The sequence below is a fragment of the Petaurus breviceps genome, unplaced genomic scaffold (assembly GCF_028583685.1).
Source record: "Petaurus breviceps papuanus isolate PSGF00001 unplaced genomic scaffold, PetGlider_PUasm1.0 118, whole genome shotgun sequence".
Lineage (NCBI taxonomy): Eukaryota > Metazoa > Chordata > Mammalia > Diprotodontia > Petauridae > Petaurus > Petaurus breviceps.
The window spans coordinates 20392400-20464488 of record NW_027185616.1 but is presented as its reverse complement, the minus strand read 5'-3'; the positions used below and the strand labels follow the sequence as shown (position 1 = coordinate 20464488).

Here is a 72089-nt window from a genome sequence, read left to right as displayed (position 1 = left end):
GTGCTACCTGGCCGCCCCAGGCAGTGATATTTAAAGCAGGTATCAATGTGCCAGCAGCAGGTGATAAATACTGTGTAATGCTTCTCTCCAGAGGATAGATAATGAAACATATTTCCTTCCTCTCAGCAGAGAGACAGGGGACTGCAAGTACAGAATGTTGCATATGTTCTTAAACATGGTCATTATATCGGTCACTTTTATATATGAATTTGTATGTATGCAACAATTGGAACTGAACACGGAACAACTGAAAAAGAAGTATGACAAAGTTGTATATTGTCACCTTTTTGATTTAAGTGATATGCATAGTGCTTCATGTGAAATGCCAGACTGGATGAATCAAAAGCCAGGAAAAACATCAACAATCTCATATGCAGATGATGCCATTCTGATGGCAAAAAGGTGAGACCAGAGAGTGTGAAAGCTGGCTTAGAGTTTAACATAAAAAAACTAAGGTCTTGGCAACTGGTCCCATCACTTCCTGGTAAATAAAGGGAGAAGAAATGGAAGCAGTGTCAGATTTCATATTCTTGGATTCAAAGGTTATTGCAGACAGTGACTCAATTGTGAAGTTATCCTTGGAAGGAAAACTATGGCAAATCTGGACAGCATACTAAAAAGCAGAGACATCACCTTGCCAACAAAACTCTATATAGTTAAAGACATGGTTTTTCCAGAAGTAATGAATGGCTGTGAGAGTTAGACTAAAATGAAAGCTAAGAGCCATAGAATCAATGCTTTCAAATTGTGGTGCTAGAGAAGACTTTTGAGAGTCAGCTGGACAGCAAGGAGATCAAAACAGTCAATATTTATAAAGAAATTAATTCATACTACTCATCGGAAGATCAAATACTGAAGCTGAAGCTTTAATAGTTTGGACACATAATGAGAAGATGAGACTCTGGAAAAGATTTTGATTTTGGGAAAGACAACCTAAGAAAACCCCAGGAAAGACCTGACATCCAGAGGCAGATGTTTGACCTTAGTGAAGTGCAAACACTTCTAGGTCAACTCTACAAAGAAGTCCTGGGGACAGCTGGGTATGGGGAGCCAAAGAGGCCAGATTCAGCACTCAGACTATGTGCCCTCTGGGCCCTTCACAATGGCTTTTTGTTAAACTTGCTCCTTGGGTCTTTTGATATGGGTTACACTTAAAAGGATGTTGTTTGAGTTTTGAGACCAATGGGCTCTACCCCAAGACTTTAGTTGTTTAAAACCAAAATATTTGATTCTTAGGTGGTCAGTTCCTGTGCAGATGTACTTGACATTGGGGCTTTGGAGCATCCTTTGTAATGTGACTGCATATGAAAGGATTTAACTGACTCTTCCTAAGACTTTCTGGCACCTAGAGAACAAAGCCTTATCAAAATTAAAATTTTCTTGTATAAATTAAACCTATACAGCAAAGAATAGAAGGAATGAAGAAAATTGGGGGGGGGGTGGAGTGGGAATCTTTCATAAATAATCTCTCAGAATGGGATTGGGTTGGAATATTGCTGTGGAAATCAGCTGGTTGATTTAGAAAAACATGCAAAGACTTGGATTTATGAAAGAAGATGCTATCTACCTTCAGAGAAACAGAGGACAAGTAGAAATAAGCACCATATGGTCTTACATATATGTGTATCAGTGTATATGTGTATGTTTATAGATATCTATGTACAAATTATAGCCTTCTGGATGGGGAGAGATAAAGTAAGAAGTGCACAGCAGAAAACCAAAGAAAATCTATAAGGAAGCAAAGAAAAACTAGGCAGTTTTGAAAACAATGTGTAGTTTTTATTATAGAGATTTTCTTGAAATGGAAATTCACTACTTTATATTGAATCCTCTCTTATCTTCTGTTGTACATGGTGATGTTTTTTTTCTTTTCTTATTTCATATTTAAGTTTAAAATAAATTTAAAAACTTAAAAAAAAAAGTGGTTTTAGGGGCACTGAGAGGTTGTCACTCATCCAGGATCATGCAACCATGACGCGTCTTGAACTTGGACTTGTGTGTGAATTTAACCCAAAGTTACCTTTACTCAGTAGTCAACTCTGTCTCCATCATGGGCATTCTCATTTTTACTTAGACCTTTTTATTTGATTTGGAGTATTACCAGGATTTTCAGTGTTTCAAATTGTAATCCTAGTGCCTATATGCAGCTATAGAGTCACCATTCTTACTTCTCACCGATGTGTTAAGTCTGTAGGTCGTATACTTTATTTTTGTCCAACACTGACTTTCCTGAAACGAAATGTTTTAGTTCAAATTTGCATTGATTCTGCCTACATTTAACAGGGTTGCCTCCAACTCTCTCACAAACCATCCCTTCCCCTCTTCTTCTTGTTTTCCATATCATTGAAAATACAAGCATCTGCTTATGGGCAGCCTATAAGTTTGTATGAGAACCAATTGATAGGAATAAAAAATGGAAAAATAGAATGTAACTTTGAGTTAGAGCTTGATTCAGCAATTATAGTATAGTACTACTTTAATGTGCCAATCTCCTATATACCAAAAGTTCATATGATTTCAGGTATTCACCTTAAGAATTGGACTCAAGGGGCAGCTAGGTGGTGCAGTTAGTAAAGCGCTGGTCTCAGAGTCAGGAGGACCCGAGTTCGGTTCCAGCCTCAGATATTTCACACACACACACACACACACACACACACACACACATTAGCTGTGTAACCTTGGGCAAGTTGCTTAACCCCAATTGCCCTCCAAAAGGTAAAAAAAAAAAAATTGAACTATTTGGGGCGGCCAGGTGGTGCAGCAAGTAAGAGCGCCGGCCTCGGGGTCAGGAGACCCATGACCGGTTCCAGACTTAGATACTTGGCACCCACATAAAATAACTGGCGGTGTAACCTTGAGCAAGTTACTTAACCCCAATTGCTTAAAAATAAAAAAATAAAAAATAAAAAATTGGACTCAAATCAGATCTTTGATGTTACTATTGTAATTGTTTTGGGGCATCACAAATGATGCCCATATAAGATGGTGAACTTAATGAATAAATGTTGTGTGTATTCTGACTTCTCCACATACCAGCTGTTCCCCCATCTCTCTCCCTCTCCACAGGTCTCCCTATTCCCTTAGATACAATGATACTGAAATTAGGCCAATTAATAACTCTAAAGGAAGAGTCACTCAATGCCTCAAACTTCATTGTTCTTATTTTAAAGAAATTGCCACAGTCATCCCAACCTTCAGCAACCGCCACCCTGATCAGTCAGCAGCCATCAACATCGAGGAAAACCCTCTACCAGCAAAAAAGATTACCAATCACTGAAGGCTCAGATGATGGTGAGCAATTTCTTTAGCAATAAAGTAATTTTAAATTAAAATATGTACATTGGTTTTTTTTAGACATAATACGATTGTACACTTGATAATAGTATAGTGTAAGCATAACTTTTATATCCACTGGAAAACTAAAAAAAATTCATTTGACTCTCTTTATTGCAATATTTGCTTTTTTGCAGTGGTCTAGAACCGAACCCACAATACGTTCTTATAAGAAATGTCAACATAGAACATTTACAAAATTACTAAGTCATTTATTTCCCTGGATGAGAAGGAGTAAACTGCTACCAACTGGGGTAATCTGGGAAGGCCTCCTATAGGGGCGGCATTTGAGCTGAGAGGTGAAAGAGCCAGAGATTCCAAGTCTACTCCTTTTGAGAAGGATTTATTGATCATCTGGCATTACTCTAACTGCTGGAGATACAAAGAAATGTAAAGGGGCAGTTAGGTGGCACAGTCAATAGAGCACTGGCTCTGGAGTCAGGAGGACCTGAGTTCAAATCTGGCCTCAGACACTTAACACTTATTAGCTGTGTGACCTTGGGCAAGTCACTTAACCCCAATTGCCCTGCCCTCCCCCTTCCAAAAATAAAAAAAAGAAATGTAAAAAGGGTGCTTATATTCTATTGGGAGAGACAACATGTAAAGTACATGCTAGGTATATACAAGATATCTACAGAGTAAATGGAAAGCAGTCTCAGAGTGAAGGGAGTATGAGGAGGTTCAACATGTACTTTTAACTTAAATCTACAGTATTGAAATTTTACCCATTTCTTTAAGTCTAGACAATCATCATCAACAACAAAAATAAATCCTAAATTGTAGCATTTGCCATTTTTAGAGGTGAAAATGCATGCTTTAAAATTTTAACAATCATCTCTGGTGAGCCAGTTCTTATAAAGTGGATCCACAGACCTCAAGGGATCTATGAATCTGATCTGGCATCATATGGATCATGAACTTGGATGGGGAAAAAAAATTTCCCCACTAATCTTAGCTTCTTTTGCAACCCTATATATTTTATTTTATGCATTTAAAAAATCTTTATTCTAAGAACTGTTCCGCAGACTTCACTAGGCTGCCAAAAGGTGTCCAAGACATCAAACAAATTGGGAAACCTTGCTTGGGAGGGACTGGGAAAGGCCTCTGCAAAGGGAAGATTCCACTTGAGTTTTGAAGGAAATCAGGGAAGCTAAGTGACAGTGGAAGAACATTCCCAGCATGCTTTTGCACAAGAGTACTAGGTTCTTTGATGTTGATTCTGCTGTCTTTTTCTTGCCTCTGGCTCCTGAAGGCCATTACTCAATATGTATCTAGCCACTCCCCAGGTCATATTACATCTCAATGTTAGGCGTGGGTCCTCATGGCTAATTCTTTGCACAGTTTAGCAGAACAGGACATGATGTATTCCAAACATTTGGTCAGCTGCTGTTATACACCAACAGCTGAAAGATAAAGACACCTGTATCTGAGTGCCTTGGTGCCTGTAGGGTAGGTGGAATTTCCATGGGAGGTAGGTTACAGTGACATTTAATGTAAATAACAATGGGGAAAACATGGCTTTTGAAAAGCATCTTCACATCTGAAATGTGGAAATGACCTCAAACATGTGTTTGTTTGTTTTTTTAAGCCAGTGGAGGAGAAATTTAAAATTGACCCTGTTATGTCTCTCAGTTTTGCACTAATGATCAACAGCTGTCTTCTACCTAGAACAGGGTTCCATGGAAGATAAAGTGAAGGGGCAGCTAGGTGGCTCAGTGACTACAACACCAGCCCTGGAGTCAGGAGGACCTGAGTTCAAATCTGACCTCAGACACTTAACACACAACTGTGTGACCTTGGGCAAGTCACTTCACCCCAATTGCCCTGCCTTTCTTCCTCAAAAAAAAAAAAAAAGGAAAGGAAGATAAAGTGAGAATGAATAGGATCATTGTTTTAGAGCTGGAAGGGATCTGAGAGGTTATCTAGGCTAGGTCCCTTCACTTTATAGAAGATGAAACCAAAGTCTAAGCAGATCAAATGATATGCTAGAGGTCACACCATATAGTAAGAGAAAAAGCAAGGAAGCAAAGCCAGGCGCTCTGCCTCCAAACCCGGGTCTCTTTCCACTGTAGAATGCTGCCCCTACATTAAGTAGATTAAGGCAATGTTACCCCTAATTCAGGCATGTACTGGAGACAGCTCATATACAACTGTTAAAATTTCAATGTGAACATTGATGGCGTGGAAATTAGCAAATGCTACAGATCAGGCCTTGATTGACTGTTTTGTTGATTATCTGGACTTATGAAAGTGATGGAAAAAATGTTAATAATGCAAATTAAACCTTAAATTCTGTCTTGCAATATAGAAGAGCTGGTTGTTAAACAATTACTAGCACACCACAGCCTAACTTCATAAAGTACAAAGTTAGATTTATTTTTGGAGTTTGCTAAGCAACTGAGAGTTCAAGGGAAGATTTTTTTTTTTTTTATAAGCAATCAGGGTTAAGTAACTTGCTCAAGGTTACACGGCCAGGTGTTTCTGGGTGGGTGCTAAGTGTCTGAGCACAGGATTTGATCTCCAGGTCATCCCAACACTGGAGCCAGTGCTCTTACTTGCTGTGCTACCTGGCTGCCCCTGGGAAGATTTTTTTTAGGGGCTGGGGGTGGGAATGGGCCTGGTATCCATTGGTGAAACTTATCCAGGTTGAGAGAAACATCATAGCATAGGGGAAAGAGTGATGAATTTTGAGTCAGAGAACCTGGTAGGATCCGAACCTTACAAACTTTGGCAAGTCTGGGTCTCAGTTTCTCTGGGCCTCAGTTTACGCATCTATAAAATGGTAGGTTTGGACTATTTAACTTCTAAATGCCCATTCCATCTCTGAATTTATGATGCTATAATTTGTGTACAGAGGTAACAAAAGTACAATGGAGAAAGCTGACTTCAAAGCTAGAAGACCTAGTTTTTTTCCCTTACCTGAGAGTTCATTGTTTCAGTGAAGTTACAGGTTTAATTCCCATCTTGTATGATTCATCTATGTTTTCCTAGCCACCTTATGACTAACAAGGACTTGTTTGGTTCTTACTTTCCTAAGTTCTTCATGATGCATTATATTAATTTCTTCTTCCATTCCCCCAATATTCTAGCCAGAGCTGTGCCCAGCAAAACAGGTGACAGAAGGGCACATGATGAAAGGCATAGGGACAAACGCAACCTCTCCCCTTTCTCTGTCTTGCAGCTCCAGTGTCCCATGTAGAGCTTAGGTAGGCTGGGCAGTGGAGAGGCTGCTCTGGCCTGGCCTCAACTACTGGGATCCTCTGATTGGGTTTTATTTTTTCCTCCCACCAAAAAACACGGATGGCAGGATATAATCTCTTTAGTAAAGCAGATTTGGGGGGAGCGGAGCCAAGATGGTGGAGTAGAAGCATGACTGGCTTCCACCTTCCCCAATCCATGTAAAAAGGGGACTCTAAACAAACTCTGGAGCTGCAGAATCCACAAAATGACACAGAGAAGCTAACCTCCCACTGAGGACAGCCCGGAAGGCCAGCAGGAATCCAGAGCAGTGCTCTGGGAGCCAAGGCTAGCCTCAGGCCAAGGCTTTAGCCCCAGGGCTGTCCTGACCAGCCACCAGCCAGAGGGACTCCAAATCAGCAGCAGCAGCAGTGGCAGTTTCCAGATTTATCAACACATAGATGCGAAGGACAAAGTGAGAGGTCAGTGCAGTATGCAGCCAGTGCCATGTGGCACCTTCAGCTCCTGGCTTACAGAGTGTAGGCGGACCAAGCACCAGTCTGAGGGGTAATCACTCTTGCTTTAACCTGCTTGGATCTGGATTGCAGTCTAGGGTGGAGGTCCTAGGGTGTGTGTCTAGCTTGCCAGAACACGTGGAGACCTCAGAGAGGGCACCCATCTAATACCTCCGGCAGCTGAGAAAACCCCATCATTTGGGACAAAAGCTCCCCTGTCTGGTGGCAGAGCCTACTGTGGCAAAAAGCCCAAAAGACAAGTAATTGAGTGGCAAAATGAGAAGGCAAAGGAAACAAAGCAGACAGAAGATTCCAACATTAGACTCCTATTTGGGGGACAAAAAGGAGCAAAGCATGGAACAGGAGGAAAACAGTGAAGTCAGAACTCCTGCACCAAAACCTTCAAAGGAAAATACAATCTGGTTACAGGCCATAGAGGATCTTAAGAAGCAGATAAGAGAAGTGGAGGAAAAATTGAGAAGAGAAATGAGAACAATGCAAGAAAATTATGAAATGAGAGTCATCAACAGCCTGACTGAGGAAAATAATACCTTAAAAAACAGACTGACTCAAATGGCAAAGGAGGCTCAAAAAGGCAATGAGGAGAAGAATGCCTTAAAAAGCCGAATTTTCCAGATGGAAAAAGAATCTCAAAAGCCCAATGAGGAGAATCATTGCTTCAGAATTAGATTGGAGCAAATGGAAGCTAATGACTTTATGAGAAATCAAGATGCTGTTAAACAGATCCAAACAAATGAAAGAATAGAAGGCAATGTGAAATATCTCATGGGAAAAACCACTGACCTGGAAAATAGATCCAGGAGAGATAACTTAAAAATTATTAGACTACCTGAAAGCCATGACCAAAGTAAGAACCTAGAAAGCATCCTCCAGGAAGTTCTCAAAGAAAACTGCCGTGATGTTTTAGTACCAGAGGGCAAAATAGAGGTCGAAAGAATCCGCTGATCACCTCCTGAAAAAGATCCCAAAAAGAAAACTCCTAGGAATATTATAGCCAGGTTCTGGAATTCCCAGATTAAGGAGAGAATATTACAAGCAGCCAGGAAGAAACAATTTGAATATTGTGGAAACACAATCAGAATAACCCAGGATCTGGCAGCTTCTACACTGAGGGATCCAAGGGCTTGGAATGTGATATTCTGGAGGTCAAAGGAGCTGAGATTAAAACCAAGAGTCACCTACCCAGCAAAACTGAGTGTCATGTTTCAGGGGAAAATATGGTCATTCAGTGGAATAGAGGGCTGTCAAGCATTCTTGCTGAAAAAACCAGAGTTGAATAGAAAATTTGACATTCAGATACAAGAAGCAAGAGAAGCATGAGAAGGTAAACAGGGAAAAGAAATCATAAAGAACTTATCAAAGTTGAAATATTAACATTCCTACATGGAAAAACAATAATTGTAACTTATGAAACTTTTCTCAGTAGTTGAAGGGATTAGAAACATATATATATATATATATATGTCTATATATGAGGGTATATGGGCATATGAATACATATGTGAACGTGTGTATAAATGTTTACAGGTATACATAGATAGAGGGCACGGGACCAATTTAACAGGAAGGGATGATACTTAAAAGGTGAAATTAAGAGGTGAGAGGAATATAATAAGAGGAGATGGGGAGAGACAAATTGGGGTAAACTATCTCATACAGAAGAGGCAAGGGAAAATGGTTACAATGGAGGGGAAGAATAGGAAGGCAAAAGGGAACGGGTCAACCTTATTCCCATTGAATCTGGTTTGAGCAGGGAGTGAAATACGCACTAAATAGGGTATCTCACCCTCCAGGAGAATAGGGGGGGAAGGGGATGAGAGGGGGGATGATGGAGGGGAGGGCAGGTTGTGGGGGAGGGAAGTTGGAAGAACCCAGTTTTGAAAAGGGACAGGATCAAAGTAGAGAATAGAACAAGTGGGAGGTGGGATAGGAAGAAGGGAAATATAGTCTGTCTTTTACAATATATCTTCTATGTTATTGTTTTGCATTAGCCACACATGTACAACCTATACTGAACTGCTTATCTTCCCAGTAAGGGTGGGTGACAAGGGAGGAAGGGAATGAATCTGGAATTGAAAGTTTTAAAATCAAATATTCAAATATATATGTATATATATACTATTATTAATACCATCTTACATGTAATTGGGAAATAAGATATACAGGCACTGAGGCATAGAGATCCACTGGAAAAGTTGAAAGGGGTATGGGAGAAAAGATGGGAGAGAGCAGATTGGAGGAGGGGATATCCTGTGGGACTGCTATTTTGGGGCGGTTGGCAGGGGAAAAACGGGGAGGAAATTTGTAACTCAAAATCTGGAGGAAACGAATGATGTAAATCAGAAGTTAATAAAGCATTAAAAAAAAGTCACAAAAAAAATAAAGCAGATTTTGTCTTGATGGGATGAAGTGTGGGGAAAAGAAAAAGTTGAGACTTATCTTTCAGCTGTACTTTTATAGAAAGTTACTTTTGTAAGAAGAAAAAGGCACTGCCCATCAGTTCAAAGTTTAGTGGAGAATTTGCTAATCAACTGAGTTTATTATAGCACCCATAAAAGATAAAAGTCCAGGTACATTTGGCAAATGGCAATCAAACAGGAGAAATGTAATAGTCTCTATTTCAGTCAATATACATTTATTAAATATTTATACTATGTGTCAGGAACAGTGCTAAGCCCTGGGGATGGAAAGAAAGAAAAAAGCTCAGTCCCTGCCTTCAAGGAATTTGCATTCTAATGGGAGAAACAACATGCAAAAAAGGAATCTCAGTTTGAGGGTATCAAGTTGTATTGCGGGAAGTGAGGTAGGAGGAAATAAATGGGAAAAACTTCCTGCAGTAGTTAAGAGCTGAATCTTGAAGATAGATTGGTTATGGTCTTAAAATATTAAAGCAGGAGAATCATTTGATTCGATATAGTTATAAGGACAATTTCCAAATCACATGATTCCATGCTGGGGGCCTTATTATGGGTCAAGCTAATATCTATGCTTATTTGAAAAGTGCTGCTATGAGGTGGTCATTGTACTGATTTGTATTATCTGATTGTACTTATTCCTTATGAGGAGAGGACTATGTGGGGTTTGGGTGGGCTGGGTTAGGACTCCCAAAGCCTGTCCTCTCCTTTCATCAACATACAAGAGGGAAAGGTTTTTCTAGATTGGGTGGAGCTAAGAATGCTGGAGTGGTGGTCAAGTTAATTTTCAAAGTTTCAAAAGTTTTAGCATGTTCGGGGTCTCCACTCCAGAGGGAGTGACTCAGGGCCTTGAGTAGCAATTAAGGGTTATAGTCCCTCCCAGGCCTTGGGCTTACTTGGATATTGATGCTGATGGGGGAACACTGTAGGATTAGGATCTCAGAGGAGAACTATGGCTGGGGTGGCAGAAGTAGAACTCCCAGAATTTTTTTATCCCAATGGACTCAACTATTTCCCACACTTCCAGGGAAACATGAATAGGTCCGGTGAATAGAAGGAAAAGGGAGATGGGAGGTTTAAGTAGAGAAAATTGGCTTTCCAATTTCTCCATCAGGTCCCTTCCCAACAAGGGGACAGGGTTAAGAGGAGAGCATAAGGAAGGATCATTCAAACAACAGATCAAGTAGGCAGGGGACTGGATATAATTGGAGACATCCCCTTGTTTCCCCTTTGATGCCCGTGATTGGACCAGTTGAGGTGGGGGGGAAGGAGGAGGGCCAGAGTAGTTGGTTAAAACAGAGAATGTAACCATGATAAGGTGGGTAACCTTACCTTCAGCCTTGAATTTTGCCCAGGGCTGAGCAAGAGAAATGGAGAAAGTGGGAGCACTGCCAAGCCTCAGGCTCCCTGTCATTCCCAGTCTTGAGAATACTGGAGGACAGGGTACTGGGGAGTGGTTCCACCACTTTTTCCAATCTTGGGGACAATACTTCCTCCAATGTCCCTCCTGTTCACATGAGCACAGACCCACAAGGGTAGGTTCCTGGGGTTCCCTGGGGAGGGGAGGGCACCCTGGAGGGGCATTCCTTGGACCAGTGACCCTCCTTATGGCATCGAAAGCAGATTTCCCCACCGCCCAAATCATCAGGTTTCCTCTGAGGGGGTACTCTGGAGGGGTACTCCTTCGGTCTTTTCCTGGCCATGGCAGCAGCCAAGAATTGAGCATGTTCTCTGTCTCTAGCCCTTTCTCTTTGTTGTCCTTCCTCTGCTTTGATTAAGTCTCTATTGTTAAATACTCCAAAGGATGTCTACAGTAATTGGGCCTGAGGTGTTTGGGTACCATTGCCAATTTCTGCAGTTTCCTCTTAATATCTGGAGGAGACTGATTAATGACATACATGCCAAGGATTGCTGCCACTACTTTACCAGTTGGTCTTGGAAGAGGGCAGGGTTTTCTTTTTCTCCCTGTTCTTAGGCCTTCTAACAGGCAAATTACCATATGATCTCTCTTTCCCCTAGGTCACTAATGGAAATAGCAACTCTTCCAGGAGGATATGTTGTGGGGTCATTGCTAGCCAAATGGTTCCCAGATTTTGGGGCTTGTTCCCAGATTCTCCTCTTCTCCTCAGTGGTATAACAGGTGGAGAAGAAAATATGTAAATCACCCCAAGAAATCTTGAATTGTGGGGATACATCCCTAAAATCTTCAGTAAACTTAGTGGGGTCTTCTGAGTATCTCCCCAGTTTCTCTTTAACCTGGGTGAAATCTGAAATGGAGAATGGAACATGATCTTTAATTGTCCCACTAGGTGAGGCATGCACTTTCCTCAGCGGAAAAAACCCAGAAGGAGCTTGTGAGGAGGGAGATAGGAAATCCTACTTCTAGTGAGGGAGGGGCTGGGGAGTACTGGCTGATCTGAATTAGACTGCAAGGCCAGGGGATCTTGCTGGCAAGGGGAAAGATCAACTGGCACTTGAGGAAGGGTAATGATGGGGTATGGGCCCAAGCTGAGACCTCTTCATTTTACCCCAAAAGAATGTGAGTCCCATCTGTGTGACAGGGTAAATGATGGGGTATGGGCCTAACTGAGACCTTTTTCCTTTACCCCAAAAGAACTTGAGTCCCATTTGTCCACAGACCCTGGGAAAGCCCTACCTTGAATTCTTCCTGAATTTTCCCACTCAATCTGACTTTTTCATGCCTAAATCTGTTACCCTTAACCTAGCTCTTTTCCACCCTTGATCCCATCAAAATTCCATTCTCTTGGTTCCTGTAGTCTCACCTCTAGTCACCCCAGTTCCATCTAGATCCTCCTTAGACTCCTCCTCAAGCTCCTCCCTGGACCCCTCCTCCCATCACCCCAGACCACTAGACCACCCCTAGATCCCCCATAGTCTTTTTGTATATAAGATCCATCTTGCCTCCATGAAGGTGCTCGGATTCAATCTAACTGAGATTCAATCTAGCCTGCTTGTCAATACAAACATCAACAAATGCTTAGGCTCCTTAAGAGTCTGACCAATATGGGGCATCTTTAATAAACTTTGAAAGAAGGTTTGGGTCAAATTCATTTGGACAAGATCCAGCGTGTCAGCATTTTGGGGTCTCTAGCACTCCTAAACCTCAACATTTTAAACCCCAACAGGAATCAGAGGGGAAGAAACCAAAGAGACTGCTGTGGGGGGATACACTTCTGGATAGGGCATCTGTTCTTGTCCTCCATGCTTCAGAAGGTGTGCCCAGGTCCATGGCCTCAAAAATAACCACTGGACCGAGAACCTGAAAGCATAAGGCTGAGTGTGAGACAGTCTCCCAGTTGTCTGAATTGATGGGACCTGAGAGGTCAGGCCTGAAAAGCATCTCCAAGGTGCTTGAAGTTTGAGAAGAGGGGATAGGGAGAGGGGGAGGCTGATAAACCTTCCAGTCTTGGCTGGAAAAGGACTTGAGATAAGCAGTTTTCCCACTTAGGGAACCAAAATGTTGAGTTTGTTGAGGTTTAGGGGTGCTCAGTGAGACCCCAAAATATCAACACGCTGGGTCCTGCTGAATGAATTTGACTCAAGTCTCTCAGCCAAAGTAAAACAAAATTTATTACAGGTTCTCCATAATGGGTAGACTCTTAAGGAGCCTAAGTGTCTGTGATGCTTGTACGGACAAGCAGGCCAAAACAATCTGACACAGATTGAGTCTGTGCTAGACTGAGTCTCAGCACCTTCCTGGAGGCAAGATGGATCTTAGACACAGAAAGATTGTGGGAGGGATCTACAGGTGGTCTAGGGAAGGGGTTTGGGGAGGGTCTTGAGGAGGAGTCTATAAGGAGGATCTTTAGAAACTGAGGTTGGACTCCAGGAATGGGATTAAGGGTGGGAAATAACTGAAAGCTACCTGCAGATGACAGACCATGGAGGGCTAGGCTAGGTTAAGGATAACAAGGCCTAGCCATAATGAAAGGTTTATGGCCTCAGGCAGATGCCTCATCAAGTTTCAAGGGGGTGCCCAGAGCCTGAACCCCATCATTCAGGACCCCAAACTACCAATGCGCTGGATCCTGAGTGAATGAATTCGACTCAAGGCTTCTTTCTGCCAAAGAAATACAAAATTTATTAAAGATCCACCATGTTGGTCAGACTTAAGATATCTTACCTTTGGTTAGACTTCAGGAATGTGAGCCTTTTGTGAGGTTTGTATTGACAAGCAGGCCAGACTGAATGTCAGTTAAATTGAATCTGAGCACCTTCAATGAGGCAACATGGATCTTATCTACAGAAAGACTAGGAGGGATCTAGGGGTGGTCTAGTAGTCTGGGGTGATGGGAGGAGGGGTCCAGGGAGGAGCTTGAGGAGGAGTCTAAGGAGGATCTAGATGAAACTGGGGTGACTAGAGGTCAGACTACAGGAACCAATAGAATGGGAGTTAGGGTGGGCAGCAGCTGAAGGCAATCCTGGGGTAACTGAGATTGGACATAGAGATAATGATAAGTTTATAGCCTCAGGCAAATGCCAGATCAAGTGGGAAGATTCCAGGAGAATTCAATTGGGCTCCCAGAGCAGGTTTCCCATTTGGTAGTGATAGAAGTGCAAATAAAAAGAAAGAAAGAAAAAAGGAGCTTTGATAAAATAGAAGACATTTTAAAGAATAGTACATAAAGGGACATGGATGGGATAATTTTGTTTTTCATTCACTTTTAGTCATACTCAACTCTTCATGACCCTATTTGGGGTTTTCTTGGCAAAGATAATGAATGGCTTGCCATTTCCTTCTCCAGCTCATTTTACAGATGAGGAAACCGAGGCAAACAGGGTTAAGTGACTTGCCCAGGGTCACACAACTAATAAGTGTCTGAGGTAAAATCTGAATTCAGGTCTTCCTCACTCTGGGTGTAGATCTCTATCCACTGTACCACCTAGCTGCAATTTTGTTACTATTTTGTTACTACTTTAAATATACACTTACAAAAAAAAAAACCCTGACAGAAGTTTATAAGATTCATATCTAACCCTCTTTGTTCTTTCAATACTGAAATATTTGTTGCAAGACACTACAATTCATGCATAAGTTAGAGCTGGAACCAAACTTAAAAACTATAGAGTCAAACTGTTTCATTTTTATAGATGAGGAAACTGAGGCATACAAGTTAAACAATTTTCCCAGAGTCACAAAGATAGTAAACATCTAAAGCAGAATTTGAATCCAGGGTTTTCTGACTCCAAGTCTGGTGGCTTATTTACTCTGTCATGCACAATGCCTGTTTGTTGACGATTAGTACATTAAAATTTCTAAAAACGTAAATTTTATATTAAAAGAATTCTTATGGGGAACTAAGCTGACAAGAATGCATATTCTTTTATATAAAAATCATATGTCAACAAGAATGACCTGAAATGGATGATTTCAATGCAGAACAGCCCTGAAAACATGACTTGGGGATGCCCTAAACATAAGGCATAATGTGTCTATACAAAGGTCATAGTGTCTAATACATTATTCAGAATTGCTTTGGCTGTCTTCCAAGCAACTCTCCTTAGGCCGTGGGGTGAGATGATCTGCATATCAAGAAAAAGGAACAAAGGGCAAAGTCAATTATTATGGACTGGTGATTGGGAGGGGGTGGGAGGAAGATGTAAGAGGGTGATCTGGAAGAACTTCATCCTGGGAGGAGGGACAGGCCTGTTGTGCAACCTGGCAGTCTTCTTTCCGTCAATAAAGATTTTTCAAATACTAAACCAGAGCTCAATCCTCCCCAACATTCCGTGGGATATGGTAGAGGTAAGTCATGATTGGTACACAGGTACACACTTAGTAACCATTGTACCCTGGGCAAGTCACTACCTCTACATACTTTTTTTCTCACCTACAAAATGGGATTAATAAAAACATCTCCTTTACAGGTGATGAGGTACAGGCTCTGGGAACCCCCTTGAGCTCTCCTTGAATCTTCCCATTGGATGAAGCATTTGCTTGAGGCCATAAGCCTTTCATTATAGCTCAGCCCAAATCTCGGGTTACTAGCATAGCCCCCAATTGTCCAGCTACCCCCGCCACCCCCCTTGATCCTCCCAAAATATCTCTGCCCAAATCTGTTACCCTTAAACTAGTCTAACCCTCCATTGTCTGCCATCTCCAGGTGGCCTCCAGCTATTTCCCACCTTTAATCTCATTACTGGAGTCTGACCTCATTTAACTCCTCCTGAAGACCTTCCCCAAACCCCTCTTCTAGACCACCCTTAGATTCCTCCCACAACCTTTCGGTATATTATCTAGCACAGACTCACTGTGTGTTAGATCATTCCGGCCCCTTTTGCAATACAAGCACCATCTAGGCTTCTTAAGAGTTTAACCATTATGGCAACCTTTCATAAACTTTGCTTTTCTTTGGCTGAGAGAAGACTTAAGTCGAATTCATTCAGCAGGACCAGGAATGTTGGTATTTGGGGGTCCTGAGCACCCCTAAACCCTATACCTCAACACAGGGTGATTGTGAGGATAAGATGAGATAATGCATCTAAAAACATCAAAGCACTAAGTAAATGTGAGATACTATTGCTATTATTGTTATTACTATATTTATAATTATAAACAACCACTGTCATGGTAATAATAATGGGCAGAAGTGATTTCAGGACCTAGGGTGCTCTCTCTTGCTCTCTCTCTCTATTTTTCTCTCTCTCTCTGTTTCTGTCTCTAACTTTCTGTCTGTCTCTCTCTTTGTCCTTGGGAAAGTCAATTCTCTTTGGTCCTCAGTTCCCTCATCTACAAAATAAGAATCTTGGTTTAGATAATCTCCAAGGCCCTTTCAACTTCTGGGATCCCAAATCATTTGCGCACTAAATTTCAGTTTCCTAACCTGTAAAATTCTGAGACTTGATTGCCTGTGTTCTTTTCCAGTTTGAAAATTTGGGGCTGGGGGGGTGGGATGTGTAAACAAAATCTGTATTTTCTCTGAAGCAGTGGTTCTGTGGGTGGGGGCAGCATGCTGTTTTCTTGGCTCCAGATTAATCTATGTGCATTAAACAGTTTCTTTCCTCCTTCCCACAATAGGGTTCTGTGATAATATGAAAACCAGCAGCACAAAAGATACAAAGACATATGTTTGTCAGATGTCACTGTATAAGATGATTTGCTTTATTTTTCCTCTTTATCACAAGTGATGGTTCACTAGTGATGGTGGTGAGATGGGGTTTTATTCCTTCAGTGTCATGTAAAGGCCACATGTTTCAAATAGGACTTTTTTGGGGGGGAGGCCCCCCCCAGAAGATAAAAAGATACTTGTGTCTTTCAGCTCTCCCAGCCACCTTATTTCTCAGGTCACAGAAAGAGTGAATGAATGGATGAATGAATGAATGAAAAAGCATCTATTATGTATTTGCCTTCATCCAGGTATTTATTTACCCAAACACAGGCACAGAAATACAAAAAAGCAAGATTGCCCCATGCCTTTCTGGACCTCCATTCTAATGGGAGAAGACCAAACACATTAGGGCATAAGGTCCAGGGGATGAGGTATGGGCTCTGGGCTCCTGATTGTCCTTGAGGTACAGGCTCTGGGAACCTCCCTTGGACTCTTGATTAAATCATCCTATTTGATGAGGCGTTTGCATGAGGCAATAAGCCTTACACTGTGCACTGTGGCTGAGCCCATGCCTCTATTACTAGACTTCCCACCCTCTGCTACTAGACTTCCCACCTATCAAGATCCACCCTTAAACTGGCCTAGTCTCAAGCTACTTCCCACCCTTAATCACTCATTGACCTCATTAACTCCTCCTGAAGACCCTTCCCAAATTCCTGCGCTAGACCAACCCCAGATTCCTCCCACAACTTTCTGTATATGAGACCCCATCCTGTCTTCATGTTTGTGAGAGCACCATGGAATAGTGAGAGCAACATAGAATGACCTAGCACAGACTTACTCTGTGTCTAATGCAAGCGAACTTTTAATAAATTTTACTTTTCTTTGGCTGTGAAGACTTGAGTCGAATTCATTTGGAAGGACCCGGCGTGTTGATATTTTGGGGTCTCCAAAGCAACCCTAACCCTCTTTAGGGGTAACCTTGATGGGGTGTTTGGAGTGTCTATATTTGTAACATCAATCAATATGTAAAACCAGTCTGTAAAATCACATTTCTCAGAGCATTAACTCTGCCCCTTCCCCCTGCCAGCACTCTGCCCAGCAACAACTCATGAACTGTTTATCTCTGCTTGGAACAATAACAAGCTACACCTATGAATCCTTCACTAAACCTCTATAAACATTTTAGCTTAGGCAAATGTTATCTCCCCTTAGTATCATGGGCAGCTGCATCTATGAATCCTTCAATTCACTATCTATAGGTTAACCCCTTAGCCAATTAAACACATACTGAGTCTCCGTTAGCCTTGGTTCCCAACATCCATCTTGTCAAACATGACACTGATGGGTGGCAGACTAGGCACTTCTCAGTCAGCCCTGACCACTAACTGACTTAGTGATGTTTCAAGCCTAAAACCACACCTCCAGGTAGGCCCCCCCTCCATTTCCCAGTGAATTATGGGCAATATGGCTGTGCAGTTGATATTAAAAGTGCATGTCCCTTTAAGCACTGACCACTCCTTAACTCCTCCCTAATCCCACCCTTACTCACCTAGTTAGCATAATTGACTTCTGATTTACTTAAAACTAAACCTGTGACTTCTTTAAGTTTTCAGGTTCCCTAAGAACCTCTGCCTGCTGTAAAGTGTGACAATAAACTTTTACAATCCTGACTTCAAGATTGCTTGTGCCTACTGAATTCATTCCAGAGTGCCGAGCAGGGACTCTGGTCCTCAGAGCCCCTGTAAAACCTATTGCCATCCCCCCCCAACAACCTCTTCACAGGGAAGCGTGTTTTGGTCTGGGAAAGTCACTGGAAATGTTAGTGGAGCAATGGGGCAATTGATTGACTCATCTCTTCTAGGAATGACAGTGTTTATCTGACCAGATTTCCTAGAAAACTAGCCCTGTGCCCAGAACCATTAAAAAAAAAAAAGGCCCAGCAGCCACAGTGGATAAGGAATAGTGATGTTTTATGCTCAGTGTGAGTGATGAGCAGTCCCTCTTTTTTTCCCCACTGACATATTTTCTGCTTCTTCTCTCTTTGGATCTCGTACACATCCTTACAACTTTTTTTTTTTTAAATTAGCACCACAAGAAAGTGCTTTCCTGGCACCAGTTCTGTGAGAAAGATGGCAGTACTTTTTTTTAGGCTCTAAGTATTTTTTATTTTTTTGGAGGAGGGAAGGCAGGGCAATTGGGGTTAAGTGACTTGCCCAAGGTCATGAAGCTAGTATGTGTCTGAGGCCACATTTGAACTCAGGTCCTCCTGACTCCAAGGTTGGTGCTCTATTCACTGTGCCACTGTGTGAGATATGGTGAAGACCCCTCATAAAACTTTTAGGCTAGGGGACCCTCATAGAATTAAAGGTTGGGTTTTCAAATTCAGTTTTTCTGTAAAAACAAGCTGCTGCCCCTGAAGCGTTCCAGGAGAGGAGGATGGGAACATAGGATGCAAACACATCTGCATGGTTACCCAGGTAGAGAAACTAACAAGGATGGGAGGTGGACAAGAATTCTTAGATTCCTAAATCTGCAGGATAATCCTATCTGCTTGGTTCCTTGCCCAGTGATACTGTAAGGGCAAGCTGACCATGAAGTGTTACAAGAACAAGGACAGGAACACAGGCTTTGATTATGTCTGCACATTAATCAAAGGAAAAGGGGGCCTCAGAATTGTAGGAGTTGTGCCAAAGTCAACAGACCGCTAAACTTAAAAAATAACTGCATCTGCTTACTCTCCTTGGGTTAGATTTATTGAGTTTTAGATTGTGTCCTCAAAGCTTGTGAGAATGCGCTGAGAGGTAGGGGTCTAGGGAGGGGGGACTGTGATTAGGTAATGGGGCTGGGGCTATAAAAGCATGTACCTTCTCTATGCCTGGCATGGTCTGATGCTGAGAATATTGAATGCACTCAGTGTGGGCCGTCCTTTTGTCATGAGAACAGTAATAAACTCCTTTCTACCTTCTACTTTGAGAAGCCTCTGAATTTACTTTGGGTAAGGGTCTTTGTTACCCCACACAGCCACCTAGCTGACAATATTTTAATTTTTTAATAACATTTTATTTTTTCCAATTACATGTAAAAACAATTTTTATCCATTTTTAAAAACTGAGTTTTCCTTTCCCCCTCCTACTGCTCACTGGTGCTGGCCACTACCATGAATGCCCAGGTAACCATCAGATTCAGGAAGTGCATGACAAAAAGTTCCCTTCAACATAAAGGGAGAGGTATAGATGTCCTTCATCCTAGGAAGGCCATGGTGCCCAAGACTGAAATTTGAGAAAAACTGACCAAAATGTGCAAGACAACTCTAGATGTCGTTTTTGGATTCAGAATTCATTTTGGTGGTAGCAAACCACAGGCTTTGGCATGACTTGAGTTCCCTTGACTATGCAAAGAAAAATGAACCAAAGTGCAAACTTGCAAGGCATGGCCTGTATGAGAAGAAAAAGTCATCAAAAAACAGAGAATGGAACGCAAGAACAGAATGAGGAAAGTCAGGGATACTGCAAAGGCAAATGTTGGTGCAGCAAGAAAGAAGGAATAAAAGGTACTCTGGATGATGTTAATCTGTGAAGATAATAAATGTTCATAAAAGCATAAATAAACTATGTAAACACTTCAAAAAAAATTGAATTCCAAATTCTCTTTCTCCCTCCTCCCCACCCCCAAGATGGCAGGTAATTTGGTCATATGGAAATTCCTAAAAAAGATCCTTTAATGAAATCTGAGGATTCTACAATTTCAGTGTTTGTGGAAAAAATTCCACAAATTGATTTGAAATGTGTTTAGCAATATATTTAATAACGGGCTGCATGTCTTTTATTAAATAAAGTCTTACAGCTAAACAACATTGACAGAATGGGGGCATAGTGGTGCAAGCTTGTAACCCTGCTATTGAGGGAGGCCAAGGCTGGCAGAGTTAAGGAGTTCTGAGCTACAGGTAGGCTAAAGCCAATCTTCCAGGCCTAATGTGAGTGGATGGTCACCAGACTGCCTAAGGAAGAATGAATTGGACCAGATCAGGAAAATAGAGCAAGTTAAAGCTTCCATATTGGCCAGTATTGGGGTTGATGATATGAATGACTGCTACATTTACATTTGCAGCTTGGATGAGACAGAACAATTCATATATATACATACATACATGTATATATATTATAATCATATATCATAATTTCATATAAAATTAAGCACTCAGTGAGAAGATTCTATGCTGGCTTTTGGGGATGCATAGATAGATAAAACACATACCCTGATCTCAAGGAGTTTATAATCTAAGGGGTGGAAAGACAAATGCATAAACATCTATGATGCTAGAGAGCATATGAGAAATAAAAAAAGCAAAGAGCTTTGAGAAATTTGAGGAAGGAAAGAGAAAGAAGAGATCACATCTGAGTAAAGGGTCTCAAGGACTGGAAAGGAGTGACTTTCACATTTATCAAGCCCTCTAAGATTTCAGAATTCTGTTTCCTTACATTATCTCATTGGGCATTCATAAAAAACAAGTTAGGTTCGATTATTATCTTCAAATTACAGATTAGGAAACTGAGGCAAACATGTCCAGCATCATAATGCTGATAAAGGTCTGAGACAGGATTTAAACTGAGGTCCTCCTAACTTCCTATCCAGCATTTTGTCCACTATAACATTAACTTTAACCAACAGAGATGGGTTGAGGGTAGAAGGAGGGAGGAAGTAAGGGAATAATATATAGGATGTCCTACAAGTATTAGTGCAGTATTAAGCACTAAGGCTTGTGGGATATTCTGAATTTCAGGAATGGGGGATGGTATAAACAATGGAAGTGGAGAGAATGAAAATAAGGAACAGAACAAAACAGTTTCACTGGAAAGTGAAATATGTGGAAGAGAGTAATATAAGATAAGGATGGACAGTTAGGTTGGTGAGATTGTAGGGGGCTTTGAATGCCAGGGTCAGAAATTTATATTTTATTCAGTAGGTGACAGGGAGACATTGAAGTTTTGAGTAAAGAAGTAAATAATCAAAGAGGCATATTATGAAGATTACTGGGATTAAGTAGTATAGAGGATCCATTAGAGACAGGATAATCTGGAGACAAGTTGGTTTAACTTGTTATTCCAATAATCTAGTTGGTTGCAATGAGAGGAATCAGCATTTTGCTGAAGACAGCTCCTACTCAAGACAGCTGATTGTTAAATTTTCAGCATGAGCATTTATACCTTGGAAATCTAGGCCAATATTACAAATCTGAGCTTGATTTACTGTTTCATTGATTGTCCAGGGCTTTTTTACTTTTTTCACTTGCAACCCCTTCAGTGCTTCTTAAACTGTGGGTCACCACCTGTAGCAGCAAGCACCCCAGCGTCCCCAGGGTCGCTGCTCACACAGGTTCTTGGATCTGCTTTGTTAAAGGAAAGCAACTCAAAATGGGTTAACAAGCTTACTTTAATCAGCCAGATATGTATCATTCACCTAGTTCAGGGGAAAAAAGTCAGCACCCCAAACTTCAGAATATACAGACAGAATTATCAAGACAGAGAAACAGATCAAATAGACAGTTTTCAAACTGTCCAACCATTACATCCATACCAAACAACATCTGGGTTTCAAAGCCGGGGGGCTCTGGACAATGGCTTTCCATAGTTTCATCTGATCAAATCACAGAACATTTCTCAAAGTGAGCCCCAAAACAAAGCTACACATCAGGGCTTATATAGCCTTCTCCTGGCTCAGAGAATGTAACAACCTTATTGACTCACTGACCAATCAAGAAGTATCTACTGAAAAACAAGCCTCCTACCCCAGGCTCCAGGAGCACTTTAGCCTAGGGGCAGGGAAGATCTTTAAAATTTACATTCCCATTGCACCACCCCATTACTCTAGACTTAAGAAAGTGATAGAGAAAATGTGAACAATGCAGACTAAGTTGAAAAGCATCTTGTGCATCCATTCCTCCCCCGCCCCCCCCACTCCCCTTCCCCAGTCAGTTGTTAAATATCTACCAGCACACCTCTGGCTCTATTCAATCTATTTAGGAGGGGAGAGTTAGAAATGACAGAATATAGCAGTTAATTAGAGGTATATTGCAAGAAAGATAGGAAGAACTTCAAGATGAATCCAAGGTTCTCTGAACATGGAGACTGGAAGATTTGTGGTCTTACCTGAGCTTTTCTTGATTTTTTTCTCTAATGGGCCATATTCCATAGCTACTGGGGCGGCTCCATTAACTCCCTCTCCTCCCCTCCCTCTGTCTCTCTCTCTTCCAGTGCCTTCATTCATTGTCGTTCAGTTGTGTTCAGTTCTCCGTGAACCCACTTGAGGTTCTGTTGGCAAAGATAGTGGAGTGGTTTGTCATTTCTTTCTTCATTCATCTTACAGATAAGGAAACTGAGGCAATCACGGTTAAGTGACTTGCCTAGGGTCACACAACTAGTAAGTTTCTGAGGCCAGATTTGAACTCAGAAAGATGAGTCTTCCTGACTTCACAGTACACTATCCGATGAGCCACTTAGCTGCCACATACACATACACACATACATGCATACATACATACATACATACGCGTATGTGTATTTGGATGCAAAAGACCTGAGAATGAATCCCAGTTCTGCCACTTGGTGCCTTGAGCAAATCATTTCACTTCCCTGAATCTCAATTTCCTTACTTGTGAAATGAAGCGATTGGATTTACCACTAATATCCCATATGACTCTAAAATTCAGTGACATAGGACATGTTAGTCTTTCCAGGACAATATCTCTACTAGATGTGCTTAGAACACGTAGATGAAGGGAAGTTTTCTGAGGAAAGTTACCCTTTTGGAGTTGGATTGTAACCCACTAAATAGTGGATTTTAATTCACTAACTTGGGTTATAAAATCTAATGAACGAGCTATTGGACTTGATGTGTCAGTAGTTTTACTGAGTGATTTTTTTCTTCCTTTTTAATTCTTTGTTATAAGAGACAGTTCTCTGGGTGGGGGAAGGGAAGTGATTTATTAGAAAATGAAGCTGATGTAAAAGCAAAAGCTATAAATAAAATTAAAAGCAAAACGATCCATTGCCCAGGGAAGCTCACTAAAATCAAGATTGCTCCAGACATTTTCATTTTCTGAATGATCTGGGCCTGTATTCACTTCCATAACTCAAGGACCTGTGATTTTTATCTATGTGGATGTGATGGGGTACCTGGGGTCTAGGTCAATTTGTGAAACCAACTTGTGAAACCAGTCTGTGAAATTGTAACTGTAATTTGTATTGTAAAATTGTTATCTGTGAAATTACTTTCCCAACCTCCGACTCTGCCCCTTCCCCCCATCCTCACTAGGCCTAGGCAACACCTTGGGACTCCTTTGTTCTTACTTAATCCCTCATGTCTCCTCTGGCCTGGCCCAAATCTTATCTAAACTATCTATGCATTGAGGTCCCTTCCCTCCGGTCAGCCCAGACAATGGCAGCCTTACCCTTTAAAAGTAAAAGCATGTACCCCTCTCACTCGCAGGTCCCCTAAAGGACTCTTGCCCGCTGTAATGGCGTATTAATAAACTTTCTCAACTCTAACTCCAAGAAAGGCTGAGCTGAATTCTTTCCAGATGCCCTGTTGAACCTATCCGGATCTCTTTCCCCCCCCTCAACAGATGTGCCTTGTACAACTACAGATGACAACTTCTCTACACCTCAGTAAAACAGTCCTTGTGAATTACTTTAGTGGAAAAAACTTGAGACCTGTTGGCCAATCCTCTGCTGGTGAACTTTTCCCAACTTAGGTGTAATACTTGTAGGATAACAGACTTGTCTTTGAAGCCTTTCCAACTTCATAGGACTTACCAGAGATTATGTTTTTCTTGTATAACTCTTAAGAACCTAAGGTCACCATCCCGCTACAATGCGACATCAGAGGACTTTAGTGAAGATCGAGCTTTATAGAACCATAAACTAGACTAGAAATTATGATTTCATCAGTGTAAGTAGCCGAAGCATTAAGGGACTTTCTCTGCTAATGCAGATCAGTGCCTACTTGCCAATTTACAGTCTTAGAGTTTTCAGGGGGGTAGTGACAGGCTGTCACCTGCCCAGGGTCACATTGTCGGTATGGGTCAATATCTGTACCAGTCAGAATTTAACCTTCCTCCCACTTCTTGACTCAGAGGCCACTTTCTACTCACTAATCTGCTCTCACTCTTTGGGCAATAAGGTCAAAAAAGGGGCCCCTTAACATTTACCTGCATTAATTAAAAATGTTAGGCTATTTCTTTTCACTTAAATTTGTCAAGGGTGTGAGTAACCTCTTTTGCTTCACTCTCCCCAAAGAGCCTGAGGCAAAATAATAAAATTAACAACTACACCGACAAAATCATAAAGCATATAATTAGAAGGGCTGAGACAAAACCAATTTATAAGAGCCAGCTCACCAATTTAAATAGCTACTTGCACTGGTCCTATAATTTACTTGTCCTAAATACTGTTATTTTACTTTTCTGGACATTAGGTAACACAGAAAAAGACTCTAAAAGCATTTCAATCATCTTGCCATGCTATTATTATTATTATTATTATTTATTTTTAAATAGACCCATCCCTAAGCCTTTTAAAGCATGTATAGAGAACAATACATATATAGCTATTATGGGAAGTGCTCCAATCCAGTGACCTACTATATACATATATATGTGTATGCATTCACACATATGTATGTGTATATACCTATGTACATAGGTGTATATATACATATACACACATACATATATATGTGTATATATATATCATAGTCTAATGCAATGCATACAGGATCATAGGAATAAGAACTAAAAGGAACAAAATAGATTTATTTTTCTAGATAAGGAAATTGAGGTCTCAAGAAAGTCTAGGTAATAAGTACTTAGCCAGAATATGAATATAGACCCTAAATCCACTATTGGTTTTACTTGACAATACCATACCATGATAGTATATTTTAGATGTACTTGGGGTTTACAGGCTAGATTTCTTTCTTAAGGACCATGCCTTAAACCCAAATCACTCTGGCTCTCACAGATTGGTCAATAATAGGTCCCAATCCTAGCCTCACTTGGTTTTTGGGCTCAGATGGCTCAGAGTGAGTGTAAATCGCAATTGTTTCTGTTTTGGCCAGAAACCCCGAGGGTTGGTGGGTTGTTTTGTTTTTTTTTTTGACTAGGCAAAAGTGGCCATTCTCTCTCTGCTTCATCTCTTACCTAGCCATAATCAGTCTTAGTCTCAGTCAAACAGTCAAACAGAGACCTCAAATGGACCTTAACTTAAAAAGGTTGTGTGAGATGAAAAAGTTTGGAGTCTGAGTTCTGAGATCAGAAAAGGTCTTTATTCTTTCTCACGAGAAAGGGCAAGGCCCTGTCCCTCAAACGGTGTCTGCCAGGGAGTGCAAAATGTGGAAGCTTGAGGGCTTCTCTTGTCCTGATCTTAACTCCATCTCTAACACCTATCCTACCTCACCATTGGCTGGTGAAGCAAGCTCACAATCTTTCTAATTGGGGGTGGCTAGGTGGTAAAGTGAATAGAGCACCAACCCTGTAGTCAGGAGGTCCTGAGTTCAAATATGACCTCAGACACTTAACACAAAAACTAGCTGTGTGACCTTGGGCAAGTCACTTTACCCCATTTGCCTTCCAAAAAGCAAAAAAATAAAAACTAAAAAAAAAAAATCTTTCTAATTGGTGCAAAGCAGTTTCAGTCCTTCATTATGTATTTCCTTTCATCAAATTTGTAAGTGCCCAATCAGAAGTGGACTCATTTTGGGGAAATCATGAGTTGCTCGGGAGACTGAACTGGTTTACAAAGTATGGAGAAGAGATAGGAATATAACAGGGAGTCAAAAGAAATGAGGAAACTTCACTGAGTCATCTCTCACAAGGTCAAGGTCTCCCAATGCATCTGAGGCTATCTCTAGCCGTCCTGATCTAGATGGATCCAGATGGTTCCAGAGGAGAGAGAGAAGCTACTGACTTTGCACAGCCCTCCCTCACTTAAATCCAATTCACTTACAAGTCATGGCATCACCTTCCTGATGACATGGTCCTCTTTAAGAACAAAGGACAAATAATAATAATAGCAATGTTAAATATATATATATATATATAAAATTTATCAATAAATGTGTCATATATTTCAGACATGTGTCTGTTACCAGTGGCCACTCCATTTGCATAGTGATAGAAGCTTCCCTTTTCTCCCTTATGCTACATGTGGGATTTCTGTCACCTCTCCTTGATATGACAGATAGCATGGCGTGGAATTTCCCCTGCTTGCCCTTCTCTCTTTGCACCAGGGTTGGATCTGTGCAAATGACCTAGTAAGCACTTTCTTCTCTTCTTTTCACTTTCATCATTTCATCTCGAACCCTCTGTCCTCCTTCCATATCACTATCTTCCCATCTCTCAGACCAAATCTTCCTCATCCCTTTCACTCTAGTCTCCTATGATGACATACTCAGTATAGCTCCCCTTTGTAGAAAAAAAGAAACAGACACTGCAGCAATGATCTGAAGTTTCCAATGAAATGGAGATGAATCTTACTTTTCTCCTTTGCATGGTCAATTCCATCCAGCAACATTTCCTCCTTCAATCAATCGGTAGTTATTATGTACCTATTACATGTTCCACATTGTGCTACGTGCAGGTACTATACTAATCCTACAATCATCACCTATATATAATTTTGCTTTTCCCTACAAAAGTTACATAAAATGAAGGTGAATTTAGCCTCCTTTAGGGGAGGAAGAAGACTTCCAAAAACTAAAGGAATCAATTATTCACACATAAAGATTAACCTGTAATAGCAAAGTGAGAAAGATCACCATCTAGGTCCCTTTATACTCCAAGAAATATTGTGACAATGTGCAATGATAGTTGTCATGGTTGTTCAGTCATATCTGACTCTGTGACCCCATTTGGGGTTTTCTTAGCAAAGGTACTAGAGTGGTTTGTTATTTCCTTCTCTAGTTCATTTTACAGACAAGGAAACTGAGGCAAACAGGGTTAAGTGACTCGCCCAGGGTCACACAGCTAGTAAGTGTCCGAGGGCAGGTTTGAACTCAGATCTTCTTGACCTAGCACTCTATCCACTGTACCACCTAGCTGCCCCAGAGTCATATTTCTTTAGGGTTTAAAAGGAATTTAATAGATTATAAACACCATGAGGGCAGAGGCCTAGGGTAATCTAAATAAACCTGGTATCTCCTCCAATACCTAACACAGTGCTCTGTATATGACAAATGCATAATGGAAGTTTGATTGATTTTAGTTGTCCTCACTTTGCTGGTGAGGAAACTGAGACCCACAGAGAAGAGGCTTGTTCTAGGCCACACGGCTAATTAATGGCACGACCAGGAAAACTCACGTTTCCTGGCTTCCAATCGAGTTCTCTTTGGTTTAGGAGCCTTTTCTTTAATATTAGATTAAATCTACCGGAAACTTTGCAACTTTGCTTTTGTTTTTAATATTCATCCTATCTTTCTATCCTTAATAATCAGTTTAAAAACCAAGCTTAGAAAACTTCACAATGACGACATGCACGCGAAGATTTCCCCCTAGGAGTGGACTGATGAGAACGATTTGTGCTATTGTGCACGCCACAGCTTCTTGGAGACACAGGTGAGTGCCAGGTAGATGCCACAGGCAGATGAGCAGCCCTAAAAAGGACTCAGCAAGCTCTCGCACCAGAAGCACTAATTGTCCCTGAACACCCCATTCCTCCCAATATATACAGAGTATGTACAAACTGAATACACAATAGTTTTCTGAGGGAGGGCACTAAACACTGGGGTTCAGGAAAATCTTTAATAAAGAAGTTCTCCTGTGGGCTGAGGAGAGGAAGCAAGAAGTAATGATAGGACCTTAGGTAAATCATTTAATCTCTCTAGACTTCAGATTCCTTGTCTGCAAAATGAAAGGAGCTAGATTAGATCACTTCCAAAGAAAGGGACAGGAACCAGGTGGGTGCATCTTTTTTCTTCTAGGTGATGGCCCAAAGAGCAAACCTGACAGGAAACCCTCTTCCCCATCATCCTATACATCCCCTTCTGATGCTGATTCAATTATCTGCCATTTACCCTTTATCCTTGAAGAGGACCATGACATGAGGGAGGTGAGTGATGCCATGACATGCAAGTGAGTCAGATTTAAGTGAGGGGAGGGAGGTTGTGTAAAGTAACCAGCCTCACTCTCTCCTCTGGAGCCATCTGTGTACAGTTTTGAGATATAGATCAGGCTAACTAGAGATGGCCCTGGATACACTGAGAGACCTTGGCCTTTTAAAATTTTATTTCTTTTTGTATTTTTGGAGGGGGGAAGGCAGGACAATCGGGGTTAAATGACTTGCCCAAGGTCACACAGCTAGAAAGTGTTAAGTGTCTGAGGACAGATTTGAACTCAGGTCCTCCTGACTCCAGGGCCTATGCTCTATTCACTGCACCACCTAGCTGCACCTAGTTGGCTTTTTAAAGCTAAGGCTTTAACAGTTCTCGGTCTGACTAAGGCAAAGTCCACTCAGTGATTAAGGTGAGGTAAGAAAAAAAAATCACCTAATCAATCACTAAGCATTTAAAGGTCCTACCATTTTCTTTGCTAAACTTTGGGAATACAGACAAAAACGAAATAATTGTCCTCAAGGAGCTTACACTCTAAAGCAGGGGGAAACATACACATACATAAACACATACAGAATTATTGTTTGTCTTTTGCTTTGGAAGAGGACAGACGACATCACGGGGTTATGTCTTGACCCCTGCATGAACTGGATTTAAGTGAGGCAGAGCTGCCAAGATCATCAGCCTCACTCTTTCTTCCAGTCATCCAAGTCCAGTCCAGCGGATGCCCTTGGTGTCTTTGGTGTCTGACCAAGCTCTAAGAACAATTTGAGAGCAAATTGTTCTCATCTATCCATTCTGAGGGGGAGTCTTCACATGCCTGAGGTAGACACCACCCCTTCCTCCCCACCTCAACTCACTGATAGGTTTGAGGCCCATCAGTCACCCTCAACTCGTTTAGCCTGTCTGCTGAGAGTATTTACTGGGTTGTGGTCACTGTGCGTGCTACAGTTTCTTGGAACCACAGATGAGAGATTAGTGTCTAGAGCTTAGACACCAAAGGTGGATGAGCACCCCTGAAAAGGGCTCAGCAAGCTGTCCTCCCTGAGCACCCCATTCCCCCCAACATATATAGAGTCTATACAAAGTGAATACACTGTAGTTTTCTGAGGGAGGGCACTAAAGGCTGGGGGATCAGGAAGATCTTCATGAAGAAAGTGGAACCTTAGTTGAATCTTGAAGGAAACCAGGGATTCCAAGAGACAGAGGGGAGGAGGGAGTGCATTCCAAGCAAGGGAGACAGCCAGTGCAAAGGCATGAAGAGAGGAGGTGGATGTCACGTGATTTTAACAGCAAACAGATCAGTAGGCTGGATTGTAGGGGGTGTGGAGTGTCTGTATTACCAAACAGTGTGTACCAGTTTCATTGTAAACTATTTAACTGGTGATTACTGAATCTGGAGAATGGTTAGCTAGATAGACCAAGGGGATAATAAACTTCAGGTTGAAGATTTGGTATTGTGGATGGGGAGGGAGACAGAATGTCACAGAAATACACTTATTATGTAGACCATTAATAATACACTTATTCTGTCATCCTAACATTAAAAGTTGGATTTGTTTCTGTTTTTCACAGTAAAGTCTTTGCTAAAAATCAGTGTTTACACAAATAACTGTTCAATTAAGGCACATCTTAATCCATTATGATAGCTAGGTGGCTGTGGATAAAGCACCAGGCCTCCAGTCAGGAAGACTCATCTTCCCAAATTCAAATCTGGCCTCAGTCACTTACTAGCTGTGTGACCCTGGGTAAATCACTTAGCCCTGTTTGCCTCAGTTTCCTCATCTGTAAAATAATCTGGAGAAATGGCAAACCACTCCAGTATTTTTGCCAAGAAAACCCTAAATGAAGAGTCAGACATGACTGAAGCGACAAAATAATATTTCATACTTCTCACTGATTTGAACTGAGATTCTGCATGTTTATCAGACATTAGGACCTAAGTAAACTCACTCTCACATACACCAAAGGACCTATTTAACCAGGCCAAATAATAAAGAATGGTACTTTTCAGAAGGACACAGGCAATTACATCAAACTAAGGATTCCATGCCTCTACCTGTATGTATTAAGAGAATCCATACCAAGAAGGCAGTTATTAAATGATAGCATGTAGAGAGCAAAGCAGCATAACTTGCCCATGGTCATAAAGCTATTGAGTGTCTGAAGCAGAGTCTGAACTTGGGTTTTCCTGACCCCAAGCCCAGTACTCTACTGTACAATTACTAGCTGCTCTTCATCATCTCATCTTCATCATCATCATCATCACTTATCTAATACTCAGTATGTACCAGGTACTGTCTTAACTTAGTGATTTATAATTATTATCTCATTCAATCCTTACAACAACGCTGGGAGGTAGATACTATAATTACTCTCATTTTATAGATGAGGAAACAGGTAAATAGAAATGACTTGCCCAAGGTCACCCAGTTAATGTCCAAGGCCAGATATGAACTCAGGTCTCCATGACTCCAGGACCTGTGCTCTAACCACTGTACCACCTAGCTGCCCTTAGAAGCACACCTTTCAATAGATACAGCTTGGGGTGCTGCTTCACACACACTGTCTACCATTTTGGACTAGGGGAATGGCATCTACCAATCAAGATAACCATTGCCCATGCTGGGGTTCATTTAGGAGATGGAGCACAGCTGGGCCGGAAAGGTACTCCAGGTCACTGGCATTATTAGAGGTGAAGGAAAAGTCTGAGAATGGAATTTTATACATGGGGCATGTATATGAAATTTTTTCCATATGGAAATATGAAATATTTCCATATTTAAAGATACAGGACAAATCACGAAACCCTTTAAACTGCACATTTACTGGATGTAGAAAGATCTTTAACATCTTCTTGCCCCTCCTGAGCTCCTATCCTCTTACAGCACATATTAAATGGCATGACTCATACTCATAAAAAACAAAAAGTTACACCAATTATATATACATACATACATACATGCATATATATATATATATACATTTTCTTCCCAGTCATGTCTGCCTCTTCATAACTCCATTTCAGGTTTTCTTGGCAGAGATACTGAAGTGGTTTGCCATTTCCTTCTTCACCACATTTTACAGATGAGGAAACTGAGGCAAACAGGATTAAGTGACTTGTCCAGGGTCACACAGTTAGTGTCTGAGGCTGGATTTGAATTCAGGAAGATGGGTTTTTCTGACTCCAGGCCTAGAATTATCCACTGTGACACCTACCTCCTCCAAGCTCCTGTTTATAGACAAAAATGCTTATTTTAAGAAATTTACATGCATCATCTACTTTATCTGCTTTATTAATCAGAACATAAATGATCATACTGTGCTATAAAACAGTGATGACTCAGGCTTGCTGATGTGTGTAAGGTTGCTTTTATATATATATATATATGTATATATATACACACATATATATAGGCATAACTATATTAAATGACTCCACATTGTTACCCTTTTTTTAAAGCTTTATCTTCTTTTTTATACATTTACTTCTTATTTTTTGTAATCAAGCGTTCACTGCTGTTGATAAACCTGACGGTGGCAGTTCTTTTCCCTCCCAAGTATCTGTAGGCTTGAAAATGACATATCCATTCTTGTCTGAAATGCGTATGTGTAAAGTAAGAGTCAACAGGGTCAGAGTGAGGGCCTAAAAAGCTCTCCTAATGATAAAGTGCCCTCTATTTTGTTTCTGGGTTTGTCTTTGCTTCCTGTGTTCTAAATAGGTGAGATTGCTGGACAACTGACTTCCAGCTAAGTTGTTACTACATCGATCATCAGGAAAAAAAAAATAAGCTTTTTATTAATTCTATCATTGGCTGTTTTCACATTTTACAGAGATGCCCAGAAATAAATGAACTTCCTAAAGTGATCAGAGGCATGATGTTTCATTATGAAGTGACTGTCCCTACAGAAATCCAGAAATACATGGGACTTTTTGTGACCCCCTCAGCTCAAGTCAAACAATCAGTGAGCATTTTCTAAGATGTTTAACAACCAATTATAATAAAAGAAAATGACCTGAGGAGCAACTTAGAAAAAAGTTTCCAAAACCCAATCTAAATATTATTTATTTCTATTTCTCTGTTTTAAGATTTCCCTTCTGTAATGGAATATGTATTTAATGCAAAAACCCGGTAGCCTTGCCCCAAATCTAAGCATGGCAGCAGCTCAAACTGGGTGTCTTCTCTTGCCAATTTAATATGTAAAGGTACTTTGTGTGTGTGTTTTTTAAGAAAAAAAAATTTCTGTAAAGACCAGTACTCAACCATATCAAATCTAGCAAGAGGAATTTTATTAAAATTCCTAATATGTGGGCGCACTAAAGTAACAGTGTTTTGCATTATACAATAGCCCCTGAAGTGGTTACGGTCATTTCTTTACCCCCTTACTAGGAGCAAAGAATAATAGACTGTCCAGCTGTCTCTCCTCCAATCCCTGGAGCACATGGGCTTCACAGTTAAGAACACACAAGAAGGGGTGGCCAGGTGGCTCAGCGATTAAGAGCACCGGCTCCAGTGTCAGGATGACCGGGGGATTGAATCCAGGCTCAGACACTTAGCACCCACCCAGAAACACCTGGCCGTGTAACCTTGAGCAAGTTACTTAACCCCGACTGCTTAAAAAAAAAAAAAGAACACACAAGAACCAAAGGAAATTATCTTTTGTTGGAGAATTCTCCCTCTGCCTTTGATGCTGAAACACTAAAGATTTTCACAAGTATAGTTTTACTCTTTTGATGAAGTGTGGGAACATTTATGTTCCACCCAGTAATGAACCTCATTCTGATAAAGCCTGGTGTGGTTGACAATCTGCTTGTCACTGTTATTTTTATAGGGCATTCTTCATGTAACTAGAGTGAAACCAGTTCACCCTTCCCTGAGGATTTTGCTTAAAAAAAAAACCCAAACAAATAAAAAACATTTATAGTTCTTTGCTGTAGGCTTATGAAAGTGAGATATAGTATAGAAACAGAGATAAACAATTTCAAGAAATCCACAGCCAGAGTTGAGGTCAAAAATATATATTCTTTTCACATAACTATTACATAAAATGAAGCTAAATGGTTGGAGGGAGATTAAGAGGACAAAAACAAATTCAGGCTCAGAGGAAAGAGGTATTCTTTGTCTACAGCTTTCAACATCTTTAAAAGTTAGCTTTCTGTCAAGTGTCTTTTCCAGAACAGACCAGGGAAGACATGTCTAATTGAGTTTTGAAGGCTTTAGAAAACTCCATTTCCAGTAGTTCATGGAGGGACATTCCATCATGAGCATACACCCAATTCTTCCCTGTCCAGTCGTAGCGTTTGGGGCCACTAAAAGAAAAAACAATTACATGACACATTTCACGGAGAGTATGTGTGAAGAAGCAAGAATTCACATTTTACAGAGATGCCCAGAAATGAACGAACTTCCCAAAGTGATCAGAGACATGATGTTTCATTATGAAGTGACTGTCCCTACAGAAATCCAGGGGACCTTTTGTGACCCCCTCAGCTCAAGTCAAGCAATCAGTGAGCATTTTTAAAAATCTTAATATGTGCCAGGAACTATGCTAAGCACTGGGGATACAGAGAAAACCAAAAATCCCGTCCCTGTTCTCAGGGAGCTCGCGTTCCAATGGTGGAGAACCGGCTACATAAAAGAGACATGGGGGTAAGTGCAGGTAATTTCAGTGGAGAGGCTTCTTGCAGAAGGTGGGGTTTTCGCAAAGTGCTGAAGGAAGCCAGGGAAGCTAGGAGGAAGATGGAAGAGTGAGAACACTTCAGGTGTTGGGGAAAGCCAGTGAAAATGCTTGGAGCCAGGAGATGTAGCTCCCTAGCCTGTGTACAGGCACTGTACACAGTAGGTACTTAATAAATGATTACTGATTATTTAGTAAATTTTGGTTTTGATCTGGATCTGTGATTTCAGCAATGATGGAACTCTAGGTAGAGTGAATCCCTTTAATCAGTGCACACCAGCAGCTTCTTTGTAAATTACTTTAGTCTTACAGGGTAGTTTGCCTAGGCTTACACAACCAGTATGTGGTACAGGGCCTGGAGTCAGGAAGACCGGAGTTCAAATCTGGCCTTAGACACTTATTAGCTGAGGAACACTGGCCCAGTTATTTAATCTCTGTTTGCCTCAGTTTCCTCAACTGTAAAATGGGGATAATAACAGCACCTACCTTCCAGGGTTGTTGTGAGGTTCAAATGAAATATTATAGTAGGTGCTATATAAATTCATCATCATCATCATTATTATGTGTTAGAGGTATGACTTGAACTCAGGTCTTTCTGACAGAGGCTGGCCCTCTATACACTAGCACAAGTCTCCTGTTTTAAAAACATAATATCGGGCGGCCAGGTAGCACAGTGAGTAAGAACACCGGCTCCAGTGTCGGGATGACCTCGAGATTGAATCCTGGGCTCAGACACTCAGCACACCCAGAAATAACTGGCCGTGTAACCTTGAGCAAGTTACTTAACCCCAACTGCTTAGGGACGGCCAGGTGGCTCAGTGAGTAAGAGCACTGGCTCCAGTGTCGGGATGACCTCGAGATCGAATCCTGGGCTCAGACACTCAGCACACCCAGAAATAACTGGCCGTGTAACCTTGAGCAAGTTACTTAACCCCGATTGCTTAAAAAAAATAAATAAATAAAAACATAATATCTACATAAATATTTCTTAGATTGGAAGGCAAATGAAAAATGCTCCTTTTTCTAAATTTAAACTGAAATAGAGTTGTGATGTGTGAATTATTCAGAGTTCAAGATACCTGTGTGATAGCTTCTCTTTAGATCATGGGAGAGATGGAGGAAGAATAAGGCTATTACTCACTTACCTTTCCAAACAGGAGTGGGGTAGGTATGGAAGGAAGGAGGCAAAACACTGTATCTGTTCAGCTTTGGAGCTGAGACCTCAGAGGCCATAGAGTACAAACTCCTCCACCCCCAGCCCCGGTATTTTACAGATGAGAAACTGAGGCTGAGAGAGATGAAGTGGCTTACAAAGATCACAAAGACAGCAAAAGGGCAACCTGGATTTAACCATGATCTTCTACCTCCCAAATCTAGTTCTCTTTTCATTAAACCATTTAGACAGCCTCTTGGTACTACCTTCTTGCTACTTAGTATTACCATGTACTGTCAGTGAGTAAGATTAGTCCATACTCTACAGACTGGCTCCCAAGTTCATATAATAAGTACAACTGCTGTCATCCCGACACTGGAGCCGGTGCTCTTACTCGCTGAGCCACCTGGCTGCCCCTTGGCTTTTTCACTTGAAAAAAAAAATGTAAAGAGAAATAAAATCGTCAAAGGATGGAGTGGAAAAATTACTCCCACCTCATCCTACTCCCCTCTCATTTGTTTACTATATTACGCTGAGAACTGAATGGTAAATGGGATATAGCAACAGGGGCTTCCCAAAGTGGGAAGGGAGTCTGCAGGGTTAGTAATGGAAAGCAGGGAGGAGGGCCCAATTTAACATCCCAATGAATATTCTTCAGAGCAGGAACAATATATGTAGGCCCTTGTAAATAAGGATAAATCAAACTGATTGTAAACTGTGCAGACATTTCCTTTTTTGCAGCTCTGGAGCTGATGGCTGTTTGGAGTCAGGATTATCTGCTCCAATTATTTTGCTATGTATCTTCTTTTTTCACATCTGGAGCAAAGGATGACATTTAGATTCACTCATGAGGGCTATTATTTTAGGGGTGATATTTCATTAGCTGTTGCCAAGAATGCTTGTCATGACCATAATGATTTAAGATTTAAAGGACCTATTGGAAAAATTATTTGACCCTTACAAGCTGTGCTGAATTTTCTTCTAATGACAGTAATTCTTCAGCACCCTATTTCTCTGAGGAGAAATTCTAGCAAGATGGTTGAGTGAATAGCCTTGACTAAAGATCATGCCCAGATCCTCCTTATAGCCTTAAAAAACAGCCACATAGGAATCAAATGAAAGAAAAAAGAAGAGAAGGAAAATAAACCTTCCTATTGCCACCATGATTACCACTAAAAATCACCACAGATGATGGCTCCCTCATCCAGCACCAAATTTCCAATTCATCTCCCTTCCATTTGAGCATGGCTCCCTAGCCTGTGTGTGGTGATATTGCAATGTTTAGTCATCTCTACCTGTGTGTGACACTGGGTCCTGTGCAATATTTGTTTTGCTTTTTTTTTTGGAGGGGGGACGGTAGGGCAGTTGGGGTTAAGTGACTTGCCCAAGTTCACACGGCTAGTTTTGTGCTAAATGTCTGAGGCCACATTTGAACTCAGGTCCTCCTGACTCACTGTGCCACCTAGCTGCCCCAAGTGTGCAATATTTTTTGAAGCACAGGGTCGAATAAAATCAGTATTTCCTTGCCCCCACTGATGGAGGAATAGCTAAACAAATGTAAGGGAACAGCACTGTGCTGTAAGAAACAATGAACGTGATGAATTCAGAGAAGCATGGGAAGACTACTGTGAACTGAGAGGCAAAGTGAAGCAAGCAGAGCCAGGAAAACAGTATATGTAATAGCTACAAAAATATAAATGGAAAAAACAGCCAATAATTCAATTCAAAACAATTCAAAATGAATGTTGCAAAATTAAAAACAACAAATTTTGCCCTAAAGAAGAAAAACGAGGAACGTTACCCTCATTCCTTTGCAGGAGGTGGTGGCAGTAGGAGGGTGGTTAAATCACTTACCCAGGGTCACACACTTAGGAAGTGTCTGAGGCCACAGGAAGTCTTCCTGACTTCAGGACGCTGTGCCACCTACTTGCCTGATTAAAAGTTGGCCACCTTTGGGGTGGCTCTGAAGTTCAATGAAATATATGAAAATCACAGATATGTGAGGGGAAGGGATGGTTCTGGTGCAACTGCTCAATGGAATTCCTTTCTGGACTTTGATTAGGGGAATCTTTTTTTTTTTTCCGCTTTTTGGAGTGGGGAAGGCAGGGCAGTTGGGGTCAAGGTCACACGACTAGTAGGTGTTAAGTGTCTGAGGCCAAATTTGAATTCAGGTCCTCCTGACTCCAGGGCTGGTGCTCTATTCACTACTCCGCCTAGCCGCCCCCGGGGAATCTTTTTTTTTTTAAATTTATTTTTGTCTTTATTAATTTGTTCGTTTACTTTTAGTTTACAAGATTCAGTTTCCCATTTCTTTGAGTTTCAAATTTTCTTCCCCTCCCTGTCCTCCCCTCCCCCCACCATGGCAGCATACAATCAGGTATAGGATCTGCAGATACTTTCACATTAAACATTGATCAGGTTATAAAGAAGGATTGTATTGGATGGAATGAACAATGGGAAAGAGGAAACCAAACCAAACAAGAAAGAGAGCAGGTAATTTGCTTCAATCTGGATTCAAACTCGGTTCTTTCTAGTTCTTTCTCTGGATGTAGACATCTCTCTTCATCATGAGCCTTTTGGGGTTGACTTATAGCCCTGCACTGCTGAGAAGAGCCCAGTCTATCAAAGACGGTCGTCACACTCTCCAGGTAAATATGAAGTCCATCTGCTTCTCGTTTCTTATAGCACAGTAGTATTCCATTACATGCATATACCATAACTTGTTTGCCATTCCCCAACTGATGGACATCCCCTTAATTTCCAATTCTTTGCCACCATAAAAAGAGCTGCTATAAATATTTTTGTACATATGGGTCTTCTTCCCACTTCTATGATCTCTTTGGGATATAACCCTAGAGGGGAATCTTTTGAAAGACAGTGAGGGAGAGGGCCAAGTAGACTGCTATAAACCAGGCTACTTGCAGTGGCCTGTTAAAACTCCTACTAAAAGTTACTTGTTTATCAAGACGTCGTACATAAAAGTATTGCCAGGATACCCAGTAGGAGATATTTCCACAGCTTTTGAGTAGAGACTAGCTAAGTTGATATGAGATATTTGTAAAGCACTTTGAAAACCTAAAGTCCTATATAAATGCTAGCTATTATCTTTATTATCATTGTTAATAATTTCACAAGCACACCTGTGTAGCGCTATATAGTACCGATACTCCTCTTCATTCCCAGTGATCATAAAAAAAATAAAACCGTGAGGTTTTGGGGCGGCTAGGTGCCAGTGAATAGAGCACCGGCCCTGGAGTCAGGAGGACCTGGGTTCGGATCCGGCCTCAGACACTTAATACACACAAAAAACTAGCTGTGTGACCTTGGGCAAGTCACTGAACCCCAACTGCCCTTCAAAAAAAGTGAAGTTCCCTATCCATCGAGCTACATTTATCATTGCCATAAGGGTCACATACATGCAGCATTCACACTGTGAAAAGACAACAGGACTGACCACTCTGGAGAACAGAGAGGGACTAAGATGTCCATAGCCTTTTGGCCCAGAGATCCCAATGCATACACCCCAAGGGAGTCAATGATAAGAGAGTCATCAAAGTACTCCCAGTAGTCTTTTTGTTTTTTTTTAGTAGCAAATGACTAGAAAAAGAGTAGAGGCCCAGCAATGAGGGAATGGAAACTAACTGTGACACATGAATGTAATGGAATGTGACTATGATGTGGTGGATGAATATGAAAAACATGGAAAAAGCATGAGAAGACTTAGGACAATTTACACACAGCAAACGTAGCAGAACCAGGAAAGCAAGATATATGACTACAATGAAAATGAAAAGATAAATAGCAAATGTGTGTGCGTGTGTGTGGGCGCCCGCACGTGTGTGTACACATTTATACATACTGAACGCTGTGAAATGATAATGCCCAAACTTGGCCCTGAAGGAAAGATTAGGAGAACTCTACCTCTCTCCCTTCCTTCTTTGCAGAGGCTAAGGGGAGGAGGGGCAAGGCAGGGGTGACTACAGGTGTGGGACATTGGCTAGAATGTTGGAGTTGACTGACGTGTTAGTTTCGCTGAACTATTTCTTTTTTTTTTAAGTTTCTTGCCAGAAGGAGTGGCTCTTAGTGAGAAGATATGGGACACAATGGGAAAGAAAGGGGATGTAAAAACAAAAGGTATCAGTATAATTGAAAAAACCAATGGAACTGCTATAGAATGCCTTAAGATTACAGAAATTAAGAAGAATCATAAATCAAATTGTGTTTACACGTCAATGACATGTGTATTCATCAGTGTGGGTGCTCCTTCCTCAGGCCTAGAGGACAACTGCTCTACGGCAGTCTTTGGGTATCACTATGGCCAAAATAACTAACCGCCCTTGGGCCGACCTTGTGATGCACTTCTCCAAACTTAGGTAGGCTGGTTCTGAAACAACAGACATATAAGCAGGCCCATGCTGGTAAAGTCTAATCATGTCCCTTATAAAATAACTCCACGGAGTTAAAGTCTGTTATTTACACTCTCATCCTATAACACAAATATCCACCTCCCTAACAACCAGAATTATAAAGGGGTTCTGCTGTATTTCTATCCCCTTTTCAGTTACACAGCTCCTTTAATTCTCAAGGATATGTCCCCCACTCCCTTTAGGAGTAATTTAAGGAATAATAAGTTATTTTGGAATAAGTGCTAATTTATGAGACAAATTTCTTCTTTTTTGGGTGCCGTTTTCCTAATATAGAATCTTTTCTTCTGTATGCTATCCTGTTTTGCTATCCTTTTATTTTTTCCATAAAACAAGTCATTATTCCCCTACTTCCTATCTGGCTTGGGTAATGGATAGTATCAGAAACAGTTAGATTAAAATACTGTCTCTTACTTATGCCAGCTGTGTGACCATGGGCAGGTTTCTTAACCTCTCAGTGGCCCGGGTAACTCTTGATCTTTAAGTCAAAGCCGAGTCGCTGGTCTGTGTTGGTGAAGAGAAATCACAGGTCCAGTTTCAATTTGTTGCTTCTTTGCTATTAGTCCTCATCTGCCTCTCCTTGAATTACTTCTTGCCTTTGAATTCTTCTTTTAGATTAGCAGTAATTGTTCATGCTTTTGGAAAATCCTTAGGTATCTTATGTATCCCATTTACTTTCCAGATTACAATGCTATCCTTTCCTTGTTTCTTACAGCTTCTTTCATGAAGAATGTAGGTGAAATCCCACAATTAGAGAACAACTATCATGTTATACACATGTGTTGAATGGATCTGACCATGAAGTATCTTTTATTTATTTCTATAAACTTCTTTTTTTGCTTTTTGGAGGGCGATTGGTTAAGTGACTTGCCCAAAGTCACACAGCTAGTAAGTGTGTCAAGTGTCTGAGGCCATATTTGAACTCAGGTCCTCCTGATTTCAGGGCCAGTGTTCTATTCACTGCACCACCTAACCACCCCGATTTTTATAAACTTATCTTCAAATGATTTTGTAATAAGCTGCTTATGAGAAAAATAACCAGGCCTTCTCTATTAATGATCTGACTAAAATATTTGAATTTTTTTGGTTATTAATGGAGTCTATAAAGAAAAGCTCTACAGATGGCAAACCTTAATTCACAGGAAAAGCAATTGTAATTCATCTATAGGTATAACTTGTTCAACAAGACAGTCCTCAGGAGGTTTTGTTTCTTTTAAAAAATACTCTCACACTACATAAAGGCCAAGCAAACGGTAATTAACATTCAAACACTTTCACTTTGGAACATTTCCAAAATCCATGCCTTTCAAACAGTACTATTCAGAGATGTCTGCACAACTTTTTCGTTTCCTTTTTTTTTTTTTTTGCTTATTATCCAGCGTATCACATAGAGAACTGAGTCAGCAGGGATAATGTGGCTACAAAAGGCCATTGTGTTTCCACAGGTAAATCAACCAATCCCATAGGATGCACTTAGAAAAGTTCTCAACCAAATAAAATCATCTAAAAGATATATTTTGTCTAAAGAGGGAAAAATGTATTTTTTAAAGAAAAAACTAGTATTTGTAACCTATCCTACATGGATTGTCAGCAGTTTCTTTAAAAAAAATTTTGGCATATATTGCAGATGAAAAATGCTACTTGGGTTTTCCACAAATTTATTATTATTCACTGAAATACACTTCTGAGCAAGACTTGTAAGCATCATGTTACTGTCAAGTGTGTCCAAATGAAACATGGGCTTCGTGGCCTTTTTCAGTCTCCAGACATAGCTGTATATTTTTTTGGTGGTTGCCATGACTACTAGTCTTATCCTCTAGAAACGGAGACAAAGCTACTGACACATATATTCTTGCTAGCCCAAGTAGGCTGAGATGTTTTTCCAGGAGTGAGGATGAATTTACAGTGATCCATCCATATTCTCCTCATTTAGTCCCTGCTGTGAACAAGAGAATGAGTCTGTAGGATAGATGGCCCCGGGTAGGGGATGAGGGCCATGGCCATGAACTGAGGTGAAACTAATTGGTTCACATAACGATCAAACCGCTATCCCCTGCTTCACTAGCACTGTGAGGATGGATTTTTTTTTTTGGAGGGGGGGGGGGGCAGGGCAATTGGAGTTAAGTGACTTGCCCAAGGTCACATGGCTAGTAAGTGTTAAGTGTCTGAGGCCACATTCGAACTCAGGTCCTCCTGACTCCAGGGCCGGTGCTCTATTCACTGTGCCACCTAGCTGCCCCCAAGAATGTATTTCTTTGGTGATATCCTTTATCCTGTTCTTTTTCAAGGCTCCTCATTGGTTCCACATAGGTACCTGGGTAGCTATGAAAGGAGTACTGGATATGGGGAGCCAGGGTGATGAGTTCAAATCTTGTCCCAGTCACTTACTAGCCGTGTGACCCTCAGCAAGTTAATTCAATCTTCCTCTGCCTCCCTTTACTCATCTGTGAAACAGGGATAGTAACAGCACTTCCATAATAGGGTTACTCTGAGGCTGGCTCCAATGAGGTAACAAAGGGCAAGTGCTTTGTATACTTTAAAACACAAAATAAATGCTAGTTATTGTAGTTGTTATTATGGTTCATCTGGCTAACCCCCACATGAACCTCTCCGTTTTCTTGTGCACAAGATCCATTTTCAAATCTTCTAAAGCTGTCATGGGCCATGTCTCAAAGCCTTATGACAAAGTCAGCAGGATACTGGAATTTATAAGATGGATTTTAGTTTCTAGGAGAGTCTGGGGATATTAAAGGAGCTCAGTAATTTTTTGAAAGTAATCCAGCCTGCTCTCCTCCTGTTTAAGGCTAAGACCACCTCATTATCCATTTATATCGTCAGTCACAGAAAAAATACAGATAGATCCTACAGACTGTTCATCCAAATGCCATGTTAAAATCTAGGCAATCACCAGGGATAACATGAATTTGAAACATCGTTTATGAGCCTGAAGGAAATGGGAGTGATGGTTTACTGATATCTGACTCCTACCAAATTCACGTATAACAAAGAGTGACTGAACACAGCAGGGTGAAGAGATCATTCATAAGTTGCCCCTTGCCAATTATCCAAGAATTAATGTAAACACTAGGACAGGGAAACATGCAGCACCCTTTATGCTGAACCATGTGCTTTCTCCTATTTTATCCCTCTCCAGTAAATGTGCACCTGTGGAAACTCTCTGTATGTACGAGGTGACTCAGTTTTTGCCCAGCCCTTTAAAACTCTTGTACATTTCAGTCAAACCTGCTGCCCCATGCTGCACATGGGATTCTGCTAACCTTTGTTTTCTACCTTTGAAGCAGCCAAAGGGGGAATGCAAAACACATCCAGGGGTCGAAGTATAACTTGTTTTGGTACCAAAATTGTACTGTGTATGGAGAACAACCCTAAAATGGAAAGCTATGTAATTCTAATGACCAACCTTGTCCCTGACAAAGAGAGGAAAAAACATTTTTCTCTTCTTCCTTTGCAGACACTGAGAGGAATGTGTGAATATTGGGGGGTGATTCTTTACCAATACCTTCAGATTGCTGATGTGGTGGCAGTTGGTTTGGATGTATTGCTTTTTTCTCTGTCTCTTCTCTAATGTTTGTTACAAGGGTTGGTTTTGATGGGTAGGGGAGGAAGGATATGCTTTGACATAATGGTAATAAGGAAACAAAAGATATTAAAATTTTTAAAAATTACACAGTGTGAAACAAGACTTTTGACACAGACATCACATTAATTCAGGGATGATGAAGACTGCCTCCCCTAGTTCCTAAAAGACACACTTTTTTTCATTTACATATCTTTTTGGTTAAATAACCTCATGTCTGTTTACAGAAACCAAATTATCAGCAAGGAGAAGCATGGGGTTGGGGTAAATTTTCCTGTGTAGAATAAGAGATAACTGTAGGCAAACATACCAGAAGATTCACTTTTAAAGCTAGTTAATAGTGGGCAGAGGAGGAGAAGAGGGAGAGGGCACCACAGGAAATTATTAAGGTACATCACAGTTCAATTTGTGCCTACTTAAATTTTTCAAGAATAAGATAATTTACATACCTGGATGGAGAAGACAACCAGATTTGCTTGTTAGGGGACTGTTTGTTGATCACATAGGTTCCCAGGTCTCCACCCAGCTTTACTGTTAGAACACCGTTCTAGTGTTGGGGGGGAGGGAAGGTGCAGAATTGAAAATTGGCATCATGTCATAATTGCTTTGAATTTCCCAGTTTCCCAATAACTTTGCAATCATATTCGAACACAACAGATAACACAACAATCCTGAGTTTAGAAATAATAGTATCTTGCAACTTTAAAAGCACTTTCACATTAGTAATTTCATTTGACCATTACTAAAAACCCTGTGTAAATGCAAATTAGGGCAGCTATGATAAGCTCTTCTTTTACAGATGAGGAAACTGAGGTTCAGAGCTCTGCCCAAGGTCACAACATGGAGGTAGCTCATTAACTACCTAAGCTTATACCCAGGATAGTGTTCTTATATACTCAATATCCACAAACACTCAAAATGCATATATAAACAAACAATAAAATTAGACATGTAAAATTCATCATGTAAATATACTCACAGAATGAACATCAAACAGGTCAAATCCACTTAACCACTTACTCGAAGAGTTCTGAAGCCCCAGGCTCCCCCTAGAATCCTCTCTAACACCAGATCTTTTCACATGTCACTAGAAAGCTTTATTTTTTTTTTAATGCTTAGAAGACACCTCTTTCATGCTGCAGATCACACATGGAAGCAGACTTGTTCACTCACCTTCGCCCTCCAAATAACTAACATAAATTTTAAAACACCCTTTCATTGATAGAGTTTTTTATTTCCATATCTTCTGTACCTTGTTAGGATGTACAGGATATGAGAGAAACAGATTAGAAAAATAAGATTCCCCTTAGTCAGACTAGCAATGAACGATTTCCTGATCTCCTTCACTATACATCAATTGTGACCTGAAGAAAGCATCTCTATAATATTTCATGTTGATATAATCTATTTTTTTGGGTCCCCACGGCAACTTAACTGTTGTAAATAGTTCCTATAAAAATTTCTGCAAGTATGAAAACAAATTATTTAAATAAAAATGACAGGAGCACTATTAGTACAATTATTAGGTATGGGAAGGCAAGACAAGCAGCTTATTTTCCAGGTGCCAATTAAAACTAGACCCAATTACAGTCCTAACACATTATCAAATGGGGTGTGTATGAAGTGTGTCACCATTAAAGTGAGAACAGGAAACACGAGGATGCTTCTGACTATTTCTAAGGACAAAATTGAAGGGGGGAAAATGATGCTAAAAAATAATTCCCTGCCTTTGGACTCAGAGATTCCACTGCATATGTATAGGCATATACTACAAGGAGGCCAAAGACAGAAAAAAGGTGCCAAATTGACCCAAAATATTCATAGCAGCACTTGGGGCCGCAAAGAACTAAAGCAAACCCAATGCCAAGTGACGAGGGGATGGCTGAACAAATTGTAGCATATAAATGTAATGAGTTATTACTGTGCTGTAAGAACTAAGGAAAATGAAGAATTCAGAGAAGTATGGAAAGACTTAAATGAACTAATACAGAATGAAATAAGCAAATCCAAGAAAATATACACAATGCTTACAGCCTTGTAAATGGGAAACCCCCTAAATCAAACAGAACATTGTTTTTATAACAACCAAGTCTTGCTCACAAGAAAAGATGAGAAAAGTAGTTCTTTGCAGAAGTGCATTATGGGTATGGAACACTGCATATACTCTGAGACCTGGTTGATGTGTTGGTTAGTGTTGCTGAACTGCTTTTTATTTCTTCCTATTTTATTCTTTGTTAAAAAGGATGGTTCCTCAGTAGGAAAACGGAAAGGTTATATTAAGAAATGAAAGTGACATAAAATAAAAGCTATCAACACAAAGTTTTGAAAAGGATGCTCAACTAGCTCCCCCAGCCCTCTGAAAAAAGTATTTTAATAAGTCATAGGTTAAAATCTTCCCATATCCATGGATTTCAGGTCTAGGAACGTGTGGGGAAAAGGTAATAATTTGTGACAATGATTATATCAGATAAACACTGATTTAGCGTTTAGAAATCTCTTACAACTTTCAAATCTGAAGACACTGGTGCAGCAGCTATCAAGGAAAGCATACCAGCAGGGCAGTAATTCCTACCTTTGGGGTCACGATGAATAAAAATTCATGTCAAGGTATAACTGATTTTATGGTAACTGTTTTTGTAATTTTGTATTTTTTCAATCAACAAATATTACTAGTATAGCTCCTATCATGTAGGGGAAGGAGTCAGGGAAATTTTTTGACATCGCTATTAGGTACCACCTATCAGGTACCACCGCAGTAACGGATACATGCCCCTCCAACTCTCAATTACAATAACCTCTTGCTATTTGTGGTGACTAATTATAATTCCTCCCATTATAAGTCTGTTTATAACTTGGAACTTTTAAAAGCAGCAGCCAAAAAGAGGCAAATGAAGGACGTTATTATTCCACTAAGGTATTTTGATGTTTGAACTGCTTTTAAGGACACCTCCTGAAAAGCAGAGTAACCCAACATGCTAGCCAATTGGAAGAGGAATTGTTTATGTGGGCACAGAAATAAGAACTATTGTTATAAATAAGTAATTTGTAGAAGCAGTCACACACGAGCCAGCATGCCCCACATGCAATTGCCTGGGCCAAAAAAAATACAGCTACAAACATCCTCCAGTCCCCAAAGAATACATCAATAATACTTGGACAAGATGCCAGTTTCCAACTTAGTGAATAGAGGACCATACCAACATGAGACATTTGTTTACTATCCCAATCCTATAGGAGGTTAGGATGACTGGAAAAAAATCAAAGAAAAAGAGAGGTCCAATGACCTAGTGATATTCTATATGGGTGTGCCATGTTGCTTGGTTAGATCTCTTATGGACAATTTAGTTAAGCAAAGGACATAGGAGGGTCTTCTGTGTACACAGATTTTTGGCCCTGTAGTGCCACAGCCAAAACTCAATTATTTATATCAATTAAAGAGAAAGCACTAGCACAGATAATGGCCTCCTTTGATCAGGAGACCCACAGTTTAACTGTAGAAAACAACACACATAAGATAATCAAACAATCTGGTACAGAAAACTGAAAGTTGACTATAATCATTCTTTTGTATTTTGCTTTTTGGAGGGGGGAGGGTAGGGCAATCGGGGTTGTGACTTGCCCAAGGTTACACAGCTAGTTTTTTTTTGTTACGTGTCTGAGGTCGCATTTGAACTCAGGTCCTCCTGACTCCAGGGCTGGTGCTCTATTCACTGTGCTACCTAGCTGCCCCAACTATAATCATTCTTTACCAATACCTACCTGCTCAAGGTTTTTGCCTGAGCTATTTGTATAACTGCTTCAATTCTAATTTCAGCCTGAGTTATTCTAGATAACTTTCTGCTTGGCCATGGGCAGCCCAGCTAAGATTTCTGAATAAAAATAGCTATGTTTTAAATCTTTACGCTACTTACAACATTCCATTTATTATCAGCAGCATTTATTTAAATACTTTAAAAGATGGATAGCATCACAGGTGATCAATAAGGCAAACCATAATTGCTACATAACTTAGTAAATAGTTTTCATTAATTGCTGTGGACAAAAAAACGAATCATCCAGTGGCCCAAGTTCTGGAAATAGCTTCTTCAATCTCTTCTCCCTCTGACCCACACTTCATACTGCAGCCAACTCACATTCTTTAGGTAGAGATCTGGCTATGTCATTCTTTTGCTTAAAGTCTTCAGTGGCACTGAATTGCTTAGCAGTCAAAGTAAAACTTTTCTTGGCCTTCAAGGCTCTTTATTACCTCGCTCTACTTTTTTATTTTTATCTCATTCATTTCCCCCAATGTGTTTTACCAACCAAACAGGACGACTCACTGTCTTGTCCCCCAGACATCACCCATGTGGGGGTTTTGCAGATGTAAGGCACTCATGCTTTCATCGCTGTCCTTCATTTCTCTGTTCACCTGTCAGTTGAAACTCAACTCAAAGACCACCTCTATTAAGCTTTCTTCCCTCTCTGACCTCATGTAGCATTTTGCTTTTCATTTTTTTCCAATGGATTTACTAGGTATTAGAGTTACCTGTGTTGGTACATCCCACTATAATACTGCAAAATTTCAAAAGGGCAGGGCATATGTTTATCTAAACTTTGTAGTTCTGAGTCGAGGAGGAGTTTCATAAGTGTGCAATAAAGCTAAATGTAATTAGGCTGGTTGTTAGATGATCTGTTCCTAGGTCCATTTCTGAAGTCTTTTACGTTCATATAAGAGCTTCCAGATCTTCTACTACACTGATCTAGCTTTTAGAAACCATAATGAAGTTCTGAAGGTGAGCTTCAGTGGAAGATTATTACTATTAAGGCTGTATACGGAGTCATCATCATCATAACAGTTAACATTTACAAAGTACTCACTATGTGCTGGGCATTATTGGGTTGTTTTTTTTGCAGAGTGCTTTCTTCCCTCCACTCCCCAATTTATTTATTTTGTTTTCAACATTCATTTCCACAAGATTCTGAGTTTCAAATTTTCTCCCCATCTTTCCCCTACCCCCACAGCAAGATGGCAAGCATACTGGTTACCTCTTCCCCTAGTCTGCCCTCTCTTATACTGGGCATTGTTTCAAACACTTTACAAATATTGTCTCATTTGATCCTCACAACAACCCTGGGAAGTAGATACTGTTACTATTTTACAGATGAGGAAACTGAGGCAAACAGGGGTTAAATGACTTGTTCAAGGTCACACAACTTGTAAGTGTCTGAGGTCAAATTTGAACTCAAATCTTCTCGACTCTAGGCTCATCACTCTATCAACTGATAGCTACCTAGCTGTCTTTAGATGCAAAGGATTGGGAAGTGAGGGGCAAGACTAAACAAATTATGGTATATGAACGTAATGAAATACAATAATCAATGACAAAATAGACAGTTTCAGAGAAACCAGGGAGACTTGTATGAACTAATACAGAGGTAAGTGAGGAGGACCAGGAGTTATATAATTAACAACATCATCATGGAAACAAACAAAAAAAATCATCCTTAAAAGTGCAGCGACCACCTAGGATTCCAGAGGATCAATCACCAAGCCTGCTAACCACCTCCTGACAAGGTACACAGCTGCCTCAGGGTGCAGAATGAAACATATAGTTCTGGCCATGACCAATACGGAAATTAATTTTGCTTGACTACTCATATTTGTTACAAGGGAAAAATACAAATAAGGCTTCCAGTCTGAGTCCACCTGCACACAGGATCTATGTTCTTTCACTATGCTTATTTGTTACCAGGATTCTGATTTTTTCCCCCCAACTAGGGATCAGGGGAGCTAGTGATACTGTTGTTTAAAAATATGAGGGAGAGAAAGAAAGAGAAGAAGAGAAAAAGAAAGGGAGCAGCTGTTAGATGAAGCACTAGCCCTGAAGTCAGGAGGATCTGAGTTCAATTCTGGCCTCAGACATTGACTAGTTACTCAGACACTAGACCCTGGGCAAGTCACTTAACCCCAACTGCCTACAAAAAAAGAAAGAAAAAAAGAAGAAAAGCATTTTAAAATTGAAGCATTTTAAAAGCATTTTAAAAAGCATTGAAGCATTTAAAAAATGCACAGAAGAGAACAGAAAGAAGTTCAGAAGGTAACACAGGTAAGCAGGATTGCTCTGAAAGTAACAAATTAAATTTGTGATATACTTTTGAAAAAACAAGCTGTAAGTAACAGAAAATTATGGTTTTATATAATTAACATTTTCCTGTTCTATTCTGTATATGCAACACAAGGTTCTTTTTTGAGGAGTGTTTATGGAGTTCAGAAAAAAATGTCTTTTTAAGTCTATACAAGGGAGGCAATGGGGTACAGTGGAAAGATCACTGAACTTGAACAATGGGATCTACATTTAAATACTGGCTCTGTCATTTATTACCTGTATACCCATGTGCAAGTCACTTAACCCTCCATGGGCCTTGATTTCCTCATCTGTAAAATGCAGTCAGAGCAGCTGACCCCTAAATTCCCCTTCAGTACTATATCTATAATCCTAATGGCCTGATACGTGCCTGCATTATATACTTAATGTTATATGCTTTACAAAGAAAAAGCAAAAACAATCCCTGCCTTTAAGGAGCATATATTCTAATGGGGGAGATCATGTATATTATCTATCTACACACACACACATTTATGTGGATATACATGTACACATATACACACACACATATACATATACACATATATAAACATGTAAGCTACAGAATGTTTCTCTAACTTTTATTTTGCTAACTCAGGTCCCTCTATATTCATAAAACCTGTCTCTAAACCCTCTTCTTCAAAGATACCTTCCATCATTTACCTTAGCCTGACTACTGTTCACACCCTTATCCAATATTCTCAAAGGATACATGTAGGGTTTGCATTCTATTTATTTAAGAACATGTCCCTGCGAAGCCATCATGTAACTCTTTGTGTGCTGGTCAGTGTCCCCGGTTAGGCTGTGAAGCCCTTGGGTGCAGGGCTGACCATGTCTACCATGTCAATGCCATTCATTCTGTCCCCACAGGTCCTAGCAGAGTTCCTGGGTATGGGGGTTGGGAAAGGGACACAGTAGGAGAAGGTACTCATTAAATGTTGTTTGTACACCTGAGATGATCTTCAAAGAGATCCTTATCATAAATAATTCCAGAGTTTAAACTAAAATGCCTGCTTCCTGGTATTAATTAACTGCTGTCAACAGAATTAACCTCAACAGGGGATTTTCTCCTCCTTGCTCAATGGGAAGCGAGGACTAAACAATAATTTAAAAGGTCAGAAGCCAGAAAGAACCCTTTCCTAAGTACGACACCTAGTGGTCTGTCATGACTATTTATTAGACATTCAAACATGAGCGGCTGTCTCTATCCAATTCAAGTTATCTTAGTTCAGTGCAAATTACCACGCATAAACAAACATCCTATAGAAGTATACATATATATATATATAGTACAGAAGCAACAAGAAACATCTATTAAACACCTGTTAAATGAAAAAGTGTTGGGTAAAATAGGAATTTTGGATGAGGGGCAGCGCATGACCTCATGGAGTTTATAGTCTAGGACAATATTATTAAATGAGGTAGGACAGCAAGACTTGAGTATAATTAGGGTATAAGGAGAAGCTGGGGTAGAAAGCTTCAGGTTCAGACCTGTGATTTCATCAGTGTCGGAAATCCCAGAGGGATAACTAACACATTCTACCAACATGCATTTCCTAGTCTTGGAGAAGCACTTACCCTGGGGTCTGAAAACTTTTTTTCTTCACATTTGATAACTGTATTCCAATATATTTTGTTTCCTTTGAAACCCCATGTATTTTATATTATGCATTAAAAACATTATTTTGAGAAGGGGTCCACAGACTTCACCAGACTGCCAAGGGGATCCATGACTAAAAAAGTTAGGCACTACTCTCTTAAGAGCTGCCTAGAAACCCCTAGGGTTTAAGTGATTTGCCCAGGGTCATACAGCTAGTATGTGTGAAGGTGGGTCTTGAATGCAAGTATTACTGATTCTAAAGCTGGCTCCCCATCCACGATGAAGCAGATGGTGCCACACTGAACAGAACCTAGATCTGGAGTCAGTTCAAATATGGTCTCAGATACTTATTTGCTATGTGACCTTGGGCAAGTCACTTAGCTTCTGTCTGCCTCAGTTTCCTTGACAGTAGAATGATAATAATAGGTGCTAACTCCCAGGGTTGTTGTGAGAATCAAGTGAGATAATATTTATAAAGAACTTTGCAAACCTTAAAGCACTATACATAAATGGTAGCTGTTCTGTCATCCTGCCTCAATATAATTTCTACACTACATAGGGTATGAAAATACAATTATTGTTGGTGTTGGTGTCATTCAGTCACATCTGACTCTTCATACTGTCTTTGGGGTTTTCTCGGCAAAGATACTGGAATGGACTGTTATTTCCTTCTCCGGTTTTATGCAGGCAGGGGTTAAATGACTTGCCCAGGATCACACAACTACTGAGGTCAGATTGGAATGCTGGTCTTTCTGACTCCAGGCCCAGCGTTCTACCCACTGCATTACCTAGTTGCCCCTAGTACAACAGGGAGGTACAAAGTCATATGGTGGTTCCAACAGGGAGAGATCACTTATGACTGGAGGTGGGAAAGCAGGAAAGGCTTCATGGAGGAGACAGAATCTGAACTATGGCATAGGAAACCAGGAAGTTGTATAGCTTCAAGTCTGCAACATCACAGCTTTTGAAAATTAATTGAGTTTTTATAAGTGATTTGCTGCCTGCCTTCCTCCAAAGCTCGTAAGGGTGTTGGCTGGCCAAACTGTATTTATTTTAATTCAGTTCTTTTCTAATGTTTCAATGCAGCATGGAGATGATTCTGAATTCCTAAAGGCAATGACAGTGAACACAAGGTGTCAGGTCCTACCAAGCTCCAAAGACTTTGCTTAGGGCCCTGGCAACAGGGATATAGCATCCAAGAATCAAATTGGCTAAATTTAAAAAAAAACCCAAAAAACTCATCATCAGGTTGGTCACTTGGTGATGAAGTATTTTCTGCTATTGCTACTGACTGAGGTACGGAGGGACTGGGAGATGTACTGGCAGAAGGAGTCTATGATAGGGGCCAGTGAACTAAAGTCTTGGGCCAAATCTAGACTCCCTCCTGTTTCTGTTCCACCTGTGAGCTAAGAATGTTTTTTTTTTTTTACATTTTAAAATAGAGATTTACTATGTTTACTTCATCATACTGCATTATTATTATATTGCATTTTTCACTCGTATACACTTTATTTATACCAATGAAAAAAGGCATCCTTCACAAAAGGTTTTGGGTTTTTCTGTTTGTTTTTCAGGCCACCATCCTTCATGGAAGGAGACTGGTAAATAAATACATAAAATTAGTATTAAGGTTTACAAATTGGGCAAGGTTGCAAAGAAGCAGGAAAATTTCAAAACATTAATCTCAGACTGGGAAAGGAATAGCTCCCAAGACATTTGTTTGTGGTCTGGTGCTAGCTGAAGCACTCAAAAGGACTGCCTAGCCAGTCAGGAGTAGAGAAAGAATTTCTAAACTCATTAAAAATTATTTCCCTTCATGTATTCTCCCTATATTCTAGCTACACTGGCCAGCTTGCACAAAGTTTAGCTAGTTCTAAATAATAATTATAAAAATTAACAGGCAGCAAGAACCCTTTCCCAAAGTTCCAAAATTCCAAATTCCATCTCTTGCCTCTGGAGAGGCCATGCTGCATACCTGGAATACATTTCAATTTCTGCTTTGTCTCTTTGAAGTCTGAGCTGCCTCTGAGGTCTTAGCTCATATGCATCTCCTCCAATGAAGTCTTTCCTGATCCCTCTAGTTCTTCTGGCTCACTCTCTCCTCAAATAATCCCGTATTTATTTATTTGTATAAAAGGTGTAAACCCTAGTAAAATGTAAGCTCCTAGGGAGCAGAGACTGCTGTTTTAGATTACTTTGCATACAAAAGGCACTTATTTAATGTCTGTTAGACTGATTCATACGCACAGACTTAATTTGTAATAGGCAGACTCTGAGTCTTATTTTTGGCACACAGCCGGAACTTAACAAAGGCTTGTTGACTTCTATACTGCTACTTAGTAGGAACTGTCCTACTGACAATTCCCTGGTTATAACATGAGAAGAAACCCCACCAAAGTCCACTGTCCCAAGAGGAGAAGGCCTCTTGTATCTTCTTAGAAAGTGTCTCATTCTTTTTCTCCATGCCACCTGGGGAGATGCTTGATTTCTTTACAACCTTGGGCCAGTTTTATAAAAGGATTCACTGAGCTACTTTCCTCAAAAAGATTTAGAAATGTCTAGCTGATGAAAAGAGCCCTGGATCTTTAGTCAGAGGGCCTGGATTCAAAATTTGGTTCTGACTTATTTCCTGTGTGACCTTGGGCAAGTCATCTGACCTCTTTGAAACTCATCTGTAAAGTGAGGAGGTGGGACCAGGATGACCTTTAAGGGCCCTTGCAGCTGAAAATCTACGATCTTGTGTCTTGCTTATTGAAGCTGCTGAGATGAGGGAGACTTCTTTCCCTCAATGTGCTGGTCTTCCAATGGGTCAGAAAAATAAAAGTAAGAAAAGAAATACCCCAAATGAAACATCGTAATCCTTGGATGTGTAAGGCTTGTCTCCGAGATCTTCAAAAAAATATGCTAAGGAGTCCAGTGTTTCCTCCGCAAGTTTTTCATAAGTGGTTTCATCTAGTGAGCTGCAGGGATGACAGAAAAAAAAAACAGCATACAATTAACAAAATTAATTTACTTAGTATCAAATTAACATAAATTTTTAAGCAATAAGAAAATGTTAAAAACAACAATCTCCCTCTCCTGCCTCCAATAACAGGACCAGATTAGGTAATCTCTGAAGTTTCTTCCCATTCAGAAATTCCATGATTCTATGAAGTTGAAACAGTCTTGAAGACCAAGAAGACTGACAAAACCATCACTTTTTTTAAGGTGGGAGGTTGTTGAGGGGATTCATGCAGGAGATGGACAAGACATCCTCTAAGGTTTCTTCAAACTCTAAGACTATGATTTTGGCAAAAGTATTGTCACAATACTTTTTGCTCTCAAAATAACTCTAGAAGCTGGAGAATGGGGGAGAGATTGTAGGAATTCTATACATCTTCCTATTCCTTAAGAGGAACTAAAAATCACAAGCTCCAAATGGACAACTAAATACTAAGAGAATGGATTTGCATGGCTCAACTTAAAACTACCAATCTAAAGAAGGATGTTGGGAGTGAACTGGCAAATACATGATATGGTCAGATCACTTAATGCACAAGTGTTTACTGAATGTATATGAAAGCATTTTCTTAAAGAAAACTTGTGCATATAAAACACAAACACACATACAAATATGCCCCCAAGATTGTCCTCAAGGTGAGAAAATGCACCTTCTTCACTGCTTAGCAGGGAGGCAGGAGAGAGTCTACTGGTGTCAGACACCATTGTGTTCATTTAGATTTGTTGAACTCTTTTTTCCCCTTCTCTTTTTGTTATGAGGTATAGTTTGTTGGGGACAGGGCAGGTCAGGGCTATATTCAGAAAGGGTGATGTAAAAACAAAATACATCAATAAAATTATAGTTAAATTATAATCAAACAAAAATTTTCTTGGGGTTGTGTATTGATTTTAGAAATTAATTTTTATTGATAGTTTTTGTTTTTACATCAGCTACATTTCCCAGTATATCTTTTCTCCTTTTCCCTCCCAGAGAACCATCCCTTATTACAAAGAACCAATGATTCTTAAATTATCTTTCCTTGACCTTTTTCCAGGTCAGTTGTTTTTTATAGTAAATACCTCACATGTTCCTCTAATTTTTCAGTCTTTGGACTTTGTTTTGTTTTTTTTTTTGCTTTTTGGAGGGGGGAGAGCAGGGAAATTTGGGTTATGTGACTTGCCCAAGGTCACAAGGCTGGTAAGTGTTAAGTGTCTGAATTCAACTCAGGTCTTCCCGACTCTAGGGCTGGTGCTCTATTCACTGTGCCTCCTTGCTGCCCCTGGATTTTGTTTTTATATTTCATATTGTCTCATTGAATCATTGAGCTCCGATTGTTTTACTTTTTTCTGAGGATCTACTATTTGGGTCATATTTTCCAGCCTTCTGTTCTAAGTAGTTTACTCTCCTTCTAATTTTCTTCCACAAGTGCTCTAATCTCATTTAAAAAAACCTCTTACTTCATGTCTTCCATTCCTCTTGGAGTTCTTATGAAAATGTCATTCTTTTTATTATGGAGTTATTTCTTATTTTTTTCTTTGTTTTTAGTTTTCAACATTCACTTTCATAGGACTTTGAGTTCTAATTTTTTTTTCCTTCTCCCTCCTCTCCCTCTCTCCAAGATGGCATGCAATCCAATAAAGGCTATCCATATTAGTCATGTTATGAAAGAAGAATTAAAATAAAAGGGAAAAACCACAAGAAAGAAAAAAACAACAAAAAAAGAAAACATAGCACGCTTCAATCTGCATTCAGACTCCATAGTTCTTTCTCTGGATGTGGATAGCTGGGCCTGTTTAATTTTTGTTCACTTGTGATTTTAGCCTTGCTTCCCTGAATGGGACTTTGAGCCCATTCGATGTCCCCTAAGTCTGGCTGTTGCTGCTGCCCAGTCACAGCTCAGGATGGGGCCCAGGGCAGTTCTGAAGAGGACTCTCCTAATGCATGGGCGCTCCAGCTCAGCCAGTGATGATAAGTGAGAAGTACTGGTAATACAACTTACTTTTTGCCACCCAATGTTCCTGTTTTCCTCAAATTCATCAGATGAACACTCTGTTTTTTGACCTTTGGAACTTGGCCTCTGAAGCCCTGGAACTGAGAACTCTAAAAGACAAGGATAATCATTACTCTTTTTCTGGATATATTCTTTGTCACACCAAACACTATTACAGAACCATCACCATCCTACTTATGAAGTTCACAGTGTCCAGAAGTACAGGTGAATATTTCTAAGGAAACAGTATTATATTCACACATTTATTCTTATTTTTATTCCAGTATTACCAAGGCAGGCTGACAAAGGTCTAGGCTCAGAGCTAGGAAGACCTACGATGAAGTCCCAGTTCTCACCCATTATGGCGGTGTGACTGAGAACTCTTTAAGATGAGGAGTTACATAGAAAGCAACATCAGGCATCAGAAGAGGGAATTTCCTCATTCAGAAGATTACTAATACTATTGAAGTCATAGCTCCAGTTTCTGTGCTCTGTTACCAAAAAGGGTAAACTTTAGTAATGTTGACAAAAATATTCCACTGTGGTATAAGATGCAAAGTGAAACTGTCATCAGAGAGCTAACAATTTAAGAACATGAACGGAGTAGTTCCAGCTGGAAGAGTGTCAGAGAAAGCTGCACGGAAATGGCAATTCCTCTTCTAGGCATCACATTCTGAGAAAGGTATTAACAAGCTAGATTGGAGCCAGAAGATCAGAATGCTGAGGGGACAGGCTGAAGGAACTGGGGAAATGTAGCTTGGAAAAAAAGGGCGCATTTAGCATTTTCTCAAATATCTGAAGATTTATATCCATGTAGAAAATGAATCAGACTTGGCCCCAAAAGGCAGAAACAGCACCAATGGGTAAAATTCATAGAGAGCTCAACAGAAGGGAAAACTTGACTAGTGATGAGAGTTGCCAGTTCTTTCTGGATGCATCAAGTATCCTGTCAGTGGAGGTCATTAAGAAAAGCTTAAATGACCACTTGTCAACAATAAAAAAAAGACAAGACAAGCAATTTGATTATTTTGGGCAAGTCACGTAACCAAGAGTTTCCTCATTTGCAAATACAGATATTATTAATAAATAGCATTTATATAGTGCTTTAAGGTTTGCAAATCTCTTTACATAAATTATCTCACTTGATCCTTACAAGAACCCTGTGATATACATACTATTATTATTCCCAGTTTTGCAGATGAAGAAATTGAGGATGAGCTTATAGGATGACTTGCCTAGGTTATATAACTAAAAAGTGTCTGAGGCAGGATTTGAAGTTAGGTCGTCTTCACACCAAAACCCAGTGCTCTATGCATGCATTACACTACCTGGCTGTCCCTTAGCAAGATCCTCCTCAGAGGATTTTTTGAAGAATGTCTTTGATAGACTACAAAGTCCTTTATAGAAAGATAGGCCATCTTTAATGTCATTCTGTAATTACTAGAGGCCTCTTCTCTGCTAAGATCCTAAGATTCTACTGGCCTATCTCTCAGGTCCCTAACCTGGGATTGTGAACTCATTTGAAAAAAAAAATTTGATACCTACATTTCAATATAACTGGTTTCCTTTGTAAATACTATGAGTTTTATTTTGTGCATTTTAAACATTATTCTGAGAAGGGGTCCATAGACTTCACCACACTGCCAGAGCAATTCTTGACACAAAAAGAGAGATTTGTTTATTTTCTTGTAGACTTCTTGTCAATACTCTTTTTAAAGGTCACTGCAAACACATGTGAAATAATTTTCAGAAATGGTAAAGTGACAAGGACATCTGAATGCTCCAGAAGTGCACTAGACTTTGACTCAGGAGGAGTGGCTTTAAAGACTGCTTCTGAGACTTAAAAACCCTGTGACCAAACTGGGGTAGCTCAGTGGTTTAGTAGACAGAGCCCTGGGCCTAGCGTCGAGAAGACCTCAGTTCAAATCTGGCCTCAGATACATATTAGCTGTGTGATCCTGGGCAAGTCACTTAACCTCTTGTGCCTCAGTTTCCTTGATGGTAAAATGGGAATGGTAAGAGCACCAACCTTGAGGGGTGGCTGTGAGGATCAAATGAGATCATACTCATAAAGCACTTAGCATAGAGTCTGGCACAGAGTAAGCACTATACAAATGCTTATTTCCTTCATTTCCTGTTCATGTGTTAAACTGTCTGAGCTTTATTTTACTCTATGAAATGAACTCATAAGACGGTCAAGAGGCTCAAATGAGATAATATATCTAAATTTCGCAAACTTTAGAGTGATATCTCTGTATATAAGATGCCAGCTATTGTTGTTACTTAATAAAAATGGGGGAGATGAAGTAAGAAAAAACCTAAATCCTCAGCAGATTTGGAATAACCTACACGGAAAACAATTTTATGAACATTTAATAAACATCTCTGTGCAAGGCTCTCTGCTAAGCACTTAAAATTACTAAGTGCTTTCTTGACAACAGCAGCAGGCTTTTGATTGAATGTTTTGCTGAGGAGTTTTATTTTTATTGTTTTCTTTTTTTTTTTAAATAATTTTTACTTTTTGGAGGGGGAAGGCAGGGCAATTGGGATTAAGTAACTTGCCCGAAGTCACACAGCTAGTAAGTATTAAGTGTCTGAAGCTGAATTGAACTCAGTTCCTCCTGACTCCAGGGCCTGTGCTCTATTCACTGTGCCACCTAGCCACCCCTTGTTTTCTTTTTTTTAAATCATAGTTGATGGATGGGGGGTGAGAAGCGGAGGAAGAAGGGATGTAGGGAAGACAGTAGTACACAAACAGAAGTCTCCAGTATGGAAGTTATTTTCTTGTTGTTGCTGTTTTCCAGTCATTCAACTCTTCATGATCCCATTTTGGGTATTCTTGGCAAATACACAGAAGTGGTTTGCTGTTTCTTTCTCCAGTGGATTAAGTCAAACAGAGGCTGAGTGACTTGCCCAAGGTCACACAGCTAATATGTATCTGAGGCTGAATCTGAACTCAGGTCTTCCTAGTGCTTTATCCACTGAGCCAGGAGTCGTAATGATTAAAGATCTGTGCAATAAGACCTAGGAGGAAGTAATCACAGAACTGTGATTAATTCAGCCAGGAGAAGCTGCATTAATGACTCCAAAACCACTCAGTGAAGAACTTTATACTCATGGAATATCAGAGCCCAGAAGGAACTGACTTTGGAGATGATCTATTTCATCCTCTCTTTGTAGAGAAGTCCCAATCAGTCAATAATCCAGCATCTACCGAGGGTGCAGACGCAAGAGAGAAGCCCTCCGGGAGCTTACACTCTGGGGTGGTGCAGTGGGTAAGCTGGGGGATCGGAAGTCGGGAAGCCCTGCCTCGGGCACTGCCGGGCTGGGTGACCCTGGGCAAGTCACTTAACGGGGCAGTGTCAGTTTCCTCCAGGGTCACAGGAAGATAATTGCGGCATCCTTCTGACCGCTCTCCGTCCCCGACCCCTTTTAGTGAGGATCAAATGACGGAATCGATGCAAAGCGCTTAGAATAGTGCTGGGCACACACGCTGCAAGGGCTGTTATATTTGTAAAGCGCTTTTGCAAACTCTGAACATAAATATTAACTACTTCACAAGATTCAGGCAACAAACACGAACGCGGAAAAACAAAGGGCGCTCAGTACAACCCCAGGCTCACCAAGAGGCGGAGGGGAGGACAGAGCACTCCAGAAATGGGCGTCAGGCACCGAAAAGGCACAGAGGCGGCCGGAGCAAGAGGCCTCCAGCTCCGCCACCCCCGCCGGCGAAGCGGGCTTAGAGCTAAAGAATGCGCATGTGCACCAGACCCCACAGCCCCGCCCCACCCTCTGGGCCCCTCCCCTTCCCCAGGCCCCCTTCCTCTCTCCAGCTTCCCCGCCTCCGGCTCCCCAGATCCGGCCCCTCCCTTTTCCACAGGCCCCGCCCCCCCGTCCCTCCAGTTGCTCAGGCTCCGCCCCTCCCGTTCCCAGCCCCCGCAGCCTCGGGGGGGGGGGCGGGGGGACCTGGGCACCAACGGCCCCGGGCGCCAGGACGCCACGGCTCCGGCCCCTGCCCCCGGAGCCAGGGGACCCGCCTGCGCAGCCCTCCTAGGCCCGGGCGCCAGCTGCCGCAGGGCGCTCGGCCCAGCCCCAGCTGTGCAGGGCCTCCGCGGTGCCGCCTGCGCCAGCGCTCCCAGCCCGGGCCTCCACATGTTGGTCGCGCGCCTCGGAGCGGGGCCGCGGCGCCTGGACGGCCTCCTTCGTCTGCGCCCTCTACAGCGCGCGAACCCCGGGCGTCGCGCGGCTGCCCCCTGGCGGAGCCGGCCTGCCCCAGCCCCCCCGCGGTGCGGGCAGCCTAGGGTTAGCCGCCGTCTAGCTTCGGGTCTGCACACGGAGATCTCATTGGCTGCGTCATCGAGAAACGAAATGAGTGAAATCTTCAGCAGTTATTTAATTAGCATAAACGAGATTTCCTGGGAAGACCGGAGACACATAGGAAATCTCAGTAATTAATTAAATTGATCTCATTAATACGGAAAGTAGTCCCCAATAGCGAACGAAAGTTTTTGTTCCGTATGAAATCGTCATGGCTAAAATTTATACTGACTTAATAAGATGGTGAAAATTTCATTCATTGCATTTCTTGAAAATATGCATAGTTAATGAGATTTCCTATGTGTCCAGACTTTGGGGACACTGTATATAACTAGTATATGATAAATAGTGTTAGCTATTATATATATATATATACACACTCACTATGTGCCAGACACTGTCCTAAGTGCTTTACAAATATCTCATTTTATTCTCACAACAACCCTGGGAAGTAGGTACTATTTTGTTTATTTTACAGACAGTAAAAATAATATTGATAATAATAATGTTTATATAGTACTTACTATATGCCAAGTACTGTGCTAAGTAATTCACAATTATCTCATTTGATCCTCTCAATAACCTTGGAAGTGGGTGCTGTTATCATCCCCATTTGACAGATGAGGACATGGAGTCCCAGAGAAGTTGGGCCTTACTTAGGTTATTATTGCTGGTAAGCGGCTGAGGCAGGATTTGAACTCATGTTAGGCAGGTGCTGTTATTGTCTCCGTTTCATAGATGAGAAAGCTGAGGCTCAGAGAGGTGGTCACTTACCCAGGGTCACATAGCTAGTAAGCATATGAGGCAATCTTATCTTCACTGGACCTTATTTTCCAGGCCCAGTGCTTTATTCATTGTACCCCTAGGCTTCCTTCATTTTATAGGCCCAGAGAAGGGAAACAATTTGTGTATTCCTAAAGAAGGAAAATTCCTTGAAAAGAAATAACAATAAAAGATGTTTTTGCATGATTTAGTGAAAAGAGGCCTAGTCTTAGAGTCAAAGAACCTGGGTTCAAACCAGTGAGAGCTGAAGCAAGTCAATATGTGTAATGAAGGCTGATAATAATTTTTTTTTTTTGAGGAGGGAAGGCAGAGCAATTGGGGTTGTGACTTGCCCAAGATCACAGGGCTAGTTTTGTGTTGTGTCTGAGGCCGGATTTGAATTTAGGTCCTCCCGACTCCAGGGCTGGTGTTCTGTTCACTGCCCCACAATCTTTGTTCTACCCTGGCTCACAGCTCTGGTCCCTAAAAAGAACAGTTCACATTTATCTACTACTTTGCATTTTATAAAAAGGTTTCCTCACAACCACCTGGTGCAGCAAGTTTTATCTCAAGGCTCAGACAGAATCAACTTTGTAAAGAATACTGGATTTGGAATCAGAAGACCTTGAGTTTTACATTTCAGTTATTGCACCTTTTGCATATGTGGGAAACTTTCACCCTGGGCTCCTCATTGGTGACTTCCCTAGGATGGACTTATACCATACTTCATCTCACTCTTAATCAGGATTTTCTCTGGACTCAAGCTTTTTTTCCCCTTGACTGCCATATTGCTCTGTTCTCCCGTTTTGCAGCACCTCTGTTTGTGTCTCTTCCCTCATTAGAATGTAAGTTCCCTGAGAGTGAGGACTATCTTGTTTGGTTGTATTTGTATCCTTAAAGTCTCACCACAGTGCTTGGCTCTGAGTAAGCCCTTAATAAATACTCTAAGTCAGGCCTGCACAACATACTGCTCATGGGCCACTTGCCAATTGTGGCCCATCAAAGGATTTCTGGTGGCCTGTGAAAAATGTAGGGTTGTCACTCCATACTCTCTTGTTTGTGACTCCTGTGGCAACCAACCATCATCAGTCTGTTTCTAGTCGAACCCATCTGCAGCCAAAGAAATTTGGCCTATTTTAATTTTGGACCCTAGTATCTAGTGCCAAGTTATACAGGTCTGCTCTAAGTCATTGATAAATGACTGTTGGAACAAAGAATGGATAAAAGCTGCAGTCACAGAGACAGGAACTTTATGTAGACCAAAGGAGCTACAGTGACTTACCAAGGCTGCATAATGGGCACACAATGAATGTTTGTTGTCAATACTAAGGCAATTCTAAGACCTGGGATATAGAGAGATTTCTCTGCAATCTTAACAAATGGTCAAAGCCATGTAGGCCATATCATCTTCTCATACAAGAAATTTCTTGTTCTAATGATTTCCATCCCCTTGTAGCCTGGCAAAAAATGTGGAGCTGGCTGTGAGATGACTGCTGACCCACATTCTAACACTCCAGGGTGGTTGGATGGTTCCTCAGAAGGGATTCTCTTTCCAGTCTAGTAGGGCAAACCCTAGGTAAAATGGTGAAGCAAGCCACAAACAGCTGTAGCTGCCTTCTACCTCCGCTAAATGTTTCTTTCTCCTCCTTCCTGGGTAGTTTTGGGTTTCACTTAGCGAGTAAATTTATAGTAACCTGGCATTAGCTGATAAGGGATTATGATTTCCTAGTAGGATTTGCATCCACCCCCCCCCCCCCTTCCCCAGAGTGGAATTCTAGGAAGTAGAGTTGATACATTTGGGTAGAGTCCTGCACAGCTCTCCTCACTCAAAGCCACATGTCATAGGCAATGTACAGGAGTCTCTGTCCTGCTCCAGATGTCTTTACTTCTGCTCAGAATTTGTCCTTCAAATAAAGTTTGCAGGCTTTGGGGCCCTTTTGGTATTCTAGTAATCTCAAAGGGTGTTTCTAGGGATTCTGGTTTGGCTCAAGACTCTTCTCTCTCCAGAAAAGCTTCAGTGCTAAGAGGGGGGAGGCTCTTTAGAACTGACAAAGCTGTTCAGGGTTTCCTTTAGAAATCAGACCAACTTTTGTTCAGGTTGGACCCTGGAAGACATTTCTAGTAAGGAAAAAAAAGCAGGTTGTTGGGACACATACCCCTGAATGGTACAGAGGACCCCAAAGTGATTCCTGTCTTAATTGCAGCACCCCAGTGTCATAGGATCACAAGATTACAGATTTAAAGCTCTAAGATACCTTAGAGGTCATTGAGACCAATTCCCTCTTAGAGGTGAGGAAACTGAGGCTTAGCAGGTTCACATCATCTACAAATCAGTCACATAACTAGGAACTGTCTAATGTGGGATTCAATAAGAAGTCTTCCTCACTACAAATCCAGCATCCTATTCTTCATACTATATTTTATAGTTTATAGTATACCTCATTATATCATAGCACTGACTGTATTTATGATCTGAGATCAATGAATAGAGTGAAAATTGTACCTTTTTTTAAATTTTAGATGCTATTTTAAAAATAGCATTCATTTAATTGAAGCACTGGCTTGTCTTTGTCCCCCAAAATGAAGACACAGGAGATGAACGCTACTTAGCATCTTCCTGGCATGCCCTTCTTTTATCTTTTCTCAAGCCCCTCTCCTTCCCACCCTAGGTCAGGCAAAGTCTGACTTTAACTGATAAGCTAGCCCCTCCCAGGCTAAAGGCTGAGAAAAGCCCCAGGGAGCAAAGGAAGGGCCCAGAAGGAGGGAAAGCTGGAGAGCAGAAGCCTCTAGGAAACAGCTTTCAAGAAGAAAAAGCATCATGAGGATGGCTGAATGTCACTGAACCTTCTTTCCACTCACCCAAGACTGCACCATGGCTTCCTCCCTCTGACTTCTTTGTCCTCTCTGTTTCAGCCCCAGCTCTGAGTGCATAAAGAACAGTCATTCTGGACTGATTTCTCCCTAGCCAGTGGACATTCATCTTTAAAGTTTGCAAAGCTTTTTATAAATGATCTCATTTAAACTTCCCAATAATCTTAGGAGGTAGGTGCTGTTATTATTCCCATTTTACAAGTAAGGAAACTGACCCTCAAAGAGGTTAAATGATTTATTCAAATTACTATCTGAATTTTAAAAAATTGTTTTAAATTTTTTCCCTAATTATATGTAAAGGTGATTTTTAGCATTCATTTTTACAAGATTTTGCCAAATTTTTTTCCTTCCCTCCTTCCTCTCCCCTCCCTTCTACCTAAAATGGTAAGCAGTTTGAGATGGGACATGTGTGCATGTGTGATTGATAATCATTTAATTTCAATTTAATAACCTCAATAAGGCTAGAGCCTGAACTAATCAGCCAGAAGAAGAGCCTGGACCTAACAGCTTCTTTGTTCTCTGAGTAAACTCAGAGAATCCCTCTTCCTATGTCCACAAAGCCAGAGGACTTTATGGACATTAAGGATGCGACTCTTAATCTGAGACACTGCCTTGAGTAATGGGACTTTTTCTTAATATTTTTTTTGATATATACTATGTAGTGGCATGTTAATGGTAAAGAAAGCACAGATATCCTGAATCGTAATTTCAATTGACACTTTGCCAACTCTCTTATTTTATTGTATTTACCACCTATCCAATGAAGAAAATTCCTTTCTCATACAATGATTAAACATCTATGGAGATCATAGATGGAGTGACACAGCCACCCCTAATTGGGATGGTTCTAAAATGTATTTAAGCTTTCTCATTCTTTTGTTCAGGCATTCAGAACCTAGGTTCTGGCTCTATGCAGTATGTAGCTGCTAGCATTAAAGGAATAAATGATACATATCCCCTAACCTGTTTGCCTCCTTTAACCAAGCTTTTAGGTTTACAGTATAAATATATACACATACATGTATACTGTATATATATATATATGCAGACATGTAAAACATATTTCCATATTAGTCAAAGTTATGAAAGAAGAAACAGACCAAAAAGAAAAAAAACCCACCAAAAAAAGAGAAAAAGGTATCCTTTGAGCTACACTCAGAGTCCATTAGTTATTGTCATATAGTAAATGTTAAGGCAAAATTTGAACTTGAGTCTTCCTGACTCCAAGTACCGTACTCTATCTACTCTGTTGCCTAGCATGCATAGTGGTGAAGGCACTGGACTTGGAGCCAGGAAGAACTGTATTTCAGCCTTTCCTCAAACATTTACTAGCTGTGTGACCCTGGGAAAGTCACTTAAGCTTTCAGATACTCAGTTTTCCTCATCTGTAAAATGAGGGAGTTGGATCCCCTTTTTAGGTACTCTGCCCCTCTGAATCTATTTTCCTGTGATTAGAGTTTCTTTACTGAAGTTTGGTAAGTAAGACTTTTGAGGAATTTTAATTTTGGTAAAACTAAGTGGGGGCAATAAGTAAACATTTGTTGATCAGAGCTGAAAAGAGTAGAGTTTAGAGATTATAGTGGAAGTGGGCTCTCCCTGGTCCAAGGAGAGAAGGTAGGAAGCACTGGCTTTTCTCTGGCCTTCAGATTTTCTTTTTCTCACTCCCTCAGGTTTCCTTTCCCAACTCTCTCCCTCTCTGCACTTTTAGTGTGTCTTCTTTCCCATCTCTTTCCCTTGGATGCCCTTTCCTTGATCTACTTGGTATTTTTTTTCTGGCCTTCTCTTCCTTTAGATTAGAGAAACCTACTTAATCTAAAGTAGTGTATTGTTTAGCCTTAATCTAGCAACTTTTTGCAGTTTATCTCTGGAGAGGAGAGATAGGCAGGGCTTAGAGCACCCAAGGGAAGGAACAATATCTGGGAGAAACACAAGGATAATAAAGACACGAAGTGCATGGAATTTTACTTTTTGGCACCAAAAAAGGGTCTCATCTTTAAATTAAAAAAATAAATTTAATAGCTATCAAGAAAAACTATCAAAACGGTGAAACGGGAATAAAATCTTACATAAAATTCTTAGCATTCAGCAAAGTAGAACCAAGTGAATCCACTGATAGACTTCTTTCTGTCTTACATTCTTCCTAACTAAATTAATTTACTTTATCCCCCCCCCCCCCAATCACTCCTTGGCTTTAAATTATCCCCCAAAGGAGTCAAATTCATTTTTTCCCCCTAGGGTAATAGAATTCTTTTATGACAACAACATAACACCTTGTCCCCGGGGAATTTAGCTCATTACCAAAGAGGAACAGATTCTGGGGCAACTTGATTGATTGATAAGGGAAATAAAATAAATATTTTCTTGCAGTTTCCAAGGATATTTTGATTGGGTTATAGCATGGAGATTTTCTACAAATGAGTCACAGCCTATTAGTAATAACACTACCCAGTATAATACTTAGGGAATTGTGAACTCACTGTCACATATTTAGAGTCTGAATCTTGGCTATGGAATGAAATTTGATGTGTGACCTTGAGCCAGGGTACTTTCTGACTCGGTTGATATAGGGATCACAATATTGATTATAATTGATGGTAGGCAAATTATTTAAGTAGTGCTTTCAGAGTTCTTTGACTACGAACATTGTTACTCTACATATAAAGACTGTAGTGATGATTAAAAGCTCTTTCAAAGAAGAAAAAAGGAAACAAATACTGGATGAAATTTTCCTCTCTAGGTAGGGCATGACAATCTGTTGCCCTGTGACACAGAGTAGCAGGCTCTCTATTGGATTCATGCATATGGGTCCTATTTCCTTTACTCTCACCCTTTCCTTGTTCCATTCTGCTTTCACCTTGCATTGTTCTCTGGAACCCTGTGATGGTGTCAATAACTGCTCTTCATGGCAGACTTCCTTCCTCCTCTTATGCTCCTGATTCAGCTCACTTTCCAGACTCCTCTCAGTCCCTGCCAGTCACCTTCTCACCCGTTATGCCTTTATGCCTGAGGCCCGCTCAGCTCACTCTTGGAACTTCACCTCTTCATCAGCAGCCTGCTGTTTTCCAAGTCTTATTTACTTGTAGTCTTCATCAAGCCTTGCTTAATAACTGAAAGGGTGTTGTTGTCTCTGACAAATTGAGACGTGGGAAAGACCTCAGCTGAAAAAGTCCAGGGTCCCCCACTGCATCCAGGGCCATCTCCGTTGTTCTAATCTGTATCTTGCCATTAGACCCAGATGGCTCTGGAGGGGAAAGTGAGGCTGGTGACGTTGCACAGCTCTCCCTCACTCAAATCCAATGCACTTACATGTCATGGCATCCCCTCCCTGATGGCGTGGTCCTCTTCAAGAACAAAGGACAAACGGCAACCACTATATGTGAGCTCCTTGAGGGTAGGGGCTGTCTCATGTGTCTTATAGGCTCAGTTTGGTAATAGTGCCTGGCACACATCAAGCACTTAAATGGTTAATCTATTATCATTATATCTTATCTATTAATAATCTATTAAATGGTTAATCTTATTCTTGTAATCACAGAAGTTTAGCTTTTTCCAGATGACTCTGATTCCCTGACCACTTTCTGCAGTACTGGAGGCACCTTATGTTCCCTGACGCACTGACCCGGAGGAGGAGGAGGATGAGGAGGAGGAGGAGGAGGAGGAGGAGGAGGCGGCAAGTCATGACCACTTCCAGACCCTTCCTCTAGGTCTCTCCCTCAGCAATTTTTCCTCCTTTTAAATGTACTCCATCCAGATTTATCACACTATCTAGACCTGGTGACTGTTATCTAATGGACTCTAGGTCATTCTCCTTCCTTTATCATGCCACAATCCCCTTGGGTACCTTCATTTACATGTTAGTATCCCTTCAAATAGGCATGCTTTCCAGTTGATCAACTTCCTCACCTCCACCTGATTTATATCTTCATTCCTCCCTGTAATGGTATTGGCAATTTGAAGATCTTCCCTGCCCCTTAATGAGCCTAAGGGAATGTAAAGACCTCTGCTTTGAAAATAGGCTCTGCCCCCTAATAGGCTGAATGTAACCCATGGAGCCCGAGTTTGATGGAGGAGGGAGCAGAGCCCACAGGAAGCTGAGAATCAGAGCCTCCTAGACAGTTAGGAGGATAGTTTGTTTCTGAGGGAGGCAAATAGGCTTGTGAGGAAATATTGGTCCAATATTGGTTTGTGGGAAGCCTAAAGGATGGTGTGGCTCTCTCTCTGTGCTGTTGTGGTTTATTAGCTTCTTTGCTACTATGATGGAATAGGCTCACGGGTTTTGGGATTTGGTTTTCTGGTGTCTGAATAAATGTTTTGCTTGTTTTTTCTGTGGAGAGTCTGTTATATTTTGCGATTGAGCGCCATGCAGGTATATTTATAGTGATTGTGGGTGCTCTGAATATTGTATTGGCACTACACTCTTCCTTTCTCTCCCCCCCTACCCCCCCGCACTTGAGGAATGGTCATATTCTTTTTTTTTGTTTGAATGGTCATATTCTTGATTTTTATCCTCACTCGTTGTTGAACTTCCACAAATTCCTTTGGCTGACCACAACCTCCTATAATTCTTTGTGTCTTCTCTCACCTTTCCCATCATTCTTCCACCTTCATTTTTAAAACACAGAGTATCCACCTTGGACTGAGAAGCATTTCTCATTTTTTCTTTTTATGTTTCCATTATCAAATAATTCACTAAGTGACTGGCCTATTGGTGATTACCTTTCTCCAAGCTTAGTGATTCTGGTCCTAAAAGGTAGAGTCCAGAACTCAACATTAATATTCCAGATGTCAACTGTCCAGAACAGACAGTACCTTTGTACGCAAAGGATGTAACTTATTAGCACTCTAGAATATCAACACACGTACACACAACCTTGGGAGTTGCTGTGATGACCCACCATTATGTAAGCCGTGGGAGTGCTTATTACTATAGAACCCTGAGCTGGAACTAGAAATGTACTTTTTACCCTTAAATACTCATTTTCCCTCAGAAATGATAGTCAGTACAACTGAAATGGCACTATTGGTATTATTAGTATTATTAACTAATCCAGTGTGTCTCTACCCTCCTGGTAATGGTGATTTGGTGATAAATGCCAAGGAAGTTAAAGGGGACATTTTCAGGAAGGGAAGTGGAGTTTTAGATGTCATTTGTAGGTGGCACAGTAGATAAACCTGGAGTAAGGAAATCCTGTGTTCAAATCCTACTTCAGACACTTATTAGATGTGTGACTCTGGTCAAAGTAACCTCTCTTGGCCTCCATTTCCTTACCGATAAAAGGAGGTTAATAATGACACCTGCCTCCTAAGATTATTGTGAGGATCCAATGATATAATATCCATGATTTGCTTCGCAAACCTTAAAGTTTTATCTAAATTCTAGCTATGAGCATTGTTTCTGTGACAACATAAGTTCTTTGTGGACCCAGATAACTTTTTTTTTTGGAGGGGCAATTAGGGTTAAATGACTTGCCCAAAGTCACATGGCTAATAAGTGTTAAGTGTCTGAGGCTGGATTTGAACTGAGATCTTGACTCCAGGACAGGTACTCTATTCACTGTGCCACCTAACCACCCCTGAACCCGGATAACTTTACAAAGCTAGTCAAGGCTTTCTGTACCTGATCCTATCAACTATAGCAACAATAAAATGTGTAGATACTGATGTATTGTCAAGGTCTTTGAAACTCAGACACAGGATTTTTTAGGTGGTAGGAACCTTAGAGGTTCAGCCCAGTCCCATCATTTTAGAGATGAGAAAATTGAAGGCCAGAGATTTGTCAAACCTACCTGTCATGACATGACGCCTGCCTTGTAAAAACAGCTTGAGCAAAACCAATCACACCTATCAGCAGATATACTATTAAGCATGTATATATATGTAGTCTACCCTTTTGCAAGTGAAGAGGGCTCCATGTTTTATAATGGTATTCATTTTGTCTTTGTGTTTCCAGCACCTAGTACAGTGCATTTTGCACAGCAGGTGCTTAATAAATGTTGGACTGAATTCAACTGGGATTCAAACTCCCTCACCCACTTCTGACTCCAAATTTAGTGTTCAACTTTAGCTCCTGTAGTATAGCATTTCATCTTACTTATGACCCAGGATAAAAATGGATATTTTAACCAATATTTGGTATTAAAAATAAAGATTTATATATAGCATTATACATTGGTTTGTAAGATTCTTTAAAAAATTTTAAAATTAGTTAATTTTTAGTTTAGAACTTTCACTTCCACAAGCTTTTGAGTTTTAAATTTTCTCCTCCTTTCTCCTCTCTCCCTCCCCCAAATGGTATGCAATCTGATATAGGCTCTACATATACATTCAAAGCAAACATATTATCACATTAGTCATGTTGTAAAGAAGAATTAATTTTTTTTGAGGGGGAAGGGCAGGGATTAAGTGACTTGCCCAAGGTCACATGGCTAGTAAGTGTTAAGTGTCTGAGGCCAGCTTTGAACTCAGGTCCTCCTGACTCCAGGGCCAATGCTCTATTCACTGTGCCATCTAGCAGCCCTGTGCTCTTCATTTGTTATAGCAGAATAGTATTCCATTACATTCATATACCACAACTTGTTCAGCCATTCCCTGATTGATGGGCATCCCCTCAATTTCCAGTTCTTGGCCACCACAAAAAGAGCTGCTATAGATATTTTTGTACATGTGGTTCCTTTTCCCATTTATACAATCTCTTTGGGATACAGCCCTAGAAGTGGTATTAGCATTTTATATTTTGAAGAGTAATTTCACTTGTATTATTTCATATTCACACATCCGTATAAGAACTCAGTAAGGAAGATATTATTATACCCGTTTTATAAAAGAAGAAAATAAGACTCATCAAGGTTAAGTAACTAATTCAAATCCATACAGCTAGTAAGTGACAGATGTGGGACTCCAACACATTTCTTGTGACCAATTTGATACAGAGTACTGGAATTCACAGAAATGCCACCAGAATTTTACCTAATCAGAAGAAATCAGATCAAAGTCTAGTTGCTAAAAAAACAGGTACCATAAACTTCCCTGAATCAAATTCAGTTTTGAAAAAAATCATTGTAAATAAAAGATGCTTTAATACACAGGCATCTTAAATGAGACAAAGTTCAAGTAAATTACTCTTTTTGAAAGGTAACTCATTTGTTCTATCCTTGGATGAGATTTTTCTCATGTTTTTGTCAAATATGTGGCAGGTAGGGGAAAAGTTATGGTAGGAGTCAATGAAAAAGTACTCCTAAAAGATAATGAAATTTGAATATAACCAATGTTTCCTGTGTTTCTTTTGCTTCCACTTTATAACTACTTGGTTAAAAACAGAAATGATTATTTCTAACTTGACCTAGGCATCCATCAGGGGAAACTAGGCCAGTGTCTCTTCTTTAGTGACACCTAGTGGACAAATAGAGAGCAGGAATGAATTTGGCTTCTAGTCTGCCACTGGGTCAAACCCAAATCCTGGAAAAAGAATAAGAAAACCTGAGTTCGTAATTTTAGAGCTGAAAGAGATCTTACAAGTCACAGAGTACACCCCCTTCATTTTACAAATTAGAAAACAGGCTCAGATATGAAGTGCCTTGTCCAGGGTCACACAGCTAGTAAGAGTCTGAAACAGGCAACAGACTCAGCTCTCTATAGCATGCTCTAAGTTTGTACTGGATAGATAGATTACTTTTGTGACACTCAGTGTTTCTCACATGTTACTATGGCTTTCTCTTTCTTTGAAAAATAGTGCAAGAGGCTTCAAACATGTGACATGTAGCCCACAACAATCCTGACTGAGATTAAAGCAGTTTGGGAATATTTAACAAAACAAATAAAAATATAATAAAACATAGATGATATTACACTTTAAAGTCAATATGAGACCTGCAGGGATTGTTATGTAGAGCTTAGTGGCCTTTGTTTCTATTTAAGTTTGATACCACTGGCGTAATGGATAGGGCACTGGACTTGAG

At 40.6% G+C, this 72089-nt stretch overlaps 1 protein-coding gene across 1 annotated transcript; it reads right to left on the bottom strand.

Annotated features, from left to right (window-relative positions):
- Positions 1 to 33639: 33639 nt before the first annotated feature.
- Positions 33640 to 60371, bottom strand: FXN (frataxin). Its single transcript, XM_069086937.1, has 5 exons — positions 60159 to 60371; positions 56194 to 56294; positions 54054 to 54174; positions 43939 to 44036; positions 33640 to 33946 (listed from the first exon to the last, which is right to left on the bottom strand). Exons 1-5 carry the CDS (start codon positions 60336 to 60338, stop codon positions 33796 to 33798), a joined length of 651 nt encoding a protein of 216 aa, XP_068943038.1. The 5' UTR covers positions 60339 to 60371; the 3' UTR covers positions 33640 to 33795.
- Between the last annotated feature and the right edge of the window lie 11718 nt (positions 60372 to 72089).

What these genes read in the sequence shown, in the direction of transcription:
- FXN (XM_069086937.1), bottom strand. Translation starts at nt 60,338, where the DNA reads ATGTGGAGGCCCGGGCTGGGAGCGCTGGCGCAGGCGGCACCGCGGAGG. An exon ending in CCTGGCGCCCGGGGCCGTTG is followed by an intron (nt 56,295 to 60,158) that starts GTGCCCAGGTCC and finishes CTTGTCTTTTAG; the next exon opens with AGTTCTCAGTTCCAGGGCTT. An exon ending in TGGTTGTCTTCTCCATCCAG is followed by an intron (nt 33,947 to 43,938) that starts GTATGTAAATTA and finishes TTTTTCTTTTAG; the next exon opens with TGGCCCCAAACGCTACGACT.